Source organism: Zea mays, chromosome 10, assembly GCF_902167145.1.
Source record: "Zea mays cultivar B73 chromosome 10, Zm-B73-REFERENCE-NAM-5.0, whole genome shotgun sequence".
Lineage (NCBI taxonomy): Eukaryota > Viridiplantae > Streptophyta > Magnoliopsida > Poales > Poaceae > Zea > Zea mays.
In genome coordinates this window covers 16951457-17023545 of record NC_050105.1, presented here as the reverse complement: position 1 = coordinate 17023545, position 72089 = coordinate 16951457, and the positions used below count along the sequence as shown (strand labels likewise).

General features: G+C 45.9%; 1 protein-coding gene across 1 annotated transcript; it reads left to right on the top strand.

Moving 5' to 3' along the window:
- The first annotated feature begins 42102 nt into the window (after window positions 1–42102).
- On the top strand, window positions 42103–43635 carry LOC118473541 (DNAJ protein JJJ1 homolog). The gene has a single exon (XM_035963341.1). It carries the CDS (start codon window positions 42113–42115, stop codon window positions 43511–43513), a length of 1401 nt encoding a protein of 466 aa, XP_035819234.1. The 5' UTR covers window positions 42103–42112; the 3' UTR covers window positions 43514–43635.
- The last annotated feature ends 28454 nt before the right edge of the window (window positions 43636–72089 follow it).

Below are 72089 nucleotides of genomic sequence, written 5' to 3'. Positions count from 1 at the left end.
AAGGAAGAAGCCTCACTCGGTCTAAGTGACCGTTTGAGAGAGGGAAAGGGTTGAAAGAGACCTGGTCTTTGTGACCACCTCAACGGGGACTAGGTTCTTTAGAACCGAACCTCGGTAAAACAAATCATTGTGTCATCCGCTTTATTTTCTTGGTTGATTTGTTTTCCCTCTCTCCCGGACTTAACTTGTATTCTAATGCTAACCCCGGCTTGTAGTATGTTTAAAGTTGTAAATTTCAGTTTCCGCCTATCCACCCCCTCTCTAGGCGACTTTCAGTATTGTACTATAGTATGCTATTATTGTACTCTTTTATTCTAGTATGTTCCTTTTTCTCAATCTAATTACTCTATTTATTTTTAGGAACAAGATGAAGAGGATGATGTTGAAAACATTTCATTTCCAAAAAAGTTTGGTGGAGAGCAACTAGGTTATCCTTTGTAAGCTGGTGGCACTTGGCAGAAGGCTGGAGACTTGTAGTCTGTACTTTTGCATGGTTCTGCACTTCTCCTTGTCTTCTGTTGTTCTGGAACTAGAATCTCCCTGCTGTTGCATACTTGCATTCTACAAAAACCTAAACCTGAAACCTAAATTCTGTGATCTCTACTTTTGTTGGAGGACGAAGACATTTTATTTTGTCTTAATGTGTTGTTGGATGTGTCACTGCCATACTTATATATATACTAGGTATATGCCCGTGCGTTGCTACGGAGTTAATATTATAAAACACAATTTTTTTGTATATTAATGTATTTTATCATAGCAACTCACGAGCATATACCTAGTTAGATTCTTATGTGGTGAGGTCACAACTATTTAATTCCATTATGCTCTATAGGCTGGTGAGGTCACAACTATTTAATTCCATTATGCTCTATAGGCTGCATGTACACGAGATAGTTCACGGGCAACGTACTGATGAAGTGGTTCCTAAAGAGCTTCGGGCTATATGACAGTAACATACTGATGAAGTGGTTCATGATGCAAGAGCATACTGATGAAGTGGTTCCTAATACAAGAGCCGAAGTTACTCAAGGACTGGTACCGACATCTATGGCAAGGACTGAAGAAGTGGTGACTGGAGGGCTGGGGGTGTCTCATCACAGATTGCTACGACAGAAGCTGGTAGTACTATTTCAGCAGGAGCAACATCGTCTCCACGCATTGTTAGATGTTTAGTTAAAAATCACCCCGAAGAAGAAGAAAGTATAGTCTGGCCACTTAAATTGTAATATGTGAAGTGCACTGTGTACCGGTATGTGAACTTGTTTGAAACTGTAATTTGTGAAATGAACTACTGTTCTCTAGTGAAAATAGTTTGGAATTCATTCAATGATCTCAAGCACTGCTTTCTAGTGAAAATACTCCTCTATTTCCCTTGTAATCTATGGACTGCAGTTATTTCAGATTTCTGTGAAAATAGTCACTTAAATCTGCAGTTATTTCATATTTCTATGAAAATAGTCACTTGAATCTGCAGTTATTTCAGATTTCTATGAAACTGAACAATATTTATTTCTAAGAAACTATACAATAGTTCAAGACAAACTTAACAATAGTTCCTGAGACACAGAAAAATAGTTCATGAGAGATTGAACAAAAGTTCCTAAGAAACTGAAGAATAGGTCCTGAGAAACTATACAATAGTTCATGAGAAAATAGTCTCTAGTTCCTGAGAACCTTAAATATAGTTCAGTTGAAACTGAACAAAAGTTCTCGAGATACTGAAGAATAGTTTTCGAGAAACTATAAATAGCCTCAGTAGTACTGAGAAAATAGCCTCAACAGTTATTTCAGATTTCATATAAACACAAGTACACGGACTTAGCCATTTAGAGCCACAATGTACACAGATTGCTAGTACCTCATTCACAGAAAGCAGTTTTTTCTTAAACATATGCTTTTTAGCCACAACAGGCACAAATACATAGATTTAGCTTAGTAGTACAAGTGCAATGCATTACCTCATCACTACTACACTTAATACAAAAGGAACTATAGTGTGTATGCAGTACCACACAGTTCACTAAATACAAAAGGAACTGCATTACCAAACAATTCACTGAATACAAAAGTAACTGCATTACCAAACACATAGTACAACACTTAATGCAACCAACCAAAAGTAATACAAACAGACAGCATCCACGGTGTAGCCCGCCTTGTGCGCAGCAACTGTGGGGGACAGATATCCCCCGGCTCCACTAGAAGGCCAGAAGGCCTCGCGAAAGGCTTTGGGCCCATTACTTTGCAAGGCCACCCCTTCGTGGGCTAGGGGAGGAACCACTGGTGGAATGGATTGACGCAAGATTGGATAGACTCGAGCCTAGACGACTCATTGGGTTTAAGCACTATCCACAGTGTTGATCCAATTCTCCCGCGCAACTTCCTCAGACGTCGGAACTAAATGAGGATAAGTCGACAGGATTATAGGAAGATAAGTTCAGTCGGTTCACTATTACTTAGGTGCACGTTGTTATCATACCCGCATGTAACGCCCAACGGTCGAGTATATAAGGCCTAGGGGCGCCCCTTCAAAAGACAGGTCACTCATTAGCCATCTACTCCATTCTCTAGCATCCTTCATACTAGAGAATCCCCCTGTAACCCACCACATAAAGATTCACACCAGAAAGTAGGGTGTTATACCTCTCTAAGCGGCCCGAACCTGTATAAAATTGTCTATCGTCTCTTGTGCGCCTAGCACGAACCATCAAGCTAAAGTCGGTAACACCGTCCTACCCAAAAGCACCTTGAGGGGTAACCCCGGGTGCGCGGTCGGGTCCCAAACACCGAAAGCTAGCGTGCCAGGTAGGGGTGTGTCGCTGATCCAAGCTAGCTCAATGGCCATCGTTTTCCAACACAAGATTGCCCTCTGACCTGGATCCATGTTCTGCTTCGGAACCATCTCATCCGTGGCAGACGAAGAAGGAATTCTGCATCGTATAGCAGATCCACCGGAGAAGAAGCCTTCCTCGAAAATCTCCGAAAAAGCCGGAACGGAGCAGGAAAGAGCACAACCTCCAGCACCCCGGGCGAAGACTACCTCCTGCAAGAAAGGAGCAGAGAATTCGTTTACCCGGAAAACCCCGTTGTCCACCTCATCCACGAAGAGATGGACACGGATTACAAGGAGAAAAGAAGCAAACGAGATAAAGGCCCGTCAAGCTGCTCTTCTGGCACCTTCGCCCTCAAAGGAGAACAGAGAGAAGCTTGTCGTCACGGCAACTCCATTCTACCCCGACATCCTCTTCATCAGGGGAAGAGTGAAATTGTCCCCCATCTCTGACGACGAGCCAATCGTGCCTGGGGAAGAACCTCCTCAGCGAGAAGCTCGCCGACGGAGGAACTGACGCCGGAATGTTCGACAACATCATGAAGCCGGAGAACGAGACCCGGCGCAGCCTGTATCTCGAGATGAGATCTCGGAGGTGGGAGAAACTCCTGATGAACGAGTTTTCAGGGAAAGGACGAATTCCCGCCGACGTGATCGTCGGCAAGCTCAAGAGCAAGCCGAGCAGGAGGCAAGACAACGCCAAGAGAACCCTCTCTTCGGACGAAATATGAACCCCGACTTCGCCCGAGCCATGAACACACAGAGCGAGGTCGATGGAGTGTTGGCTCGGATAGCTGATGGCCTCCCCCGGACTCCAGACGCCGAGGGCTATCGGTGGCTGCTCACTCGAGCAGCTAATCATCTTCTACCTCTCGCTCATCCTCCGAGCAATCTGCGGCACACCATTAATAGTCGGCGGGACGCACGGAGCTCCATCAACGCTTCACGCGAACAACGACATGAGAACGAGATCTGGCGCCGAGAAGAGTATAATCGGGATCATGGCATCCCTGCACAAAGTCAGGCCACTAGAGTTGAGTCGGCGACGGCTTCAACTGGTGGCACAACTCGGGGACGGTCGAGATAGCATATTGGCAACTCCCCTCCCCGAGACCGACATCACAATCGTCGACATGAGGACACGTGTGGAGTATCTGCGCTCACTCCGCGTCTCAGGGCCATTCAATGGCCCCCAAACTTCAAGGTCTCCAACGTTGACAAATACGAGCCCAACCAGGACCCGAGAGGCTGGTTGGCCGTCTATACCACTGCCGCCCGGGCCGCTGGGGCAACTGAAGATGTGATGACTGCGTACTTACCCATCGTCCTCGGGCAAGATGCACTGCAATGGCTACGACACCTACCCCAACACTGCATCGATGATTGGAGCGACTTCAGTCGGCGTTTTATCGCCAACTTCCAATCCCTCTCCGACAAACCAGCGCAGCCATGGGACCTCAAATCCACCAGGCACCGAGGGGATGAGACTCTTCGGTCATACCTCAAGAGGTTTCAGACCATAAGAAATCGTATTCTCGAGGTCGCTGAAGCAGCAGTGATCGAGGACTTCTACCGGGGATCTAATGACTCGGCCTTCATCCGAGCCATACTACAAAAGGTGCCGACCACTTTCGAACAGCTGTTTAGGGAGGCGGACCTCTACATCACCACCGACGAATGGGCCTAGGACCTCATCGGAGGAACGAAGCCTGCTCCATCTGCACCACGGCATGACACGAACCAACAGACCGACAAGCACTGGGAGAAGAGACCTCATGAAGAAGTCCATGCCACTGGACCACCCGTCTCTCATGCCCGAGGGGCACCCCGCGGAGGCGAACGAACATTGGACGATATCCTCAATGCCCAGTGCCCATACCACAAAGATATGTGTCACACCCTCTGAAACAGTAGAGATTTCAAGCACTCCGTCAGGAATGGCCGACCCTTCCAACCTCTACTACCTCCCCCACCACGAGGAGGACCCGGAGAACCTCGACAACCTCAGCAGCAGTAAGGGGAGGAGGCGGAGCGTTCCCGCGCGTCAATGGAGAAGTCAACGTCATCTTCGGCGGACATGGGTCACAAGAGAACAAAAGGCAGCAGAAGCTCAACGATCGACTGATACTGGTGGCGGCCACCAGTGCTCTCGCCCTGTATCGGTGGACAGAACACCCGATCACCTTTACTCAGGCGGATCAATGGCTCAACTTCGATCATCCGGGCAAGTACCCGCTCCTCGTCGATCCGGTGATTCGAGAGAGCAGGGTAAAGAAGGTATTGGTGGACGGGGGAAGCAGCATCAACGTCACCTTCCCCGGACACTCTTAGGCTTGGGAGTTGCACTCAAAGAGCTCCACGAGTCAGACACTCCTTTCTTCGGCATTGTGCCGACCGAAGGAGAATACCCGCTTGGACACATCTACATGCCTGTCACCTTTGGAACTCCGGAAAACTACAGAACCGAGTTCCTGAGGTTCGAGGTAGCAAGCTTCGACTGCGGATACAACACCATCATTGGTTGGCCAGGGTTGGCAAAATTCATGGCCATTCCACACTATTCGTACATGATATTGAAGATGCCGGGACCACAAGGAATCATCACCGTGTGCACTGACTTCCAAGGCGCCGCGGAATGTTTCCAAGTGGCCATTCAGGCGGCCCTCACCACCAAACCACTGTCGACTTCCTCCGCGCAGGCGAACTCAAAGCCTGAGGAGGACCTCACAATACCTACGAATGAAGCTCAAGTCGTGACCTCTATGCGACCGATTGAGGAGACGAAGAGAATCAACCTTGGGTTCGCTGATGAACGCAAGACTGCCATCATTAGCTCCAGCCTGGACAACAAATAGGAAGGTGCGCTCGTCCAGTTTCTGCAAGATAACCGAGACGTATTCGCATGGCACCCTGCGGATATGCCGGGAGTCCCGAGAGAATTGGCCGAGCACAAACTGAAGGTCTATCCCCAAGCAAGGCCGATCTGAAAAAAGCTGCGTTGTTTCACACCTGACAAGAGAGAAGCTATTCGCGTCGAGCTAGCTCGCTTAGGCACAGCAGAGTTCATTAGAGAAGTACTGCATCCTGAGTTGTTAGCAAATCATGTTCTTGTACTCAAAAAGAATAAAGTGGATTGGCGCATGTGCGTCGACTATACAGATCTCAACAAACACTGTCCGAAGGATCCCTTCGGACTTCCTAGAATAGATCAAGTGGTAGATTCGACCGCCAGATGTTCTATGTTGTCCTTCCTGGACTGCTACTCCGGGTATCATCAGATCAGCTTAGCAAAAGAAGACGAGGAAAAAACAACATTCATCACCCCGTTTGGAGCTTTCTGCTATACGTCCATGCTGTTTGGCCTCAAAAACGCTGGAGAGACTTACCAGAGAGCCATTCAGACATGCTTAGCCGACCACTGGGGCAAGCGTGTAGAAGCTTATGTGGATGACGTGGTGATCAAGACAGAAAACTCAGAAAATTTCATTAAAGATTTGCAGCTGGTCTACAACAGTCTACGGCGCTATCGATGGAAGCTTAATCCAGAAAAATGTGTCTTTGGAGTACCAGCTGGGAAGTTGCTCGGATTCATTGTCAGCCACCGAGGAATTGAAGCTAACCCAGAAAAAATCGAGGCTATCATGAGAATGGAAGCACCACGATCACAGAAGAAAGTGCAAAGGCTTACTGGATGCATGGCAGCCTTGAGCAGGTTCATATCAAGGCTAGGAGAAAAAGGCTTACCCTTCTACAAATTGCTCAAGAAGGTGGACAAGTTCCAGTGGACCACAGAAGCACTGGAAGCTCTCGATGCACTAAAGAAGTTCTTGACTACGCCACCAGTGCTAAAGCCGCCACGTCGAGCCATGCCAGATCAGCCGACGGAAGATCTGTTGTTAAACATCTTTTGCATGACTCACGTGGTAAGCACCGCGTTAGTAGTCGAGCGGGTAGAGGAAGGGCACGCATATCCAGTACAACATCCAGTCTACTTCATCAGTGAAGTTCTGGGGCCCTCTAAAAAGAAGTATCCTCAAGTTCAAAAACTGTTGTACGCAGTACTTCTAACTGCTCGTAAGCTCCGTCACTACTTTGACGACCACAAAGTCATAGTAGTCACCGAGTTTCCAATAGGGGATATTCTTCACAACAAAGATGCTATTGGAAGAATAGCCAAGTGAGCCTGCAAGCTGGGAGCTCACGACATCGAGTTTTGACCTTGCACAGCAATAAAGACTCAAGCACTGGTTGACTTCGTATCAGAATGGACTGAGCAACAAGTACCTGACAACCCAGAGGCTACAGAAGTATGGCGAATGTATTTCGATGGCTCGCTGAAACTGCAGGGAGCAGGCGCAGGAATCCTCTTCATTGCCCCTAGAGGTGAACAACTCAAGTATGCTCTTCAGATATCATTCCCAGCATTAAATAATGCGGCAGAATATGAGGCTCTGATACATGGGTTGAACATTGTCATATCACTGGGCATCAAGAGATTGATGATATATGGAGATTCACTGGTGGTCATAAGTCAGATAAATAAAGACTGGGATTGCTCGACTGATTCTATGGGCAAGTACTGTACAACCGTCCGCAAATTAGAAGACAAATTTGAAGGGCTGGAATTTCATCACGTGGAAAGAGATCGCAACGCAACAGCAGACGCATTGTCGAAACTAGGATCCAGTCGAGCTCAGGTCCCACCCGGAGTTTTCGTCCAGAAAGTGTCACGTCCAAGCATTCCCTCGGATCAGGCGAAAGAGTGCAACACTTTGAGCCAGCAAGAGTCAGACTCTAATGACTGGAGAGAGCCTATCATCAGGTATATAAAGAATGAAGAAGAACCGGATGATAAGGCCGCAGCAGAACGCATCGCAAGACAGTCGGCCCACTACACCCTCATAGGGGATGCACTGTACAGAAGGGGTGCAACATGAGTCCTCATGAAGTGCATTTCCTCGGTTATTGGGAGACAGCTACTAGATGAGATCCACGCCGGACTGTGTGGAATACACGCAGCATCCAGAACTCTAGTTGGGAAAGTCTTCAGATCTGGTTTCTATTGGCCGACGGCAAAGAGTGATGCAGCCGAGTTAGTCCAGAGATGTGAAGCTTGCCAATTCTTGTCAAAGCAACAAAATTTACCAGCGCAGCAGCTGCAGACCATACCTATAGCGTGGCCATTTGCGTGTTGGGGATTGGACATGATTGTACCCTTCAAGAAAGCTCAATGAGGCTATACTCACGTGTTGGTCGCCATCGATAAATTCACCAAATGGATAGAGTACAAACCATTGCTTCTCTAACCTCAGCCAAGGCAGTGGAATTCATACAAGATATAATATTCAGGTTTGGGATACCGAATAACATCATAACCGACCTGAGATCCAACTTCACTAGCTCTGAATTCTTTGATTTCTGCGAACAACGGAGCATCCAAATCAAATATGCATCAGTAGCACACCCAAGAGCTAATGGCCAAGTGGAAAGGGCTAATGGAATGATACTGGAAGCACTCAGGAAGAAAATATTCGACAAGAATGAAAAGTTCGCAGGGAAGTGGATCAGAGAGTTTACCTTATGTGGTTTGGAGCCTAAGAACTCAACCCAGTCGAGCTCTGTATGGAAACACCCTCTTCTTCATGGTCTATGGTTCAGAGGCAGTGCTACCTGCCGACCTCAGGTTTGGGGCACCAAGGCTGGTCTTCGAAAGCATAGCCGAAGCAGAAGCTACCAGGCTAGAAGATATTGACGTGCTGGAGGAAGAACGATTGAATACAGTAATTCAGTCAGCTAGATACCAGCAGACCCCAAGGCGCTATCATGATAAGGCTATACAACATCGATCTTTTGTAGTGGGAGACTTGGTCCTTCGCCGAATTCTAACGGGAGAAGGATGATACAAATTGTCACCGCTATGGGAAGGGCCATTCATGGTATCAGAGGTTACTCGGCCAGGATCATATCGGCTTACTCAAATGGATGGCACGGAAGTGGGGAATTCATGGAATATAGAGCATTTCAGGAAGTTTTATCATTAGCAAGACTTCAAAAGCTATCAGAGCAATGTTGTACTCTGAAATTGGAAAATATGTCATCAATAAAAGATTTCATTCTCAAAGGCACTCAAACTATTGGTTATCAATTAACTTCGATTTGATTAGACTTGGAACCAGCACACTTACTCGACTTAGGGTGACCACTATACCCTACTAACGGAGCAATCAGCTTAAGTAGGCAATGACTTAAGACGGTGCAACATGCTCACACTTACTCGACTTAGGGTGACCACTATACCCTACTAACGGAGCAATCGACTTAAGTCGGTAATGACTTAAGACGGTGCAACATGCTCGCGCTTACTCGACTTAGGGTGACCACTATACCCTACTAACGGAGCAATCACCTTAAGTCGGCAATAACTTAAGACGGTGCAACATGCTCGCGCTTACTCGACTTAGGGTGACCACTATACCCTACTAATGGAGCAATCGGCTTAAGTCGGCGACGACTTAAGATGGTGCGACATGCTCACGCTTACTCGACTTAGGGTGACCACTATACCCTACTAACGGAGCAATCGCCTTAAGTCAGCAATAACTTAAGATGGTGCAACATGCTCGCGCTTACTCGACTTAGGGTGACCACTATACCCTACTAACGGAGCAATCAGCTTAAGTCGGCGACAACTTAAGACGGTGCGACATTCTCGCGCTTACTCGACTTAGGGTGACCACTATACCCTACTAACGGAGCAATCGGCTTAAGTCGGCGACGACTTAAGACGGTGCGACATGCTCGCGCTTACTCGACTTAGTGTGACCACTATACCCTACTAACGGAGCAATCGGCTTAAGTCGGCAATGACTTAAGACGGTGCAACATGCTCATGTCTACTCATCTTAGAGCAACCACTATGCCTTACCAACCAAGCGATTGACATAAGTTAGGAAAAAAACTCCAAAACTAGCACACCACATTTACTTCTGCAATCGTTCAAGATGACTATTACATCCTGACAACAGAGACAAATGTTATAGTTGTCAGCACCAGGGGCACATTCTAGTGCTCTATCCACCGAATATCCAAGCACAATGATCACACACACATATAATTCACAAGTACATTCAGTATCTTCTAAACACATCACTACGGCGAAACATCTCTATTTGGCAATGTCTTTCGCAGGGGCAACTGAGGAAGAAGGGCGACTCGAGGCATCAGGCGCATCCTTGACGTCAGCAACAATGTCATCAGGAACAACTACACCGGGCCTTCTCATCAAGATCCGCCCCGCACGAATGGCTTTGTCCATAGCCTTGTCGCGCTAAGCCTTCAGAATGGTGCAGTTGTCTTCTAAAACTTTGGTAGCCAGTCGAGCGACCTCTAGCTCCTGGGCGACTAGCTTCTTGGAGGCACGCAGATCTTTGACGATGGAATCCTTGCTTGACACCAACTGCCTAAGCCGTAGGACCTCATCTTGGGACACTTGCAGTTCGCGACGATGATGATCCAGATATGACATAGAAAAGCGATGGCTTCTCTCCAAGATGGTTAAGGAATTGCTGGCATCACGATACAACCAATCTAGATTGTCACGAGAAGCTGTAAGTGCTCGTCTCTCCTCCTACAAACAAGAATCAACTTTCAAGCATCCAGTAAACAGTAAGCACGGCAGAGCCAATTATGGAAGTTTACCTCATGAGCTGCCCTTTCAGAGTTAAGCTGAGCGTTGAGAGAAAAATTCAAAGAATGCGCATCGTCCAAAGAAGCAGAAACCCGAGCTAGGTCGGTCTGACCTTGAGAATACTTCTCTTCAAGGTCAAAGTACCATCGGGTTGAGTCGGCTTGATGTTGAAGATGTTTTTCCTCAAGCTCAGAGCACTGCCGGGCCATATCTAACAAAGCAATCGAAGAAGGATACACAGTTAAAAACAAGTTGATCAATCAGCAAAGGAAGAAACAAAGTTACCAACCAGCATTTGACGCCTTCAAATCAGCTATCTGTTTCTAAAGCAGTAATGGGTTCCACTGCGTTAGAGACAGAGCCCCTTTTGGGATAGTGGCACCATGTGATCTCAACTGAGCGGACATTCCATCAACCAAAGCCTGTGATCAAAGGCAAATGAGTATAGGGAAGATAATTTACCAGGAGGAACAATAAAACAAAAAGAGCTAAGTTACCTAAAGATTGGAGAAGAATGAGGGTAATCCCAAGTCAGGAGAAGCTGTGTCGTAGCTCGACGAAGGAATATCAGCCGGAACAATTTGAAGAACATTGTCAGGGGTTGACTCAACCCCACCAGCGGATATCAGAATTCTTGCATCTGGCTCGCCGACCTCCAAGGCGACTCGCTCGTTCGAAGTCAAAGAAGCATGCGTCGCCATCACCCCACCAGATCGTGGTGGAGGCGATCCGACATGGACATCCATGGAGGTGTGGGAAGGAGAGCTCACTTGGACACCCTCGGGGGCTGGGTTGTAGCTCGCGCCACCCACCATAGCCGTATCATTACTGGCAACACCATCGAGGGCTGGGTTACAGCTTGCGCTACCCACCAGAGCCGGATCACTACCGGCGACACCCTCGGGGGCTGGGTAACTACCAGCACCACCCTCGGGGGCTGGGTTTTCTACAACAGCCACCTCTAAGGCTGAAGGATCCTCAGTCACCTCCATGGGAGTCGGGCAATCCTGACCAACTTCTTGACATCGAAGACTGCCTTCCAAAGTCGACGATGCGTGAGACACTGCTCGGGATACCTCTAATCCCACGTATGGAATTTCAGAGCAAACATCCATCATGTCGCCAGCAGTCGGCTCCGACAGCATATCTTCAGGAACGACATCCTCAAGGGCCCGATCAAAATCTGTTATGGACAATTCTTGAAGGCTGACAAGAGCAGACAGAGCTAGAGAAGGAATATCACTATCCCCTTATTACCTCTGTAACGCTAGCTATTCTTACGAATTAGCGAAACTTCTTATTCCTCTTCTTTGTCCTCATCAAAAATACGGACAATAGCCGGTGCACGGTCACACCCATTGGGGTCAGCATCTGCATGGTCACACCCATTAGGATTATCTTCTACATGGTCACACCCATTGGGGTCAGCTTCTACACGGTTACACCCATTGGGGTCAGCTTCAACAAGGTCACACCCATTGGGATCAGCTGGTGCATGGTCACACCCATTGGGGTCAGCTTCAACATGTACACCACCATTGGGATCAACCTCAGTAAGGACCTCTGCTGGTACTTCTTCACAAACAGGAGCAGAAGGGCCAGCATCCTGGTCCAAGCATGACAGTCGCCGAAGCCGCCTCTTCTTTTTCTTCTTCTCCTCAACATGCGCAGTTGGATGGCTAACTTGGCGAGGACACTTTGGGCGAGTACCCTCAGGCTTTTGGGTGTCCACTGTTTTGTTAAGCTCTTGTCCAACCGTAACAGCCATCGGTTCAGCATGGGCCAAGTCAGAAGATTCTCCAGCCAACATATTGAGTACAACATCTATTTCTGCATCATCCGGACTTGTCGGCATCGAAAAGTGAACTTGCCTTTCATCATTGGGAAGATCACGAAGAGGAGCAACCAGAGCTTCAATGTCTTCAGGAGAGGGTCACACTCTAAGACCCAAACCACTATCACTAGCAGGAGGGTTGGACACGAAATTAAAAAATGACCTAGGAGGTGGCAGATTCCAAGCAGAATAAGCAACAAGAGCACCCACATTTGATACCTTGCCCCTCAGGATCATGTCTAGTCGGCTCACCAGGACCTTAGTAGGAATTTTCCTGTTGGTAACCCCAGTTGAGTCAGTAATACCACTGTACAAGTAAGCTAGATACGCCCTGTCTTTCAAAGGCTAAATATTCCTGAAAACGAAGTCAGCAACCATAGCTTCGATAGTCAGACCTCTCTCCTTCAGCAGACAGATCTCAGCAAGCAGAACCCTAGCTTCCGTCACCTCCAAGGCAGTGGGAGACTCAACCCAACTCGGAGTGCGTACATCTGGTTGTCTCCCCGACCGAGGGGGAAGGGACTTGCCGTGGTTTTCCACAATAAACCACTCAAGGCGCCACCCTTTAATGCTGTCCTTGAGAGGAATGTCAAGGTATTCTGTCTTCCTCCCACGGCGCATCTCCAAACTTGCACCACCAACGAGTTGGTGCTGCCCCCCAGCCATGCTAGGCCGACAGTGATACAAATACTTCCATAATCCGAAATGAGGAAGAATTCCGAGGTAGGCCTAACACAGATGCACAAAGATGGAAATTTGCAAAATGGAATTGGGATTCAGGTGAGTTAGGTTTAGATTGTAAAAATCGAGGATGCCGCAAAAGAAGGGAGAAATGGGAAGAGCAAGACCGCGGATGAGAAAAGGAACGTAGACAACAGACTCGTGGGTATCTTCCGTCGGAACAGTGACCCCACGGCAAATCCGCCAAGAACAGAGCTCTTTTGGAGGAAGAACTCCGACATCAACAAGGTGGAGGAGATCTGATTCCGAGACAACAGACATGTGGTTAACTGCAAATGGCAACTGGCTGTTGGGGTCGATGGGAGGAATGACTACCATAGCAGAACTCTGGTTCTTCTGCTTGGGCGCCATTGCAATCTCACCGGCGGATCGAACAAGGGCAAAATCAGAGGAAAACAGAGTGGTTCGAGGCGGAAACATGAAGTTAGGGCTCAGAACTCAAAAGCGCACGACGACATGAGTATAAAGGGGGTTTTCCCGGGTTAGGCACAGTTTCTAAAAAAGTGCCAAGTCATCACTCGGGAAAACGAGATTTCCGACATAGATCGGCCGTTGCTTCTAAAACGCCGACAACATCAAGCACCACTCGGCTGTTACCTCTAAAAAACACCGTCAGTGCCTACCATAACTCGGCTGTTATCTCTAAAACACCGACAACATCAAACACCACTCGGCTATTACCTCTAAAATGCCGATAGTATCTGCCATAGCTCGACTGTTATCTCTAAAACGCCGATAGGGTCAAACACCACTCGGTTGTTACCTCTAAAACGCCAACAGTGTCTGTCATAACTCGGCTGTTTTCTCTAAAAACGCCGAAGCTCACCAAACATGAATCAGCGGTTACCGACTATTGCTTGATAATTATTTCTAATAACGTCAGCAGCGTTAGGTGCAAAGGCAAAATATCAATCGACTATAAAGGAAGAATGGCAAAAAAGCAAAAGGTTACTTAGAACAAGCTAAAATTTTCTTGGATATATAGAAGAGGGAAATTTTTCACAAACTTAAAAACCAACTCATTATGAGTCGGCATTTTCCTCCTTTCTCACTACACTACATTACATTACTACATTACTCACAATACACTATGCTACTAACTACTACTACATTATTCTGCTACTACTACTACTGCTACTACTAATTACCTATACTAATATTTAAACCAGTGGCGCTTTGCCACTGGCCTTGCTGCTGCCACCGCTGCCCTTGCCGTCGTCGTCGCCCTTGCCGCCGTCGCCGTCGCCCTTGCCGCTATCGCCTCCGTCGCCCTTGCCGTCGCCGTCACCGTCATCACCGCTGTCACCTCCATCGTCGCCGTCGCCCTCATCGTCGCCGTCACCACCGCTCTCCTCCTCGGACGAGTCGGAGGAGTTCTCCTCGTCCGAGGAGACCTCCGACTCATCCGAGCCCTCGAGCCCGGAGCGGTCGATGGCCCGGATGTACGTCCACACCTCGACGGCGATCCCCTAGGAATCGTCCGAGTCATCAGACGACACCGGGGGAGAAGCATAGACCAGCGCACCCTCGAACTCGGAGGAAAACTCCTCCTCCGAGTACTCGGAGTCACCAAAGTCCTCCGAGGGGGGACTTGGCTCGCGCTTCCTCTTGTCACCGGAATGGTGCGACGAACTTCCACCCTTCTTGTTCTTGCCCATGGTTGGTTGGAAGAGAAGAGAAAAGTGGGAAAATAAGCAACAAATGGCCAGAAGATGTTTGAAGACACCAGCGAGGTAGACAGTCTATTTATAGAGGCCTGAAGCAACTGCTCATCTCCTACCACGGTCACTGAACAGTCGCAAGTATTCAATAAGCAATTCAAATCGTCTGGAAGCAAGTCAGGCGGCAGATGCCGTTTCGCGTAACATGACACCATTTGGACTGAGGTCAACTGCTTGGACGATATGATTACACCCCGCGGTCACGTCAAGTTACTACTCAAGGACAGTTTGCTAAACGCTTGGCGTACCAAGCCGTCCCTCGGTTACACCCATTGGGGAGGGGACGTCCAAGAATTTTCAATAGATTTTCCCAAGCAGTCACACCCATACAGTATACACAATGAATGTATCAAGACAGAAGAAAGATATCGATGGAAATCAGAGGAAAGCCAAATATAGCTATTGAAGTACAAGTCTAATCAACAAAAGCATTGAAGCACAAAGCGAAATGAAGACCAGCCAAGAGCCATCTACCAGACGTCCAATCTGTTGCCGATCAAATAAATTTCAAACCTAACAAGACATGGGAAGATCACGCTGCTGGTTTCTAAAGCAGGAATTGAAGACAACATGCTGACCTCTAAAGCATAAGCTGATGATATACTACTGAGTTCTAAGGCTTGAGATGAAGATAAGATAATGACTTCTAAAAGCATGAGATGAAGACCTTTGAGTGGATTATTTTCAGTAATCCACTCAAAGCTCGGGGGCTACACCCATTGGCAATTGGGTGCACCTCTGGTGCACCCAATGAATCCTCAACCCCTAAGGACAGAATGCTGATCTCTAAAGCATGGACCGACAACAAAATGCTGATTTCTAAAGCATGAGACGAAGATAAACCAATGGTTTCTAAAAAGGATGAGATGAAGACCTTTGAGTAGATTATTTTTAGTAATCCACTCAAAGCTCGGGGGCTACACCCATTGGGTGCACCTCTGGTGCACCCAATGAATCTTCAACCCCTAAGGACAAAATGCTGATCTCCAAAGCATAAGCCGGTAACGAGCATTGATTTCTGAAGTATAAGGTGAAGACCATTGAAAGAGCCGAAGAAGGATAACAGAAGGTTGTTTTTACCGGATTGATTAGAGTTCAAAAGCAACAATTCGACAGGTGTACTTTCAGAGCCTCCACTACTTAAAATCAAAACCGCAAGCTGGACCTAGAATCTTTGGGCCGATTATTCCAAAATCAACTCAAAGATTGGGGGCTTGTGGGGGACAGATATCCCCCGGGTCCACTAGAAGGCTAGAAGTGAGAGCACCTAGAGGGGGGGGGGTGAATAGGTGATCCTGTAAAACTTAAAACTTAAAGCCACAAAACTTGATTAAGTGTTAGCTCAATGTAAATCACGTGGCTAAGGACTAAGCTCGTGTGAAACACAATAGTCACAGTGAAAACAAGTACACGAGACACGATGGTTTATCCCGTGGTTCGGCCAAGTATAACACTTGCCTATTCCACGTTGTGGCGTCCCAATGGACGAGAGTTGCAGTCAACTCCTCTCAAGTGATCCAATGATCAACTTGAATACCACAATGTTCTTCTTTCTTTACTCTTTCCCGTTTGCGAGGAATCTCCACAACTTGGAGTCTCTCGCCCTTACAATAAGAATCAAAGTGAAAGCACTAGAGTAAGGGAGGGAAGCAACACACACAAATCCACAGCAATACGCACACACACAGCCAAGACATGAGCTCAAATGAATAGCACAAAGTTCACCACTAGAACGGAGCTCAAATCACTAAGAATGTCAATCGAGTGCGCAAAGACGGAGTGTGAATGATCAATAATGCTTAGAGTATGCTTGGTGTGCTCCTCCATGCGCCTAGGGGTCCCTTTTATAGCCCCAAGGCAGCTAGGAGCCGTTGAGAGCAATCCAGGAAGGCAATCCTTGCCTTCTGTCGGGTGGCGCACCGGACAGGCACTGTTCAGTGTCCGGTGCTGATTGCTTTCCTAATCTGGCGCAGCCGACCGTTGAGGAATTGGAGCCGTTGGCGCACCGGACACTGTTCGGTGCACACCGGACAGTCCGGTGCCCCCATCAGACCGTTGGCTCGGCCACGCGTCACGCGCGGATTGCGCGACCGATCGTTGGCTCATCAGACAGTCCGGTGCACCACCGGACAGTCCGGTGATTTTTAGCCGTACGTCGCCAACGAAATCCTGAGAGCGGCCAGTTTGACCAATGCCAGCCTGGCGCACCGGACACTGTCCGGTGCACCACCGGACAGTCCGGTGCACCCAGACTGCGCAGAGTCTTAGCTGCACAGCCAAGTCATTTTTCTTTTGTCTTTTCTCTGATTCTAGCACTTAGACAATATATGTTAGTACACAAAAACCAATGTACTAAGTCTAGAATCATACCTTTGTGTTGATTTGCACTTCATCCACCAATTGGCACAGTTTAACACTTAAACCACTTGTGTTGGCACTTAATCACCAAAATACTTAGAAATGGCCCAAGGGCACATTTCCCTTTCAATCTCCCCCTTTTTGGTGATTTATGCCAACACAACATAAAGCAACACATAGAAGTGCAATATCAATGCAAATGAGAACAAGATTTGTTTTGATTCAAATTTGGCATATTTGGATCATCCTTTGCCACCACTTGGTTTGTTTTTGCAAATCAAACTCAATTTTCTATCTCTAAGTCAAACACACTTGTTGAGACATAAAGAGAGGTATTCCAAGAGAAATTGATCAAATATTCAAAAACTCCCCCTTTTTCCCATAATCAAACATTCTCCCCACAAGAGACCAATTTTTGACAATAAGAGACAATAAGAGTATTTTGACAAAACAAAAGCTCTAACTCTACTATTTTCAAAATTCTCAAGTGGTAGCTGATCCATTTGCTTTAGCCTTATTTTCTCCCCCTTTGGCATCAAACACCAAAACGGGATCATTTTTGGCCCTTTAACCTCATTGCTTCACCAAAATCTTCAATTAGGAGTAAAAGGCAATAAGAACATGGAGATGAACTTGGAGTGAATTACCCTTTCATCAGAGTGCAGTGGAAGTCTTTCATGGTCCAAGTCCACCTTTCCCTTTCAATCCACCCTTGAGACTAATTTAAGCAAACTCAAGTACACGGTTAGTCTCAAAGGGTTAAGTTGTAGCATGCCTCCCCCTAAATAAGTGCATCACTTGCAAATGGACTTGTGAGGTCCGAGGATCATGGGTACAACTTGAGCACCATAAATAAGCAACAAAATGCATAAAGGAACATGATCAAAGACATAAACACATGTATGATATAGATCAATCCAAGTTACGCGAATCTAAGACATTTAGCTCACTACGCAGCCTGCAAAAGGTTGACTCATCTAGAGGCTTGGTAAAGATATCAGCTAGCTGGTTCTCGGTGCTAACATAAAACACTTCGATATCTCCCTTTTGCTGGTGGTCTCTCAAAAAGTGATGCCGGATGTCTATGTGCTTAGTGCGGCTGTGTTCAACAGGATTATCCGCCATGCGGATTGCACTCTCATTATCACATAGGAGTGGGACTTTGCTCAGATTGTATCCAAAGTCCCGGAGGGTTTGCCTCATCCAAAGTAGTTGCGCGCAACACTGTCCTGCGGCAACATACTCGGCCTCAGCGGTGGATAGGGCAACGGAAGTTTGTTTCTTAGAACTCCAAGACACCAGGGACCTTCCTAAGAATTGGCACGTCCCTGATGTACTCTTCCTATCAACTTTGCATCCAACATAATCGGAGTCTGAGTATCCAATCAAGTCAAAGGTAGACCCCTTTGGATACCAGATCCCAAAGCAAGGCGTAGCAACTAAATATCGAAGGATTCGCTTAACGGCCACAAGGTGACACTCCCTTGGGTCGGATTGAAATCTAGCACACATGCATATGCTTAGCATAATATCCGGTCTACTAGCACATAAGTAAAGCAAGGAACCTATCATAGACCGGTATGCCTTTTGATCAACGGACTTACCTCCTTTGTTGAGGTCGACGTGTCCGTCGGTTCCCATTGGAGTCTTTGCGGGCTTGGCGTCCTTCATCCCAAACCGCTTGATCAAGTCTTGCGTGTACTTTATTTGGGAGATGAAGGTTCCGTCCTTGAGTTGTTTCACTTGGAACCCAAGGAAGTAGTTCAACTCGCCCATCATCGACATCTCAAACTTTTGAGTCATCACCCTGCTAAACTCTTCACAAGACTTTTGGTTAGTAGAACCAAATATTATGTCATAGACATAAATTTGGCATACAAATAAGTCACCATCACATGTCTTAGTGAATAAAGTTGGATCGGCTTTCCCAACCTTGAAAGCATTAGTAATTAGAAAGTCTCTAAGGCATTCATACCATACTCTTGGGGCTTGCTTAAGTCCATAGAGCGCCTTAGAGAGCTTACACACGTGGTCGGGGTACCGTTCATCCTCAAAGCCAGGGGGTTGCTCTACGTACACCTCCTCCTTGATTGGCTCGTTAAGGAAGGCGCTCTTTACATCCATTTGGAACAACCTGAAAGAATGGTGAGCGGCATAGGCTAACAAAATACGAATGGATTCTAGCCTAGCCACAGGAGCAAAAGTCTCCTCAAAGTCCAAACCTGCGACTTGGGCATAACCTTTTGCCACAAGTCGTGCCTTGTTCCTTGTCACCACCCCATGCTCGTCTTGTTTGTTGCGGAACACCCACTTGGTTCCCACAACGTTTTGCTTGGGACGAGGCACCAGTGTCCAAACTTCATTTCGCTTGAAGTTGTTGAGCTCTTCCTGCATGGCCAACACCCAGTCCGGATCTAGCAAGGCCTCTTCTACCCTGAAAGGCTCAATAGAAGAGACAAAAGAGTAATGCTCACAAAAATTAACTAATCTAGAGCGAGTAGTTACTCCCTTGCTTATATCACCCAATATTTGGTCGACAGGATGATTCCTTTGAATCGTCGCTCGGACTTGAGTTGGAGGGGCCTGTGGTGCTTCTTCCTCCATTGCTTGATCATCTTGTGCTCCCCCTTGATCACACGCCTCTCCTTGATGAACCTGTTCATCGTCTTGAGTTGGGGGTGCACCATTGTTGAGGAAGAAGGTTGATCTTGCTCTTGGTGTTCCTGTGGTCGCACATCTCCAATCGCCATGGTGCGAATTGCGTCCGTCGGAACATCATATTCATCTACATCATTAAGATCAACTTGCTCTCTTGGAGAGCCATTAGTCTCATCAAATACAACATCGCTAGAGACTTAAACCAAACCCGATGATTTGTTGAAGACTCTATATGCCTTTGTATTTGAGTCATAACCTAACAAAAACCCTTCTACAACTTTGGGAGCAAATTTGGAATTCCTACCTTTCTTCACTAGAATATAATATTTACTCCCAAATACACGAAAGTATGAAACGTTGGGTTTATTTCCGGTTAGAAGCTCATACAAAGTCTTCTTGAGGAGGCGATGAAGGTAGACCCGGTTTATGGCGTGGCAAGCCGTGTTCACGGCTTCCAACCAAAATCGCTCGGGCGTCTTGAACTCTCCAAGCATCATCCTCGCCATGTCTATGAGAGTCATGTTCTTCCTCTCTACCACACCGTTTTGCTGTGGTGTGTAGGGAGCGGAGAACTCGTGCTTGATTCCTTCCTCCTCAAGGTACTCCTCCACTTGAAGGTTCTTGAACTCGGACCCGTTGTCGCTCCTTATCTTCTTCACCTTGAGCTCAAATTCATTTTGAGCTCTCCTTAGAAAGCGTTTAAGGGTCCCTTGGGTTTCTGTTTTATCCTGCAAGAAGAATACCCAAGTGAAGCGGGAAAAGTCATCAACAATAACAAAACCATACTTACTTCCCCCGATGCTGAGGTAGGCGACGGGTCCGAAGAGGTCCATATGCAGCAGCTCCAGGGGTCTTGATGTGGTCATCACGTTCTTGTTGTGATGAGCATTTCCCACTTGTTTACCTGCTTGACAAGCTACACAAGGTCTATCTTTTTCAAAAGTCACATTTGTTAGACCTAACACATGTTCTCCCTTTAGAAGTTTGTGAAGGTTCTTCATCCCCACATGTGCTAGACGGCGATGCCACAGCCAGCCCATGCTAGTCTTAGCAATTAAGCATGCATCTAGACCGGCCTCTTCCTTTGCAAAATCAACTAAATAAAGTTTGTTGTCTAGTACACCCTTAAAAGCTAATGAACCATAACTCCTTCTAAAGACAGACACATCTACATTTGTAAATAAGCAATTGTAACCCATATTACATAATTGACTAACGGACAACAAGTTATACCCGAGCGATTCAACTAAAAACACATTAGAGATGGAATGCTCGGATGAAATAGCTATTTTTCCTAGTCCTTTAACCTTGCCTTGATTCCCATCACCGAATATGATTGAATCTTGGGAATCTTTGTTCTTGACGTAGGAGGTGAACATCTTCTTCTCCCCCGTCATGTGGTTTGTGCATCCGCTGTCGATAATCCAGCTTGAGCCCCCGGATGCATAAACCTGCAAGGCAATTTAGGCTTGGGTTTTAGGTACCCAACTCTTGTTGGGTCCTACAAGGTTAGTTACAATAGCCTTAGGGACCCAAATGCAAGTCTTGTCTCCCTTACATTTGGCCCCCGCCTTTTTAGCAATTACTTTTTCATTTTTACATGAAAGAATAAACTTAGTATTGCAAGCATGAAAGACAGTGGTAACTCCATTATACACTTTCCTAGGCATATGATTAACAACTTTTCTCCTAAGCATATGATGAATGACATTTTTCCTAGGCATATCTCTACTATGCATAAAGGAAGAACTTGAAGCAATCATGGCATTTGAATCATAAGCATTACAACTCCTATCATGATGAACATTTCTAGAAAATTTCCTATCATAAATAAATGCATGATTCTTTTGATTACTACTAGCCATAGGAGCCTTCCCTTTTTCCTTGTTGAAAATGGGAGCTCTTTGGCTTGTTAAGTTCTTGGTTTCCCTTTGAAAGCCAAGACCATCCTTAATAGAGGGGTGTCTACAAATAGTGTAGGCATCCCTTGCAAATTTTAGTTTATCAAAGTCATTCTTGCTAGTCTTAAGTTGGACATTAAGACTAGCCACTTCATCATTTAATTTGGAAATGGAAATTAAGTGTTCACTAGCATCAACATTAAAATCCTTACACCCATTGCAAATCACAACATGTTCTACAAGAGAGCTTGATTTATTAGCTATTTCTAACTTAGTATTTAAATCATCATTAATACTCTTTAAGCTAGAAATAGATTCATGGCATGTAGATAGTTCACATGAAAGCATTTCATTTCTTTTAACTTCTAGAGCAAGAGAATTTTGCGCACTAACAAATTTATCATGCTCTTCATATAAAAGATCCTCTTGCTTTTCTAACAATCTATTCTTCTCATTCAAAGCATCAATTAATTCATTGATCTTATCAATTTTAGTTCTATCTAAACCTTTGAATAAGCTTGCGTAGTCTACTTCATCATCACTAGACTCATCATCACTTGAAGAAGCATACGTAATAGTACTTCGAGTACTTACCTTCTTCTCCTTTGCCATGAGGCAGGTGTGATGCTCGTTGGGGAAGAGAGATGATTTGTTGAAGGCTGTGGCGGCGAGTCCTTCGTCGTCGGAGTCGGACGATGAACAATCCGAGTCCCATTCTTTTCCAAGGTGTGCCTCGCCCTTAGCCTTCTTGTAAACCTTCTTGTTCTCTCTCTTCCCATTCTTTCCTTGTTCCTGGTCACTATCATTATCGGGACAGTTAGCAATAAAGTGACCAATCTTACCACACTTGAAGCAGGAGCGCTTTCCCTTCGTCTTGCTCTTGGTGGGATGCTCCTTGCGACCTTTGAGCGCCGTCTTGAAGCGCTTGATGATGAGGGCCATTTCTTTCTCATTTAGCCCGGCCGCCTCAACTTGTGCCACCTTGCTAGGTAGCGTCTCCCTGCTACGTGTTGCTTTGAGAGCAACGGTTTGAGGCTCGTGGATTGGGCCATTCAACGCCTCATCAACATAACTTGCCTCCTTGATCATCATTCGCCCGCTTACGAACTTTCCGAGTATTTCCTCGGGCGTCATCTTGATGTACCTAGGATTCTCACAAATAGAGTTTACAAGATGAGGATCAAGGACAGTGAAGGACCTTAGCATAAGTCGGACGACGTCGTGGTCCGTCCATCTCGTGCTCCCATAGCTCCTTATCTTGTTGACCAGGGTCTTGAGCCTATTGTACGTTTGAGTTGGCTCTTCTCCCCTGATCATCGCGAACCTTCCTAGTTCTCCTTCCACCAACTCCATCTTGGTGAGCATGGTGACGTCGTTCCCCTCATGCGAGATCTTGAGGGTGTCCCAAATCTGCTTGGCGTTATCCAAGCCGCTCACCTTATTGTACTCTTCCCTGCACAAGGATGCTAAAAGAACAGTAGTAGCTTGTGCTTTTTTATGGATTTGTTCATTAATAAACATGGAGTTATCCGAACTATCAAATCACATTCCATTTTCTACTATCTCCCATATACTTGGATGAAGAGAGAACAAGTGGCTACGCATTTTGTGACTCCAAAATCCGTAGTCCTCTCCATCAAAGTGTGGAGGTTTACCAAGTGGAATGGAAAGCAAATGAACATTGGAATTATGCGGTATACGAGAGTAATCGAAAGAAAAGTTCGAGTTAACCGTTTTCTTTTTCTCCTCGTATTCGTCATCCTTTTGAGAAGAGGAAGATTCGTCGCTGTCGTAGTAGACAATCTTCTTGATGCGCCTCTTCTTCTTTCCATCCTTCTTCTTTTGACTCGAGCCAGAGTCATTGGCTTTGTCATCCCTTGGCTCGTTGAAGATGGACTCCTTTTCATTGTCTTTGACCACCATCCCCTTTCCCTTAGGATCCATCTCTTCGGGCGATTAGTCCCTTTCTTGAAGAGAACGGTTCTGATACCAATTGAGAGCACCTAGAGGGGGGGTGAATAGGTGATCCTGTAAAACTTAAAACTTAAAGCAACAAAACTTGATTAAGTGTTAGCTCAATGTAAATCACGTGGCTAAGGACTAAGCTCGTGTGAAACACAATAGTCACAGTGAAAACAAGTACACGAGACACGATGGTTTATCCCGTGGTTCGGCCAAGTATAACACTTGCCTATTCCATGTTGTGGCGTCCCAATGGACGAGAGTTGCACTCAACTCCTCTCAAGTGATCCAATGATCAACTTGAATACCACGGTGTTCTTCTTTCTTTACTCTTTCCCGTTTGCGAGGAATCTCCACAACTTGGAGTCTCTCGCCCTTACAATAAGAATCAAAGTGAAAGCACTAGAGTAAGGGAGGGAAGCAACACACACAAATCCACAGCAATACGCACACACACAGCCAAGACTTGAGCTCAAATGAATAGCACAAAGTTCACCACTAGAACGGAGCTCAAATCACTAAGAATGTCAATCGAGTGCGCAAAGACGGAGTGTGAATGATCAAGAATGCTTAGAGTATGCTTGGTGTGCTCCACCATGTGCCTAGGCATCCCTTTTATAGCCCCAAGGCAGCTAGGAGCCGTTGAGAGCAATCCAGGAAGGCAATCCTTGCCTTCTGTCGGGTGGCGCACCGAACAATCCGGTGCACCACCGGACAGGCACTGTTCAGTGTCTGGTGCTGATTGCTTTCCTAATCTGGCGCAGCCGACCGTTGAGGAATTGGAGCCGTTGGCGCACCGTACACTGTTCGGTGCACACCGGATAGTCCGGTGCCCCCATCAGACCGTTGGCTCGGCCACGCGTCACGCGCGGATTGCGCGGCCGACCGTTGGCTCACCGGACTGTTCGGTGCACCACCGGACAGTCCGGTGATTTTTAGCCGTACACCGCCGACGAAATCCCGAGAGCAGTCAGTTTGACCAATGCCAGCCTGGCGCACCGGACACTGTCCGGTGCACCCAGACTACGCAGAGTCTTGGCTGCACAGCCAAGTCATTTTCCTTTTGTCTTTTCTCTGATTCTAGCACTTAGACAAAATATGTTAGTACAGAAAAACCAATGTACTAAGTCTAGAATCATACCTTTGTGTTGATTTGCACTTCATCCACCAATTGGCACAGTTTAACACTTAAACCACTTGTGTTGGCACTTAATCACCAAAATACTTAGAAATGGCCGAAGGGCACATTTCCCTTTCAAGAAGGCCTCACGAAAGGCTTTGGGCCCATTACTTCGCAAGGCCATCCCTTCGTGGGCCAAGGGAGGAACCGCTGGCGAAATGGATTGACGCAAGATTGGATAGACTCGAGCCCAAACGGCTCATTGGGTTTAAGCACTATCCACAGCGTTGATCCGATTCTCCCGCGCAACGCCGTCAGACATCGGAACTAAATGAGGATAAGTCGGCTGGATTATAGGAAGATAAGTTCAGTCGGTTCACTATTACTTAGGTGCACGTTGTTATCATACCCGCATGTAACGCCCCACGGTCGAGTATATAAGGTCTAGGAGGCGCCCCTTCAAAAGACAAGTCACTCATTAGCCATCTACTCCATTCTCTAGCATCCTTCATACTAGAGAATCCCCCTGTAACCCACCACATAAAGATCCACACCAGGAAGTAGGGTGTTACGCCTCTCTAAACGGCCCGAACCTGTATAAAATTGTCTATCATCTCTCGTGCGCCTAGCACAAACCATCGAGCTACAGTCGGTAACACCGTCCTACCCAAAAGCACCTTGAGGGGTAACCCCGGGTGTGCGGTCGGGTCCCAAACACCGTCAGCAACGACGACAAGCTACACAGCTGCGACGACCTTCTTCTTAGTGACCATAGCCGCGCTACCGGCTTCCTCCGCATCAACTGTGGTAAAGAACATTGATAATATTTTAGCATGTATTTTTAGTGCGTCTACTGTAATGCCAATATTCATTGGCCATTCAGCTTTATAACCCAACAAGATGTCATCCAGCAAATCAAGACCTAGCAGTAAAGAATCAAGTAGTTAGCAATTTGGGAAATATAACTTTTTTAGTAAACAAGCTGCATATATAGTAGGTAGAGACAATCTCAGATTAAACTATTACCACATGTAGAGACATCAAAAGAATCAATAGGTGGCTCCCTCATGTATATAAATTATTCCTTATAAGGATCCGAATCACATGAAGATCTCTGCAATACCAATTCCATAAGCCCTTGGATTTCCGATCTTTTCTGCTCAGATTTAACAAATGACCATTTTTGCATGGGAGAAGTTCAAAATTGAGTGGACTCGTACAGGTTGACAAAAAAACATGACCTAAAGCTAAAATACTATGATAAACAAACATTACATCATTACCTTACTCCTTAAGATAAATTGAGTAATAAAGAATCTGCCTAGTCAGATATTTCCATGAAACGGTACCGTCACAGAGCTAGCAGATGTGCACAAAGATCAAAACCTTCCTCAAGCAACTTCATCGTGAAGCTGCTAAAATAGTCGACCTACTATTATCAAGATCCATGAAGTGCCTTATTATTAAGATCCATGCACTCATCAGCGTTCTCAACCAATTGTTGGACTGTCAGCAAACAATGTCGGAAACCTCGGGTGAGAGAAAGACAAAAAAGTGAGCATCATCCGATCAAGGTACTCCTCCCCGATCTTTGTGATGAGAAGGGTGCCCATTCCAGATCCAGTGCCTCCTCCGAAGGAATGGCAAACTTGGAATCCTGATCATAGCAAGAAAAATAAGGGGGTGTTTAGTTTCTAGGGACTAATTTTTAGTCCCTCCATTTTATTCCATTTAGTCCCTAAATTGCCAAATACGGAAACTAAAGTTCATGCATTGTAACTCCTAACTTCAGAAGTCCAGGCATTTCAATTCAGGAAAAGCATGGTCCACAGTTATGACTACTGACTAAAACAGTAAAAGTTGATGCAAACTTTCTCGAGTGACCAAAATAATTCAAAAAGCTACAGATGTTGCTGAATCATGCCATGCACAAGCAATATTAGAATATGTATCTCACCTCCAGCGATTTTCTGAAATAATGGTAGAAAAATAACACTGGCCAGAAGCAAATACAGTATGACAAAAAGCGAAGCTTCTTCCTCATTATCCTGAATATGGAAATGGAAAGTGCAAGAAATTTACGTGCAAGCTAAGTTTCATTATAACAGTTGAATATCAATAGACTTACAACAAATGAAATCAGAAGATGAGCAGGTTCAGATGATGAAATTGTACCTCTTGATGAGGTAAGAGCTCTATTATCTTCTTTACTCTCTGTGGAATTTGTCGTATCTCACGAACTATGGCTTTGTTGTGGAGGTTACCTTTCCAATACTTGTGGCAATTCCTTGCTGCTGAAATAGTTGACTCTTCTCAGCTCTATTTCAGAAGAAGACCCTACGGGACCCATAAAACAAGAAAAAAACTTTAAGGTATTGGCTAAGACTAACTGATATGAATGAAAATGATGTCCACCAATTATAATAGATAAAACACTTCCATTCCCATTTATAATTTTCAGTGCAAAGAAGAGGTGACTATATACAGGATACAGTATGCTTTTATTTGTACACAAATACCAGCCAACAAGGTAAATTTATGGAGTGTAGTTATTCGAAATCAAATCATTACTGCAAAATGCAAAACCTAAAAAATACAAAGCTATTGTCATGTGACTCACCCTGCATCAAGAAGCAATATCCCAGCAACAAGCTTGTGCATAACTATCTAGATGAGCACATGCCATTAACTACAAACTGCTGTCACTATACCAGCGAAAATAATACCTATGAGAAGACATATTAATGGAAACATCACATAGATAAATGGACAGAGTCTCCAATTATGTCATCTACTCAAAACAAGGGATACGTGAAGTTGTAAAAAAATAAGCATTTGTCTGCAAGCAAACTAAGGAATACCTTCATGGGTTTAGGACCAGAAAATATCTTGATCTCATAAGATCGGAAGGGCTGCCTCTTGCTTGAGTGCTGCTCCAAAACATTAAAAAGTAAATAGCAGAAAACAAATCAGCATAATGTAAACATGGAATGAATATAGTGGCAACAATTCAGATTTCTGACTCTACCAGACAATCCACGTTGAACTTTGCAACACTACAAAAAACATAGTAAAAAAGAAATCTAAGCCAGTGTCGACTACATTTGATAATAAAAGTATTTGAATGACACTTGGGTAAGCTTGATAGGTCTACATGATAGGCATACAAATCGATGATATGTATCTACTGTAAATTTATCACATAGGTAGAAATCAAAGAGAACTATTTATCTTGGAAAGTTGGCATTATTCTAGGATACTTTATTCATTTCTAAGCTAGGCATAAAAGGAAGCCAATCTTTGCTGGTTGTATCTGCAAATAACCTAATAGGAAGTTGAGTTACCTTCAAAAGCAACTGACCAAACCAACAACCAGAGAAGCAAATCCAAAGAATGGAATATACAAACCTCAGCTAGCAAAAGATCTAGGATTTGTTGTCCGCATTGAGAAACAATAGCCTTGCACTCCTGGCTGACTACACCAGTAGTACCAATATTTTCATTGATTTCAGTAATTACGGCCTGTAATGATCATATTAGGTTGTAAACACCAGAGCAACATAGGGTGGAAAACAAAACGCAAAAAACAAGGAATGATAATCATAGACATTGGGATGCAACTTTTGCCACCTCCATGTGACTGACATGCTCCCTTTGATATCAGTATACTAATCGTGAAACATTAACCGAGCGACCTGAACAGAAGGCATGCATATATTATATCAGAGCAAAGTGACACTAACACCACAAGGGAAGACTTCAGGGAGCTTGATGCACAAATCACTATTGAACCTATGCAGATGTTTTTTTTTCTAAAACGCGCAGGAGAACTGCGCATTAGATATATTAAGATAGAAGAAATACCAATGGTCTAAAGAAGACCAGAGTACAGAGAAACAACAAAAAAATATAAGAAAATAAAAATAAAAATAAAAATAAAAACAGCCAAAACTGCTCCTAAACTAAGGCCAGATGGTGCCCAGATCTTTGGCACCCGCGAGACACCACCTCTGAGCGTCGTCTTTGATATTCTGAATAATCTGGTTGCCACTAGGAGCATCCCCCTCAAACACACAATTATTCCGCTGCTTCCAAAGCCACCATGCCACCAACATCACAAGGGAGTTAATCCCTTTGCGCAGCGCATAAGGGACCTTGGCCTCCAAATTAGCCCACCAATCTTGGAAAACCAAATCATCCCTCGCGGGGGAGAACTGCCGCAGATTAACCAGGGAGAAAATCCTAAACCACACTTCCCTAGAGAAGACACAAGAGATTAAAAGATGATGCACTGTTTCATCCTCTTGATCACAAAGGGGGCATTGAACAGGATGGTCCAAACCCCTCTTTGCCAAGCGATCTACAGTCCAGCACCTATCTCGAGTCGCGAGCCAAAGAAAGAACTTGCATCTTGGAGGGGCCCAGTTTCTCCAAATAAGCTCACCAGGCGCAAAACCCACCCTTCCCATCATAAAAAGATCATACGCCGATTTGGACGAGTAAGAGCCTGAGGGGGAAGGTGTCCATATGTGCTGATCTGGAACATCTGATAACAGTTGAACCTCCCGAACAAGATCCCAGATCTGGAAGAATTCGGAGAAAGCCATAGAGGAGAAATTGCCCCTAATGTCAAGAACCCAACTGCTACCATTAATTGCTTCCTGGACTGTTCTTGACCTCACAGCCTTCTTGTTAACAGCAGCAAACAGCGAAGGAGCCCAATCTGCAATTCTTTTACCATGCAGCCAGCGATCAGTCCAAAATTTGGTGTCAGTTCCACTGCCCACAACTGACTGAACCGATGCAGCAAAAAGTGCAGCAGCATTGGGATGAACTTGGACATCCAAGAATGCCCACGGCCGCTCAGGTTGTGTTTTCTTCAACCATAACCATCTCAAATTGAGGGACCAGCCCATAACTTCAAGATTTGGAACACCTAAACCACCCAAAGTCAATGGTACACACACCTTCTGCCAACCCACTAAACAGTGCCCACCATTGATATTTTTGTGGCCTTTCCAGAGGAAACCTCTCCTAATCTTGTCAATGGCTTTGATGACCCATTTGGGGCATTGAAGTGCAATAAGGTGGTAAACTGGAATAGCTGAGAGGACAGATTTGACAAGAGTAGCCCTACCCGCCGGGTGAATAAGAGCAGCTTTCCAACCAGGCAATCTATCTGCAACCTTCTCAACTAGAGGGAGAAGGTCCCTCCTGGAGAGCTTTCTAATAGACAAAGGCAGGCCCAAGTACTTGCAAGGAAAATTCACCAAATTACAAGATAGCGTCTCTTGGATTGCCAAAACCTCCTGGTCATTGCAGCAAATCGGAGTAAACGAGCTCTTCGCTAAATTAGTAACAAGTCCTGAGGCTTCACCGAACACCTTCAAAACTTGTTTGACTGTCTCCAAGTCACACCTCACCGGATGCATAAACAGAACCACATCATCGGCGTATAAGGAAATTCTCACCTCACCGGATGCATAAACAGAACCACATCATCAGCGTATAAGGAAATTCTCTGTCCAATTCCCCGACGAAGCAGCGGCTGTAACAAACCATAGCTCTCAGCCTTCAAGATTATTGAATTTAGAACGTCCATAACACACACAAAGAGCATAGGAGATAAAGGGTCTCCCTGACGGAGCCCCTTTGATGATAAATCAACTCTCCTGGTTCACCGTTAACCAAAACTCTAGTAGAAGAAGAGCGTAGCAACTTTGCCAACATATCACACCACCGAGCACCAAAACCAAGATGTTGTAAGACCTCCAAAAGGAAAGGCCATGAAACTGAATCAAAGGCCTTGGTGATGTCAAGCTTTAGGAGCACTCTCGGTTCCTTTTGCCTGTGCAAAACTCGGGCCATCTGTTGCACAAGAACAAAATTGTCCAAAATGTATCTACCTTTCACGAACGCACTTTGATTAGGTGACACAAGCTGTGATAGTTTCCCTGATAACCGATTAGCCAACAGCTTAGTGATGATCTTGGTGAAACTATGGATCAGACTTATAGGGCGAAAATCTTTTACCTCCTCCACATCAACTTTCTTGGGCAGCAGGGTAATATATGCAGAGTTGAGGAGAAAAAGTCTACTATCATCACCCTGAAACAGTATATTCACAGCAGCCATAAAATCTACTTTGATAATTTGCCACACCATCTTGTAGAATCTGCCTGTAAAGCCATCTGGCCCGGGAGCTTTATCTGAAGGCATGGATTTGATGGTGTTCCAAATTTCTTCCTCGTCAATAATCCGGTCTAACTCGGTAAGATCAACAGCTGATCGATGAAAGGATTGAAGATCAAGAGTGAAGTTACGCTGTCCCGCAGATCCCAACAAATTGCTGTAAAAATCCCAGACCACCTCAATCTTATCCTTCTGATCAGTGAACACCCTGTCCTCTGTCTTCAAACTGGCAATAAAGTTTTTCTTCTTCCTGTATCTGGCATGGTGCTGGAAATACGCAGTGTTGGCATCTCCCTCTTTGAGCCATCTCAGACCAGAACGCAGCCTTGCCCTGGTCCTCTCAAAGGAAGACAAGCCCAAAATATGATGCTTAAGCTGTCTCCGAAGCCAAATTTCCAGTGAGGACAGCAATCTTGAATCCTGGGCAGATTCCAGTTGATGAATAATCTCCCTTGCAAGAAGAAGTTGTCGCTTGATATTGCCTGTCTTCCTATGACTCCAAGATTGCAGATTTTTGGCAAGCCTCCGCAGCTTGTCAGCGAGCCTCTGTAAAGCGCAAACAGCCATAATCGGCTACTCCCAGGACTGCTGCACAACCTCCATAAATCCATCAAGTTTTGGCCAAAAACTTTTGAAATGAAAGCGACGTTTACCCATGAAGGAGTCCCTCAAGCCCAGCAATAAAGGGCAATGATCTGAAATGGAAGAATCCAAAGCTTGCAGAATGCAATCTGGGAACAGCTGGTCCCAATCAGTGGTCACAAAAACACGATCTAATCTGACAAGGGTTGGCGCTTCCCGCTCATTAGACCAAGTAAATTGTCTACCCAAAAGATCAATTTCCACCAATTCAAGCTCATTAAGAAGACGACGAAAACGGCCCATCATTGCCCTGTCAACATTTTGATTATTTTTGTCTTCCACTTTATAAATGAGGTTGAAATCCCCTCCAACAGCCCACGGTCCAGCACACGTAAGGCGAATGTTACGAAGTTCTTGCAGAAATTGCACCTTCAGGACGTCCGACTGTGGGCCATAAACTCCAGTGAACCACCAAGGGGGGCCCTCACTCTGCTGGAACTGAACAGAAACAGAAAAAACATCCACCCTTGATGCAATAGCCTTGCACACAATGCCCTTCCAAGCCACCAAGATGCCACCCCGAGAACCCTCTGCTGGGAGGAACACAAATTCATCAAAATCAGCCCCAAGGGTCGACATGACTGTCCATCTAGAAATATTTTCCTTTTTTGTTTCTTGCAAACAAACCACTTCTGGCTTCACAGAATCAATCAAACTACGAACAGAATCCCGACGAGACTTATTATTGAGTCCCCTTACATTCCAAATCAACAATTTTGAGATATCCATAGAAACAAAAGACAGGAGTACGACTAGAGAAAAAGCTTCCCAACCCAAGAAAAAAAGGGGGAACTACACAATAATGGGACTCTGTCCCAACAGTGAATCTGCAACATCAGCATTCTCCGGAATTGCCCAACCGAATAGTGCAGCTAAGGCAGCGACATGGTCCTGAGTTAGAGGCTTAGAAAACAGCCGCCCATATTCATCAAGAGCTTCTTGTGCCAATCCCTCCTGGTCAGCCCATATCCCCAAGGTTCTAGCAATATCCACTCTTATTTTTCTGACAGCTGTGGAAAACCCCCTACCATCCTTCTTCAGTCTATTGCTTCTTCTAGGTATAAAATCTTTTGGCGTCTGCTTACGTCGCCGCTTTTGGGTAGCTGGTCTGGCCAAGATGCAGTCAACTGGCTTAGTGATGGTGGCCAAAAAATCCTGCACCAGCGAAAGGTCAACATCCGATGTCGTGGTATCCAAAACCGATGCCGAGATACAGTCAGCGGAGCAATCATCAACCGCATGTCCCCCAAGTAGCTCTTGCCTTCCTGTCGGAGAACTGAGCTCGAGATCATCCACCCGGTCTGCTGACCCAGAAACAGAGTCCGCCCCAACATCTGCGAGAATGGGGCGTCTTCTAGAATATACAAGCAGAGCCCGCGGGGAAACAGTCCCAGCAACCGACAACGCCCCCCCTCTGACAGAAATGGGATCCAATATCCCATGAGAGCGCCCCGGAGCCGAAACACCCAAGGAAGGGGCCTCGAGGCCCGCACGGTGAACGCAGTTCAGAGTTTCAGCCGCAGAAGCTCCATCAATTGGTGACGATGCAGCCATGAACACCGGAGCCGAGACACCCAAGGAAGGGGTCTCGAGGCCCGCACGATGATCATAGACTAGATGTTCTCCCTCCTTGTCTGCTCTTGCCATTAATGGAACCAGTGGCACCGGAGCCAAGGCAGTCACAGAAGACGCCTCGAGGCCCGCACGGTTAACCAAGTTCGAAATGCCTTCATCAATATCACCCAAGTCTGCAGCCAAAGGCACCAGAGCTGCCTCGATGCCCGAGCAGCGCTTGTTGCTAGCACTGGAACGCCGCCCATCAAGATTACCTCGACCATCATTAATATGTGGGCCCAACCTCTCCATGACTGAACGCCGAGGTCGGCTACTCTGCCCTCTGCCATTTCCCGGAGGAGAACGTGATCTGGGGCTCCGGCGAGCCCAATCTCTGGCGCCCAAATCGCCCAGCGACAGAGAGGGCCCAAGCTCAGCAGATGACGAAGGGAAGGACCAATGAATTTTGACTTGATAAATTAGAGTTCTGAACCCTTGACCAGCATTCTCTGGCGACTGCAGGGGTTCTGTAATCCATAACTCCCTTGATTCTGGAATCAAAGCGGGATCAACACACCATGCAGAACAACGAAAAGAGGTGCGATCATCCAGGTCCGACTGCACGCAGAACACCGAAGCAAAGGGATTGAGCAGCCGTTCCACCGTGGCAACCTCCCAAGCATGCACAGGAATGCCATCCAAATGAAAATTCACCAAGAAAGGAAGGATCCCTCCTGAGGAGTTTGCGAACCTTGACCATTGTTGGCAGATCACCAAAAAGGACGGCGCTTTCAATAATGACTTTTTCTCCTCCAAGAGCCGAATCAGCCCCACAGAAGGAAGAAACAGCAGAAAACTAGACGCAGATAGTCGAAGAAGACTAAGTGAACCTTCCTCAACCTCTAACCAGGGCGCAAGCAGGGCTGCCACCTCCTCCCCTGGAACAGTTGTACGCTCGCTGATCACCGAGATCACCACCGCCTTCTTCAGATCTTCCTCAGCAGATGACATAGCATGGCTCCAACCCAGGATACAAGGAGGAACCGGACGAACAGCAACACCCGGAGAGGGCGAAACCTGGGTAGTGCGCTCCAAACGATGGGGAACCAGGTGACCCTCCTCCAAAGGAGGGGCAAGTCTCTTGCGAGAATGACGACGACGAGTCCGGCCCCTCGGAGAGCCAGAGGCACCATTGACAGAAGGCTGCGAATGTTGTTGATTGTCTTCCCCCAAAGCTGGCAGAAATTTTCTTCTCCACACCCTCATAGGAGCATGAACTAGCCGCTGCCTCCCCGCGTCCGAGCGATCCATGGGAGGGGAAATCCTTCCCCAGACCGAGATGGGGCGCCCCGGGCCCTTTGTGCCACCAAGCCGCGACCAAACAGAGGAACCGGCCGCCACTGAGCCGCCAAGCCTCGCCCAGACAGGGTGCACAGCGGTGGAGGAATGAACTCGAGGCACCGGAGAGGTGGCAGGGTCCCCGGGACAGGACGCAGCTTTATGGCCCAACGCGAGGCAATTGAAACATCTTGAATCCAGGCGGCAATGGCGGGCCAGGTGACGAGGTGAAAGGCAGTTGAAGCAAACGCCATTGAAGGCAGAGGGGGAGGGCCCATGACGACGGACCCGAAGCGCCCGAAGACGCAGCCGCTTCGCCCTCCTCGACTCCACCAACTCCCACCCCTCGGCATCCGCCCCCGTAGGGAGTCGAGGCGTCATACGGAAGGTGGAACCCCAAACAAGGGGAGGCGGACGGGACTCCGGCTGAAGACGAACCGCAGCGGTGGCCGGAGGACTGGAAGAAAACACGTCGTCGCGAAAGGGGAGCCCAGAGGATGGCACGCTGCCCGGGCTAACTCCTCCCCATCGCTCGAACTTGGTCCTCCCGCCAGACTTCAAACGAGCATCGCCCCGAAAAAGAGGAGACGATGAAGGTCGTCGCGGGGGGAACACGGCCGCAACGGAGGTTTGAGTGGTGGTCACCGCCCTAGGCGAAGGGAACGGCAAGGAAGTGGCCGCCGGCCCCGGAGTGGGCACCGGCGCAGAGGAGTCGCTCTCTCTCATCTCTCCCTAAGCCCCATGCTAATCTTTATCAATGGATTCCAAAATGCCAGGTTACCTATGCAGATGTTTATGTAAATACTACAAAAATATGTTGTCCCAAGGCCCATCTACCAACCCCTGACTCATTCACTGACTAATACAGTAACAAAACAGAATAGTGATGCTACAATAACAATGAATTATGTGTCACATCATCAAACATACTTTATAATAGCCATCTACTGTACTAAAAGATATTGACAACACAAGTTTCTATGCCCACAAGGCACATAATGTTCACCATGATTTTTCCATTTTGTACACAAACTCCACAGGCCATAAGTTTCTATGCCCACAAGGCACATAATGTTTATGTGTCACATCATCAGACATACTATTTAAGAATATGGAAGAAAAGGGGGAATTTTGACAAAACCTTGATGTTTGTGTTCACAATTTTAGCAAGCATAAAAGTTGGTAAGGAAAAGCTAAACTTGGCTCTCTGTTCGTTGCTGCCAGAGCCACTGGACTCCATTACTCTGATCTCGCCGGGGCAAGGAGGAGATCGTCCACCTATGTAGTTCGAGAAAAAAATCATAATTTAGAATGAGGGACCATATATAGGTTGCAAGCCATCTGTTGAAGATTGTAGACTTACATTAATGAGAATGTTCACGAAACGTTTTGAAGTTCAACGATAAATTGGTGTTTGAGAGATCTATTTTCATGTTTGGTTTTTAAACAAACTATTTGTTTTATTATCCAAAAACAGACTACATGTTTCTTCAACCTACAATAACTAATTGCTATGTGCATATTTTTTAGCTTAAACAATCTTATTCATTGATCTAAAAGGGTAGCTTGTACTCCCTCCATTCCAAATTGTAAGTCATTTGGGACTGTGCTAGCCAAAATGCTTGAGATAGCCCATTGTTCAACCTACCTTATCTACAATGTGAAAAGCTATCTGAACCAACAAGAGCGTTATCTTAGTGGCCTGGTGTCAGTGACTTACCTCATGTTGTTCATTTAACTTTCTCTGAACCTTAATTTGCATCTGAAGTACTTCACCAATTTGAATGGTCATGTTATCATCACATTCTTGAGACTGACATGGTAGTAGTCCGAGATGTGTTGTGGTTGTGAGGTGTCACCATCAGGATCTTCTAGAATCGAATCATGCCTAATGGTTGGCATCTAGATCTGCACACGAATAAGTCAGTGTCTCTTCCATGATAACTACAAGGTTCAGTTAGATACACAAATCATGTAATTCACTTGTAACAAAATCATGGCTCATTTTATAAAAAAACACACAACCATGGCTAAAATCCAGTTCCCAATCAGCCAGTAATGCTCAGTTTCAACTTTTTTAAATGCCTTGTGCTAGAAAGTTGAACCCTAGCAGGCAGGCAACAATTTGCCAAAGGAAATCAGTCAATGACTCAACTCACTCATCATTCTAGTAATATGGGAAATCTGGAAGCACCAGAACGAATGTGATTTTAGTAAGGCCAAATGTCTGGACAATCTTATAGCATATGCAGATGAGTGTGCCCTTTGGTGCTCGGCAAAAGATAAAGATCTCCAGGCTTAATGTGGTTATGTGATTTTTAGTTCTAAAATTTCTAGTCTGTTGTTCTGTTTTTTCTTGTCTGGTTGTGTCTTTTTGAGTGGGAGAGTGCCTTCCCTTCCACTTTTGTTTTTCTCTCCTCTTATATTAATGAAACAATAAATATATATTCTACACATTTGAGAAATAGAAAAAATATGTAAATACCAGGACAGACTTGGAAGAGTCTCGAGAGCTTTTCAATCACAACACCGTCGAGCTCCGCTGCCACCATCCTGGAGGTCGAGGTGGACACTGAAGCGATGCCAGGACCGTCCCCGCAAAGGTCATGTAGCCCCTGGGCACCCACAGCTGCCCTAAAATTTTTTATCATCTGGCCTAAAATTGTATCACAATGATATCGGCTTTGAAAGCAATCAAATGAACTAAGTTTTTTGTAGCATTCATGTGTTGAAGCATGTGCTAATCACAAAAAACAAATACTCACCGAGGAAACCAATGTAGCAAATTACTCACCGAGGAAATGTACATAATCAAAAAGTGCCCATTGCAGAGTTGGTTTATAAATGATAACAACATCGTAATGACTTTAGAAGCTAACTCTACAACTAAGACAACCTCTAGAGAAAGAAACCCAGAGGCAACCAAAATTCATCCTGTCATAAGGTACCACGTGCCACCAACAATTGCGACGGCACACAAAATGTTCGACAATGTTAGTGCATAACGAACAACACATTATCGACCTTAATATCTCAAAAATTTTAAAGAAGCTAATGATTATTTTAATAGTATATTTAGTATTGCATGAAAGTGACACTCCACAAATCTAATATATGTTGTTGTAGTGCTGCGCCATCAAAATAGTAGTACAACATTCAGAAACTGAAACTACAAAAAATTACTATTACCGAGTGGCTAAACAAAGTTTCTGAAAACTGAACTAAACTACACACAGAGGCGATATAGAGAAACACTTGCAGAACTAAACTGAACTGAACTGAATTCTGAACCATCGACAGACAACAAGGTTGATAGCGGAACACAGCAAGCCAAGGAAATTTCTCCATTGCAACTCTCATGTTTTCAGTCAACTAAACTGACAGAATACAAATAGTCAAAGCTGAAACATGGTTTTGCTGCACAATTATTTGCCTAAGGCTTTATGTTCAAATAAAGAATACATTTGACAAAGAAATCCATCACCTTATTATGTTGCTCCTATCTGTAGGCAAGTGCCAACGTGCTTCCCCATTGACCACCAAACACCTACATTGTCTCGCAGCATTGAGTTCTAGCACTAAAGAGTGAGTAATCAATATTGTTGAAAAAAGGTTATTACGGACGTGCCAAACCCTACACGCATTGTCTTAGTTTCCCATGGCTAGTCGTCTGGATTCCATGCTGATGCAAAGACGTAGTCCAAATGGCCATGGAGTTCGTGAACCTTATGCGAGAAACAAACAGATGCAATGCAAGCTCATATATATCAATCATGCATTGATTAAAAAATAGTGACTATACACAGTTTTCCACTTACCTTTCCCCGCCGTCCAGATAAATCTTTCCTGACATAGATACAAGAGGTGGGAGAGGTAGTTAGTGCTCAGTAGTAGCAGCAGAGACCACCGCCGGACCATATAATATTGATGACACGAAATTCATGAAGTGCTCAATACCACCAACAAGCTATTGGTAAGTAAAATCATTCTATAATTACATTGTTAATTATACTCCCATAATCCATATCCAAATTCCACACATGAGACACATATCATAAGCACAAAAAATTGTTCTATAATTAGATTGTTAATGATACTCCCATAATCCATATCTAAATTCCACACACAAGACATATCATAAGCACAGTGGGAGAAAGAAATTTCAGATAACAAATACTTTCAAAAGACAGAAATAATAAGCATCTATCGTTGTGACTGTTTCATGTGACTTTTGATTGAAAACAATCTAAATTGATTTGAAAATCTGCATAGGACAAAATATTGTATTGTTGTAGCATCATGTTAGAATGTATCAAAAGATTCAAATAGAATAATGAAAGCTGATAAATTGAAAAATCCCAAAATGTATTACACTCATAAAACTGTGAACAAAGAATAAATTAACCTTTAGCACCCAATTATTGCTCCTTGTTTCCCACATCTCCACATGTTATTCATTCACTCATAGTAGATAAATTAGACCATGTAGCATTGTAGCTGCACACATGTATGACTCAAAAGTATGTGCTTTAGAAATAATGACAATCTCCAATCATTTTGAAGAAGGATACATATTATTGATAGAATTAATAGCACGATATTCAACATATGAACTATTTAAAAAGAAAATAGGAATGCAAAGATATATCTATGTTGATATTGGTATCCAGCACACACATATCGAGTATTATAAATAAGTTAGCTAGTTTTTTATTCAGGATTTTGCTTGGATTGGATAAAAAGATTAAATAGAAGCAACAAATTATTCGTAGAGCTGAGATGTTGAAGCAGATAGGCAAATAAGAAGGAAATTACACATTGAACATAAAAAAGTAGACCTGATTGTATGGTGATGCATTGGTCCTATTAGAGCTAAGTGTGTGTATATCCATGCAGGAGCATGATGACTAATCATAGTAACTTTAGAACATCTGCAGTTGTCATTTTGAAGAATGAGAAACCCTAAAATCTTCATAACATAACTAAAAAATCTTGTTTTTGCCTTGTGAGCTTGTGGCTATCAAAACCACATAGTATGGCTACATAGGAGTATGAATATATCGAAATGGAAACAACAGAGTTTCAGTGAAAAAGCCCTGTTCGTATGCATTGCAAGCCAAGAGCTGAGACCCTTTGTTTTATGTTATGCCTCCATATTACTATATGGAAAATAAAAATAATGAGTACAATTTGGAATCCAATTATTTTTAGTAACCTATAATATCCAAAAAAATGAATTTATAGTGCTGCAATCTAGAACTCCCTATTTAGCCAGTTTATTCAAGAAAGAAAAATGGTCAAGGCAAGTTACCAATATTTAGTTTAGTTCATGTATGGCAGTATATATTGACCTTTAGTTCTGTAATCTTTTGTATGTATCTGAAGGTTGCAGTTTGTTTGTACAGGGAAAAGTTCCGCTTCTGTCTGTACAAGCCATACATCAATTGCATATTTTCATATTTGTTCTGGCAATCACACATGTTATTTTAAATGTTACAACTATGCTTTTAGGAGGTGCGCAGGTCATCACGTGTGTAACTACTGCTAGGGTGAGCATAAATTACTAGTACTTTAGTAACGACACATGTAATTAGGGATTAAATTAGCCACTGGGGTCTCCCCTGCCTTTATTTGAAAACCATCAAATTTAGTGCATGTTTTTATCTGAAACGATCTGGGGAGAAAATTTAGGAGAAATTACCAAACCCCTCAGCTAGAATCCTTAGACTATATTTATGAGAAGTATAGGAGAAATTCATGAGCAGTGTAGGAGAGAGGAATAGACACAATGGAGGAGATGGTGAGGAGCTGAGATGTCGCGAAGAGTTGTGACACGATGGAGGAGATTGTGGAATAGTTTGCTGATGTCTTTGCTAGATGCAGGCCAATGGAGGACATGTCGACATGCGATTGGCTAGACTCTCTAATTAGATTAAGCATCGAATCAGAGAAAAGAGTAAACCTCTACTTACATTAAGAGGGTTCTGCCTTCGCATTCCCTCTGTTTTGCCTTTGCCTTGCTGTCATCGTGTGTCTCCTTCCCCCATGGCAACGCTACCGCATCCACCTCGTGCGCACCGTCGAGCAGATCGATGATGCCTTCACCTCTAGCTCTACAGATTACAGATGATGCCACGAGGAGAAGCAGACACCCTCTTCCAGCCTCTGCCGTCCACATTCACCACGGCTCTGATTTGAGACCCAATGAGTGGGAAGATGATGTAGATCGCGCACCCACCGGATGATAGCGTCGATGGCGGGGACCTTCCCCCTCCAGTGGACGACGGCAATGATAGCGTGTCTGATGGTTGCGACGGGGGTGGAAGGTGTGGCCGAGTAGGAAGGGAAAGAGGGCGAGGGTGTACAGGGAGTCACCGGGCTAGACAACGGCACGAGGTCGTGACTCAACTGCGTTAAATATAGACAGGCGAGGGGGTAGCGACAGAGATATTGAGCGAGGGCGAGGGCGAGGGCGAGGGCGAGGGACGAGCATGAGAGGGGGGAGGGGGACGACGGAGATCTCAGGCATGCGCGGTGGGATGCGGAACGTGGAGGCCGCGGTGAGGCGGGGGCGCGGGGCGGACGCGTGGCCTCGCCTGGCGGGGGCACATGGTTGTGGATGCCTATTTTGCCATCGAATCCGAGGATGGGGCGCGAAATCCGAGGATGGCTGGGCGCGCCGAGGTGCGCCCTTTCCGCTGATGGTGTGAGGGCCTTCCATAGACGGAGTGGATGCGAGATCTCGGGGCATGTGGGGCGAGGAGGAGGAGGAGGTGGTGGGGGATGCTGGTGTGGGATAGGAAACGCGACGCGTGGTGGCGGATGCTGGTGTGCCATAGACGCGAGATTTCCTGGTGGCGGATGCTGGTGTGCCATAGATGCGGATGCTGGTGTGCCATAAACGTGACTGATGGTGTGGGATGGTCAAGCGGCGATCCGGGGAGAGAGGACGGGGATTGTAGGAGAGAGCGGAGATTGCGGGAGAGAGGACGCGAACACTGATGTCGGGCGGGGGAAGACGTGCTTCACCAAAAAAATGCTGTGGATGCCCAGTCTACCATCATATAGAGTAGTGTATATATATATATATATATTTATATATATATATTTGGATGAACAAATGCAAGTATATATATACTGCCATACTTATGTGTCATAGTCATACTGCTATATTTATATATACTGTCATACTGATATGTCATAGCTTTTTTCCCCTGTAATCTGGAATTCTGAACATAAAATAGTTCCGGCTCGCAAGCCGGTTCAAGTGGCAAGCCACGTTCAAGCCGAGCCGACCCTACATATGTAGCTCATTGAACGAGCGAGCCGGCTCGTTTACTTAACGAGCTACACCGATGGCTTGACTCGGCTCGTTTCCAGTCTACTCCGAACCGTACGTGGATGAATTTCTGTCTCATAGGGGAAGTTACGGAAAGAGGGAGACCAACTGCCGCCGATCGGTACGGACAGGAGCCGGGCGGTAGGCCTATAAAAGCTTACCCTCAAACGGCCTCTCGAATCCATCGCCTCTCTGTTCCCTCTCCCTTCCCTCGGACTTCACCCTAGCGGCGATGGCGTCCGCGGCGGCGGGCGCACCGAAGCGCTGCTACTACGAGGTCCTCGGCCTATCTCGCGACTGCTCCCCGACGGATATCAAGCTTGCTTTCCGCCGCCTCGCGCTCTCGCTCCACCCCGACAAGCAGCCCCCCGGCTCCGACCTCGCCCTCGCCACCGCCGCCTTCCAGGAGCTCCAGCATGCCCACTCTGTCCTCTCTGACCCGCAGGAGCGCGCCTACTATGACTCCCACCGCTCCCAGATCATCTTCTCTCACCCAGCCTCCGCCGGCGCCAAATCCGCTTCCACCGTCCCCGATCTCTTCGCCTTCTTCTCCTCGTCCGCTTTCTCCGGCTTCTCCGACACGGGCCGCGGCTTCTACAAGGTCTACGGGGACGTCTTCGACAGGGTCTTCGCGCAGGAGCTTGCCTATGCTCGCCGGATGGGGGTTCCCGAGCCCGCTGCGCCGCCGGTCATTGGGAACCTTGATTCGCCCTATGCGCAGGTCACTGCTTTCTACAGTTATTGGCTTGGGTTTGGCTCGGGCATGGATTTCGGATGGGCGGCTGCGTGGGACGCTGCGCGTGGGGAAAGTCGCCGTGTTCGGAGGCTCATGGAGGAGGACAACAAGAAGGCGATGCGTAAGGCACGGCGGGAGTACAATGACGCTGTCAGGGGCCTTGCTGCCTTCTGCAAGAAGAGGGATAAGAGGGTTGTGGACATGGTTTTAAAGAAGAAGCTGGAGGAGGAGAAGAGAAAGGCAGAGGAGAAGGAGAGGAGGAAGGAGGAGGACAAGAGGAAGAAGGAGCGAGCCATGGCATATCAAGAACATGAGTGGGCGAGGGCAGAGGAGGGACTGTATGATGAAGACGAAGAAGAGGAGATGAGGGCCAAGAAGGAGCTATCGTACTGCGCGGCGTGCAATAAAAAGTTCAAATCGGACAAACAGTGGAAGAACCACGAGCAGTCGAAGAAGCATAGGAATAAGATTGCTGAACTGAGGAAGGCCTTTAGGGAGGAGGAGTCTTTGAAAAAGGCAGAGGAGGGGGAAGGTGATTGGAATGAAGTTGATATGGGGTTCGATTTTAAGCCTACACAGGAGTCAGATGATGCGAGTGCATTTTCAGATGCTGCAGAAGAGTTAGCTGAAGAATTTGAAAGTAATTATGCTGGCAATGGGCATCATGGTAAATGTGAGGTTCAGCCTGAGGGTTCGGTCCATGTTAATGATGTTGATGATATCATGGAAGGGCCATCCTCTTTTAATGTCAACAATGGTGCAGTAATAATGGTATTGCAGCTACCATCCCCCCTCCCAGTACTATGTTGCTCTCGCAGGAACAAGTTGTTTTCTCACTTGGAAGAAACAGGTCACGCAATGCTGAAGTCACTCGTTGGTTCTGCATGGTTCTCTTAAGTTTTGGCACAATTTTGTATCTGTAGTGAACATTTTTTTTTCTAGATTCTTTATGTGTAGTGTGGAGATGATTTTTTGTTTATAAGGCCATATGGTACCGGTGGTGTGTGTGTGTGGGTGTATACTGGGCAGGAAAGACACTGATAATTACAATATATAACATTATTTCATTATTTGTGCGACCTGTGCCATCCTTACAAATTTTAGTGTTATAATGGCTGCTCCATCTCAGGTGTAATTTTAAGAGCTGGACAGTCTTCTCTTGAACAGAATTGCCCCGATCTTGTTTGGAAACAGTGGGAGCACTGATTCTACATCTTTTGTCACAGAAGACATGCTTCATTTTCTTGAACATAGCTTTTACCCTGTTCATCTATACCTTTAAATTAAAGAGCCAACTTTTTTCTCCATTTTTCTGTGGCCTTTCCTCACCCTGTGGATATGAGAACTAGGGCGGGAAACGAGTCGAGCTTGGCTCGTCCATTTCACGAGTTGGAGGGATAGGCTCGGTTCGCGAGCCAACCCTAATATATAATTGCATTATACAATAATTTATTAGTATATAAATATAGTATATAGATACCATTCATCGTTATGAGTAATCTAAATTATTAATTGTCATATATCTATCATTAAACGTTAAGGAACAAACTGATTATATATAAAATTATCTAATATGCATCATTATTTATACATATTAAGTAATTTGACACAACTCGCGATCTGGAGCGAGCTGGCTTGGCTCGCTACGCCAATGAGCCCAAAAGACTGGCTCAGCTCGCGAACCTATCCGAGCTCGAGCCGAGCCGGCTCGCTACGGCAACGAGCCTAAAAGACTGGCTCAGCTCGTGAGCCTATCCGAGCTCGAGCCGGCTCGCGAGGCTCGAACTTATTTCCTAGCCCTAACCAGAGCTGTCTATTCCTCTATTTTTTCTTTCCATTTTTTGTGACCTTTTTTTCACTCACCCTGTGGACGTTGAAACTGTTTTTATTCCCATACACAAGATTTCTTAAAGTACCTGGATAGAAATCTTAATCAAATAGAAAAGGAGTTCATGATTCCTTCCCAGTTTTTTTATCCATTATGGTATCCCATTCTTTTCTGTTTTCTGTTTTTTTCCAACGGCACAGCTGTGATTTTGTTTCTTTTCCCACCTGCGTGCTTTCTTTTTCTGGTTTTCGATTCTATTTTGTGTTTAGTTTTTTTTTCAACGGCTTCCATGTTTTCAAATTTTGTTTTTGTTTTCGGATTCTATTTTTTCGGGTAATGTTTAGAGTCCGATTCCAAGATGTTTTTCCTATACTACTTTTCAATTTTTTGTTGTTTAGCAACATTACATAGTTCGATTACGTGGTTAAACAATAGTGCGAACTTTGATATTAAAATATGTTGAAACATCTATACTTCTATAAAACACTAGTTTTGACGGTCGTTGTGTCATCACTCTTTAAAAACTCTATTACATTTTTTCAAAAATAATCCACTTTACGTATGCCCCATCCTCTGTTGTGGCCTCCTTCGAGCGCTTTACACACATAGATCTGTTTCTTCCCCATGTCTTATCTAACAACCATAGAAATTTTATCTCTAACATGTATCTCTGGTATGCGCAACCAACCATGCAACCATCATGAGCGCTCTTCAGCGCCTCCATAGAGGACATCGAGCAGGTCATTCTGCTAGCCTCCGACTAGATGCCAACATGACTAAATATGTGTTGATATAAAATATTGTTTTCTTCCCCAAGTTTCATCTTATAACGAGATAAGATAAGTCTTATATCTTACATGCGCAACCCACCGTGCAACCACCACGATCTCTTCCTCATTGATGTTGTCGTTGTATATTAACCTCTAATTTTCCACCTCTTTCCTGGTCTTTGCTCCCTCACCTAGATTCTTTCGTGTCGTCATAGAGAACATCGAGTAGGCCATCCTGCTGCCTCCGACTCGTCAGCTGTCGCCGCCTTTACCCTCCCCATCGCCAAGTGTCTCGAACCGTTAACATGTAGGCAGCGAGGCAAGAACAACGAGGAAGAGGAGGCACCGACGATGGCGATGCGTGGATAAACAACCGGGTCTCCGCCACCATGCGCCCCTGCTGGCAGCGGAGCAAGAACAATCGAGGGAGAGGAGGAGGAGGCATCGGTGATGCACCATCCTACTGGGTGAGTCGCCATTAAGGACATCGGTCAGGCTATCCTGCTGGACTCCAACTCGCCAGCCGTCGTCGTCACTATTAAACAACAATATTCATTGCCTTGTATAGCAGCCTGATGCTTGGCTTCTATAGCCGGTGAGCCTTGTATAGCAGGCTAGGATAAAGAGTTTTGGGGAGGAGTCCAGGATGGATCAATTAGGATCCTGCTGATTTCCCTGTTTATGAGATTTCCTTTTGCCTCTTGCACTCCTCCTCTATATATGTACCTATAATTCTTCTCTATCAATACAAGACATAATTCCCGCAATTCTATTTACTTACATGGTATCACGAGTCTAGACTTTTCTTCCTTCCTCTTCCGCTACAAGCGCGCCCTCCTCTTCAGTGCTGCTCCAACGCGCTCTTCCAGCTCTGCTCCATGGCTGGCACAACTCGACATCGCCTCCCACCATCTTCGACCATGTATATTAAATTAAGCAATATATTATGAATACAAATAAATATGCTCATCTTTATGATTATCTCTAGGGCATATTACTAACAGTCTCCCACTTGCGCTAGAGTTAATCTGGAAGATATCTAATACCCATAGATCTCATGTGTGCCTCATGCTTATGCTGTGGAAGAGGTTTCATCAAAGGATCAACAACATTTAAATCTGTATGTATCTTGCATATCTTGATCTCACCTCACCTAACAAACTCCCGTATGAGGTGAAACTTCCACATTACATGTTTGCTTTTCTAGTGGTTCCTTGGCTCCTTAGCCTGCGCAATAGCTCCATTGTTGTCACAATAGAGGTTCAATGGGCTAGACGCATTAGGAAACACAACAAGTTTGATGAGGAACTTCCTTATCCAAACACATTCCTTCGCAGATTTAGAAGCTGCAATGTACTCAGCTTCTGTTATAGAAAAAGTCATGGTCTCCTGCTTGGAACTTTTCCAACTAACACCAACACCATTTATTATAAACACAAAACCTAATTGCAATTTTAACTCGTCTGGGTTAGTTTGGAAGCTAGCATCAGTGTAACCAGTTACAACAAGCTCATCCTTCCCCTCATAAACTAGGAACATATTTTTAGTCATTCTCAAGTACTTAAGAATGTCTTTTACTGCTGTCCAGCGACCCTCACCTGGACCAGCCTAGTGCCTACTCGTAGCACTTATAGCGTATGAAACATCTAGGCACGTACTTATCACGACATACATGATAGATCCAATTACTGAAGCGTATGGTATCTTACTCATGCGCTCCCGCTCATTAGTCGTCGCAGGACACTGCTTCTAACTAAGGTGTACACCATGTGACATGGGCAAGAACCCTTTCTTGGTCTGTTCCATGTTGAACCGTTTCAACACCTTGTCAATGTATGTATCTTGGCTTAATCCTATAATATTCTTTAACCTATCTCTATATATTTTTATACCCATGATATATGTTGCTTCCCCTAAGTCCTTTATAGAAAAACTCTTTTTTCAGTGAAGTCTTGACAGATTCTAGCATAGGATGTCATTCCCAATCAATAATATGTCTTTTGCATACAAGATCAAAAACACAATAGTGCTCCCACTTTCCTTCTTGTAAACACAAGCTTCTTCTTCATTCTGATGAAAACCAAACCCTTTGACCACTTCATCAAAATGAATGTTCCAACTCTGAGATGCTTGCTTCAACCCATAAAAGGACTTTTGAAGTTTGCATATCTTTCTAGCATTGATCGGATCAATAAAACCCTTGGGTTGTATCATATACATGTCCTCGTCTAGGTTACCATTTAGGAAAGTTGTTTTGACATCCATTTGCCAAATCTCATAATCAAAATATGCAACAATAGCTAGAATGATCTGAATAGATTTAAGCATCGCTACTGGCGAGAATGTTTCGTCAACTCCTTGAACTTGTCGAAAACTATGAGGGATAGATATCCCCCGGGTCCTTATGTACACCAAAACATGTCATGGGCCGCCTGGCAGGTTTTCTCTTGGGTCGCCTTACGGGATGGCCCAGCTAGACATAACCAGGCTAGATAGGCCCGATCTAAGCCAATGAAAACCATTGCCCGAGTTAAGCGCTACAGGAGCATGGACTCCACTCCAAAGACACAATTCAAGTGATTGATCCGCTCAAAGCTCCCAATTCAACTCTAGCGCATTAGGACTTGTGAGAGGATCATTTGTGTTCCTTGTTGCTCTTGTTTGCTTGGCTTGGCTTTCTTTTCTTTCTCACTTCTTACTCTCAAGTGCTTTGTAAGCGAGGCAAGAGACACCAATTGTGTGGTGATCCTTGCGGGGTCTAAGTGACCCGTGAGATTAAGGAAGAAGCCTCACTCGGTCTAAGTGACCGTTTGAGAGAGGGAAAGGGTTGAAAGAGACCCGGTCTTTGTGACCACCTCAACGGGGACTAGGTTCTTTAAAGCCAAACCTCGGTAAAACAAATCACCGTGTCATCCGCTTTATTTTCTTGGTTGTTTTGTTTTCCCCTCTCTCCCAGACTTAACTTGTATTCTAACGCTAACCCCGGCTTGTAGTGTGTTTAAAGTTGTAAATTTCAGTTTCCGCCTATCCACCCCCCTCTAGGTGACTTTCAATTGGTATCAAAGCCCAGTACTTCATTAGAGTCTAACCACTCGAAGTGATGTCGAGAGGATCCGCCAAGAGGGAGATGGAAACGGGCACAAGCCACGAGAAAGCTCCATCAAGGGAGTCCGGCGCCAAAGGAAGGGAGGAATCACCTCCCCACGTCAAGTCGCATCGGAGTGGCGACAAGAAGAAAAAGATGAAGAAAGTGGTCTACTACGAGACCGACTCTTCGTCGCCATCCACCTCCGGCTCCGACGCTCCGTCCGTCGCTTCTAAGCGCCATGAGCGCAAGAAATTTAGTAAGATCCCCTTACGCTATCCCCGCATTTCTAAACACACTCCTTTACTTTCCGTCCCATTAGGCAAACCACTAGTTTTTGATGGTGAAGATTATTGTATGTGGAGTGATAAAATGAGGCCTCACCTAACCTCACTCCACGCAAGCATATGGGATATTGTTGAGTTTGGAGCGCAGGTACCATCTGTAGGGGATGACGGATATGATTTGGACGAGGTCGCCTAAATCCGACACTTTGACTCCCAAGCCACCACTATACTCCTCGCCTCTGTATGTCGAGAGGAGTATAATAAGGTGCAAGGGCTAAAAAGTGCCAAAGAGATTTGGGACGTACTAAAAACCGTGCATGAAGGGAATGAGGTGACCAAGATCACCAAGCGGGAGACGATCGAGGGGGAGCTCGGTCGATTCATCCTCAACCAAGGAGAGGAGCCACAAGCGATGTACAACCGGCTCAAGACCTTGGTCAACCAAGTGCGCAACCTCGGGAGCACAAAATGGGATGACCATGAAATGGTCAACATTATTCTTAGATCACTTGTATTTCGTAATCCTACGCAAGTTCAATTAATACATGGTGATCCTAGATACAAGCTAATGTCTCCCGAGGAGGTTATAGGAGAGTTTGTGAGCTTTGAATTGATGATCAAAGGCTCCAAACAAATTGTCAACTTGGAGCAAGGCGGCACCTCCACACCCGAGGTGCAACCCGTCGCATTCAAAGCGACGGAGGAGAAGAAAGAAGAGTCTACATCAAGTAGGCTCCCCATCGACGCCTCTAAGCTCGACAACGAGGAAATGGCGCTCATCATCAAGAGCTTCCGCCAAATCCTCAAGCAAAGTAGGGGGAAGGACTACAAACCCCGCTCCAAAAGGGTGTGCTACAAGTGTGGTAAGCCCGGTCATTTTATCGCTAAATGCCCTTTGTCTAGTGATAGTGACAAGGACAACGACAAGAAGGGGAGGAAGAAGGAGAAGAAGAAAAACTACAAGAAGAAGGGTGGCGATGCCCACGTGTGTCAGGAATGGGACTCCGATGTAAGCTCCACCAACTCCTCCTCCGACGAGGACGCCACCAACATCTCCATAAATAAGAGACTTCTCTTCCCCAACGTCGGCCACAAATGCTTCATGGCAAAGGACGGCAAGAAAAAGAAGGTACAAGCTAGAACCACCCCCAAGTATACTACATCTAGTGATGAGGGTAGTTCTAGTGATGATGAAGATAACTTCCTTAGTCTTTTTGCCAACCTTAACATGCAACAAAAAGAAAAATTCAATGAATTAATAGGTGCTATTCATGAGAAGGATGAACTCTTGGATAGCCAAGAGGAATTCCTTATTAAGGAAAACAAAAAGCATGTTAAGGTGAAGAATGCTTATGCTCAGGAAATGGAGAAAAATGAAAATTTGACTAAAGAGCTTAGCATTTGCCATAACACCATTTCCAACCTTAGAACTGAGAATGTTAATTTGAGTGCTAAGGTTGAAAAATTAAATGTTTGTCATGATTCAATTGTCAATCTTAAAAATGATAATGCTAGTTTAATTGCTAAGATTGATAAATTGAATGAATCAATTGCTAGCCTTAAAACTGAGAATGGAAAGTTAATTTCTAAGGCTAAAGATTTAAATGTTTGCAATGTTTCTATTTCCAATCTTAGAAATGAGAATGCTATTTTACATGCTAAGATTGATGAATTAAATGCTTGCAAACCTTCTACATCTACTGTTGAACATGTTGCTATTTGTACTAGATGTAGAGACATTAATGTTGATGCTATTCATGATCACCTTGCTTTAATTAAACAACAAAATGATCATATAGATCAATTAACTAGTAAAATCAATGAGCATGAGATAGAAAATGAAGAATTTAAATTTGCTAGGAGCATGCTCTATAATGGGAGATGCCCTGGCATTAAGGATGGCATTGGTTTCCAACAGGGAAGCAATGTCAAGCTTAATGCCCCTAAAAAATTGTCTAACTTTGTTAAGGGCAAAGCTCCCATGGCTCAGGATAATGAGGGTTACATTTTATATCCTATCAATTATCCTGAGCACAAGATTAGGAGAATTCATGCTAGGAAGTCTCATTCTATTTTCCATCATGCTTTTATGTACAAGAATGAGGCATCTAGCTCTAGGCATTCTACCCATGTTAAAATGCCTAAAAAGAAAACTCCTACAACATCAAACGAACCTAATGTTTCATTTAAAACTTTTGATGCTTCATATGTTCTTACTAACAAATCAGGCAAAGTAGTTGCCAAATATGTCGGGGGCAAACACAAGGGCTCCAAGACTTGTGTTTGGGTACCCAAGGTACTTGTTTCTAATGTGAAAGGACCCAAGACCGTTTGGGTACCTAAGAACAAGGCCTAAATTGTTTTGCAGGTTTATGCATCCGGGGGCTCAAGTTGGATTATTGATAGCGGATGCACAAACCACATGACAGGGGAGAAAAGAATGTTCTCCTCCTACAAGAAAAACGAAGATCCCCAAAGAGTTATCACATTCGAGGATGGAAATCAAGGTTTGGTCAAAGAACTTGGTAGAATCACTATATCACCTGACCATTCTATTTCCAATGTTTTTCTTGTAAATTCTTTAGATTACAATTTGCTTTCAGTTTATCAATTATGCAAAATGGGTTACAACTGTCTTTTTACGGATATAGGTGTTACTGTCTTTAGAAGAAGTGATGATTCAGTAGCATTTAAGGGAGTATTAGAGGGTCAACTATACTTAATTGATTTTAATAGAGCTGAACTCGATACTTGCTTAATTGCTAAGACTAATATGGGTTGGCTCTGGCATCGCCGACTAGCCCATGTTGGGATGAAGAATCTTCACAAGCTTCTAAAGGGAGAGCACATTTTGGGACTAACCAATGTTCATTTTGAGAAAGACAGGGTTTGTAGCGCATGTCAAGCAGGAAAGCAAGTTGGCGCCCACCATCCACACAAGAACATCATGACGACTGACATGCCGCTCGAGCTACTCCACATGGATTTATTCGGCCTGATAGCTTACATAAGCATCGACGGGAGTAAGTACTGTCTAGTTATTGTGGATGACTATTCTCGCTTCACTTGGGTGTTCTTTTTACAGGAAAAATCTCAGACCCAAGAGACCTTAAAAGGATTCTTGAGACGGGCTCAAAATGAGTTCGGATTGAGAATCAAAAAGATAAGAAGCGACAATGGGATGGAGTTCAAGAACTCACAAATAGAAGGCTTTCTTGAGGAGGAGGGCATCAAGCATAAGTTCTCTTCTCCCTACACACCTCAACAAAATGTTGTAGTGGAGAGGAAGAATAGAACTCTACTGGACATGGCAAGGACCATGCTTGATGAGTACAAGACTCTGGATCGGTTTTGGGCTGAGGCAATTAACACCGCCTGCTACTCCATCAACTGGCTCTATCTTCACCGAATCCTCAAGAAGACATCATACGAACTCCTCACCGGTAAAAAGCCCAATATTTCATATTTTAGAGTCTTTGGTAGCAAATGCTTTATTCTTGTTAAAATAGGTAGAAAATCTAAATTTGCTCCTAAGGCTGTAGAAGGCTTTTTACTTGGTTATGACTCAAACACAAGGGCATATAGAGTCTTCAACAAATCCACTGGATTAGCTGAGGTTTCTTGTGACATTGTGTTTGATGAGACTAATGGCTCCCAAGTGGAGCAAGTTGATCTTGATGAACTAGATGATGAAGAGGCTCCGTGTGTCGTGCTAAGGAACATGTCCATTGGAGATGTGTGTCCTAAGGAATCCGAAGAGCCCATTCATGCACAAGATCAACCATCATCTTCCAATCAAGCATCTCCACCAACTCAAGATGAGGAACAGGCTCAAGATGATGAGGATCAAGAGGATGAGACACCTCAAGAGGAGGACAATGATCAAGGGGGAGATGACCATGACAAAGACAAGGAAGATGAGCAAGGAATTCAGGGTCAAAGACTGCCACACCCAAGAGTCCACCAAGCGATTCAAAGAGATCACCCCGTGAACTCCATTCTCGGTGATATTCATAAGGGGGTAACCACTCGATCTCGAGTCACTCATTTTTGTGAACATTACTCTTTTGTGTCCTCCATTGAACCATACAGGGTGGAGGATGTACTAAGAGATTTAGACTGGGTGTTGGCAATGCAAGAGGAGCTCAACAACTTCACGAGAAATGAGGTATGGCATTTAGTTCCACGTCCTAACCAAAATGTTGTAGGAACCAAGTGGGTATTCCGCAACAAGCAAGATGAGCATGGTGTGGTGACAAGGAACAAAGTCCGACTTGTGTCCAAGGGTTATTCACAAGTCGAAGGTTTGGATTTTGGTGAAACTTATGCACCCGTAGCTAGGCTTGAGTCAATTCGTATATTACTTGCCTATGCTACTTACCATGGCTTTAAGCTCTATCAAATGGACGTGAAAAGTGCCTTCCTCAATGGACCAATCAAGGAAGAGGTCTATGTTGAGCAACCTCCCGGCTTTGAAGATAGTGAGTACCCTAACCATGTTTATAAACTCTCAAAGGCACTTTATGGGCTCAAGCAAGCCCCAAGAGCATGGTATGAATGCCTAAGAGATTTCCTTATCACTAATGGCTTCGAAGTCGATAAAGCCGATCCTACACTCTTTACTAAAACTATTGCAAAAGATTTGTTTGTATACCAAATTTATGTTGATGATATCATATTTGGGTCTACTAACAAATCTACTTGTGAAGAGTTTAGTAGGATCATGATTCAAAAATTCGAGATGTCTATGATGGAGGAGTTGAAGTATTTCCTAGGATTTCAAGTCAAGCAACTCTAAGAGGGCACCTTCATCAGCCAAACCAAGTATATTCAAGACATACTCAAAAAGTTTGTAATGAAGGATGCCAAGCCCATCAAGCCACCCATGGGAACTAATGGGCATCTCGACCTCGACACGGGAGGTAAGTCCATAGATCAAAAGGTATAACAGTCGATGATAGGATCTTTACTCTACTTATGTGCATCTCGACCGGATATTATGCTTTCCGTATGCATGTGTGCAAGGTTCCAAGACGATCCTAAGGAAGTTCACCTTAGGGCCGTGAAAAGAATCATGAGATATTTAGTTTACACTCCTAAGTTTGGACTTTGGTACCCCAAGGGATCCACTTTTCATTTAATAGGATATTCAGATGCTGATTGAGGAGGGTGTAAAATTGACAGGAAGAGCACATTAGGGACTTGTCAGTTTATGGGAAGATCCCTGGTGTCTTGGGCTTCAAAGAAACAAAACTCAGTAGCTCTTTCTACCGCCGAGGCCGAGTACATTGCCGCAGGTCATTGTTGTGCGCAATTACTTTGGATGAGGCAAACCCTCAGGGACTATGGCTACAAATTGAGCAAAGTCCCTCTCCTATGTGACAATGAGAGTGCAATCCGCATGGCGGACAATCCCGTTTAACACAGCCACACTAAGCACATAGACATTCGATATCACTTTTTGAGGGATCACCAACAAAGGAGGATATCGAGATAGCTTATGTTAGCACCAAAGAACAATTAGCCGATATCTTTACCAAACCATTAGATGAGAAAACCTTTAGCAAACTTAGGAATGAGCTAAACATTCTTGATTCTCGGAACTTTGATTGAAACATTGCACACATAGCTCATTTATATACCTTTGATCATATCTCTTTTATGTCTACGACTAATGTGTTGGCAAGTGTATTTCTATGCTAAGTCGTAGATTGAAAGGGAAATGGAGTCTTCGGCGAAGACAAGACTTCCACTCCACTCTATCGATATCATTTACCCTTCGCCATCACTCCACATCACTCCTAATTGGTGTAATCTTTCACTCATATTTACCTGTACCAATGGGGAGAAAGTACAAGGGCTCTCAAAGTCTCCGTTTTTGGCGATTAATGCCAAAGGGGGAGAAATATTAAGCCCAAGGCAAAAGGACCGCACCACCAACTTCAAAAAAAACTTTCAAAATAATGATTTATGTTTGTCTTTTCAATTGGTATCTTATGATGAAAATTCTTAGTTAATATATTTCAAATTCATATCTAAATCTTGTTCAAATTGGTAAAACCTTCTTAAAAGCTAAGAGGAGAATTTTATTCAGGGGAGTTTTGTTTAAGTCAAAGGAAAAGCATTTGAAACAGGGGGAGAAAAATTTTAAGCCTTGAAAATGCTTTTCAAAATCTTATTCATATACCTTTGACTATTTGCAAAAAGACTTTGAAAATATTTTCCAAAAAGAATTTGCAAAAACAAAACAAGTGGTGCAAGCGTAGTCCAAAATGTTAAATAAAAGAAAGCAACCATGCATATCTAGTAGAAGTTAAATATTGGTTTAATTCCAAGCAACCTTTGCACTTACCTTATGCAAACTAGTTCACTGCACTTATATATTTGCCTTGGTTTGTGTTGGCATCAATCACCAAAAAGGGGGATATTGAAAGGGAAATAGGGTTTAACCTTTTCCTATAAATAATTTTGGTGGTTGAATGCCCAACACAAACAATTGGACTAACTAGTTTGCTCTAGATTATATATTTTACAGGTGCTAAAGGTTCAATACAAACCAATAAAAAGATCAAGTTAGGGTTCAAAAAGGAAGGAGCAAAAGAAACCGAAGAGCACCCTGGTCTCGCGCATCGGACAGTGTCCGGTGCATCAGGACCGTACATATGCGAACTCTTCACCTTCGGGTTTCAGAAGCGCCGCTCCGCTATAATTCACCGGACTGTCTGGTGTGCCACCAGAGCAATGGCTAGCCAGGGCAACGGTCGACTGCAACGGTACAGTGCGCGGGCAGTTCACGCAGAAGTCAGAGCAGCAGTAGAAGGCGCACCGGACAATGAACAGTGCCTGTCTGGTGCGGCACCGGACTGTCCGGTGCCCCATGAAGACAAAGCTCCAACGGTCGAAACCGTCAGAACCCTAACGGTTGGGTGACGTGGCTGGTGCACCGGACACTGTCCGGTGGCGCACCGGACTGTCCGGTGCGCCCATCGACAGCAGCCTGCCCCAACGGTTGAATTGGTGGTTGGGGGCTATAAATACCCCACAACCACCTCCACTCCAACCATCCAAGCATTCAACAAATTGCATTCAATACAAGAGCAATAGACTCCACTCCAAAGACATAATTCAAGTGATCGATCCGCTCAAAGCTCCCAATTCAACTCTAGCGCATTAGGACTTGTGAGAGGATCATTTGTGTTCCTTGTTGCTCTTGTTTGCTTAGCTTGGCTTTCTTTTCTTTCTCACTTCTTACTCTCAAGTGCTTTGTAAGCGAGGCAAGAGACACCAATTGTGTGGTGATTCTTGCGGAGTCTAAGTGACCCGTGAGATTAAGGAAGAAGCCTCACTCGGTCTAAGTGACCGTTTGAGAGAGGGAAAGGGTTGAAAGAGACCCGATCTTTGTGACCACCTCAACGGGGACTAGGTTCTTTAGAACCGAACCTCGGTAAAACAAATCATCGTGTCATCCGCTTTATTTTCTTGGTTGATTTGTTTTCCCTCTCTCCCAGACTTAACTTGTATTCTAATGCTAACCCCGGCTTGTAGTGTGTTTAAAGTTGTAAATTTCAGTTTCCGCCTATCCACCCCCTCTCTAGGCGACTTTCAGTATTGTACTATAGTATGCTATTATTGTACTCTTTTATTCTAGTATGTTCCTTTTTCTCAATCTAATTACTCTATTTATTTTTAGGAACAAGATGAAGAGGATGATGTTGAAAACATTTCATTTCCAAAAAAGTTTGGTGGAGAGCAACTAGGTTATCCTTTGTAAGCTGGTGGCACTTGGCAGAAGGCTGGAGACTTGTAGTCTGTACTTTTGCATGGTTCTGCACTTCTCCTTGTCTTCTGTTGTTCTGGAACTAGAATCTCCCTGCTGTTGCATACTTGCATTCTACAAAAACCTAAACCTGAAACCTAAATTCTGTGATCTCTACTTTTGTTGGAGGACGAAGACATTTTATTTTGTCTTAATGTGTTGTTGGATGTGTCACTGCCATACTTATATATATACTAGGTATATGCCCGTGCGTTGCTACGGAGTTAATATTATAAAACACAATTTTTTTGTATATTAATGTATTTTATCATAGCAACTCACGAGCATATACCTAGTTAGATTCTTATGTGGTGAGGTCACAACTATTTAATTCCATTATGCTCTATAGGCTGCATGTACACGAGATAGTTCACGGGCAACGTACTGATGAAGTGGTTCCTAAAGAGCTTTGGGCTATATGACAGTAACATACTGATGAAGTGGTTCATGATGCAAGAGCATACTGATGAAGTGGTTCCTAATACAAGAGCCGAAGTTACTCAAGGACTGGTACCGACATCTATGGCAAGGACTGAAGAAGTGGTGACTGGAGGGCTGGGTGTAACGCCCCGAATTTTGCAGTTGAATTTTTTCTTTTCTTTACTCGCCAAAATTCGGGCGTTACCTTTCCCTTTTCTTTTTCCCTCGCTAAACCTTGACCTTTTTCAAAGTTTAGCGGGATTCGGTTTGGATCTCCCGTGTAGGAAAAACCCTAAATACCTTATGTTGTTTGATGCACCATGCCGAACCTTGCATTTCTTTTGATTGCTTTGAAAGTGCAAATGCATGCATGTAGAAAGATCGGATTTCGAAAATGAGGAGGAGATCTTTTCTTTCTTTTTCTCTCTCTTTCTCTCTCCTCTTTTTCTCTCTCTCCCGCGCCGTGGGCCGACCCCGGCCGGCCCAGGCCCCTGCGCGCCCCCCCCCTTGGGCCCAATAGGCCCAGCCGCCCCCCCTCTCTTTCCCTTATCCCCTAACCCTCTCCCTCTCCCCCCTCATTTTCTCCCTCCCCACCTAGGCCGCCGCCCCTACCCCCTACCCGCCCCCTGCCCTAGGTCGCCGCGCCGCCCCCTGCCGCCGGCCGCCCCTCGCCGTCGATCCCCGACGCCGGTGAGCCCCCCCCCCTCCTCCCTCTCCTCCCTTCCCCTCTCCTCCCTCCCCTTCCTCTCGCCGCTCGGCCCCATGGCCGGTTCGGCCGCCCGCCCCACCCCGCCCGCTCGGCCCCTTGGCTGCGCCCCCGGCCCCCCCCGCGCGCGCCCCCATGGCCGGCTCGGCCGGCTCGGCCGCTCGGCCGCCCCGCCCCCCCCTGCTCGGCCGCTCGGCCGCCCCCTGCGCGCCCCGCCTAGGGCCGGTTCAACCGCCCTAGGGCCGGTTCAACCGCCCCCCCCCCTCTGTTTTTTTTTATTTTATTTTTTATTTTATTTTATTTACTTTCTGTGATTATAATTACTGTATTTTAAGTAGGCTAATCACTGTTCATGCTATGGGAAAATAGGAAGTTTAATTTAAAATTCCGTTATGCTATTGATTCACGTAGTTAATTGTTTACCCTGTGCAATGTTGATCAACTAAAAGTGATTAGGTTTCCATTAGTATATATAAATATATATAACAGAATTATTTTGTTAAAAACCAATTGTGTCATTAGTGCATAAGATTTAACCCCCTGCGAGACCTTTCCCGTTTCTTTCTAACCATAACAAATGCGATATCGAATGTCATACTTGATGCATATTCGCTTTATTTGTTATCTTGTATGGTGTACTGTTCTTTTGTATTAAATATGTGGATGGATGTATGTATGTTTGCGCTCGCATAGAGAACGATCCGGTCGAAGAGCCCGAGGAATTCGCAGGAGAAGCCCCTGAGCAGCAGTCGGTTGGTGGAGGCAAGTGTCCTTTGACCTATCTCTGTCCTATTCATTATTTAATTCACCTCCCGCATTACACCTTTATACCTAAGGATTGACTAGCTTTTGTTATCCATGTCCTTGTTTACCTATTTGGGTCGGATTATTACTACTTAGTCTGATGCTATTGCTCAACTCTAATCAATGAACATGATGTGATTATCTATGATACGCTGTTTTCCCGTTCTTCTTTATGATTATACTTGTGGTTTTCAAGGGGACTCGAGCGGTTTCTCGAGTGCCTCTCCGTAAGGACCTGTTCTATGGATGACCGCCCGGGAAAACAGTGCAACCATGAGGGTGGAATGGGGTGCCCTTAGCTGAATAATTAGAGGATCCGGGATGTAGTTCACTTAGCCGTCGTGCCGTCAATGGGGCTCGGTGTATGCGGCTCGCTCTGCCAAGTTTGGGTTCGCCCCTTGGGGAGGAGTGCGGTGCATTTAGGAAACCTAACGGGTGGCTACAGCCCCGGGGAATCTTTGTAAAGGCTACGTAGTGAAACCCTGCCTATTCACCTTGGTAGTGTTTAAGGGTTTGATCGGCCCGAGGCAAGAGGGAATCACGGCTTGTGGGTAAAGTGCACAACCTCTGCAGAGTGTTATGAAACTGATATATCAGCCGTGCTCACGGTTATGAGCGGCCAAGGGAGCTCCAGTGATTAGTGATACTTGATCAGAGATATTTTGGTACAGGTGGCAATGAGATTGATGGTTCTGGTTATGATTATGGTATTGGTAAGTGGTATTCTTTCCGTTTGGAAAGGATACATTGGGTTAATAACTTGGGTTAATGCTAAAACTTGGCTTTCTACTAGTAAATAATAATCTGACCAACTAAAAGCAATTGCTTGACTTATCCCCACATAAAGCTAGTCCACTACAGCCAAACAGGATACTTGCTGAGTATGTTGATGTGTACTCACCCTTGCTCTACACACCAAACCCCCCCCCAGGTTGTCAGCATTGCAACCACTGCTCAGGCGAAGATGAAGTTGTGGAAGGAGACTTCCAGGAGTTCCAAGACTACGACGAGTTCTAGGTGTGGGTTAGCGGCAACCCCCAGTCGGCTGCCTGTGAAGGCCGTGCTATCTACGTTTCGTTTTCGCACTTTGATTTATTGTAAGAACTATATGGACGTCTCAGACGTATGATGTAATCGACTATTTCCCTTATTAATACTATTTTGAGCACTGAGTGATGATGTCCATATTATGTAACTGCTGTGTACGTGAATAACTGATCCTGGCACGTACATGGTTCGCATTCGGTTTGCCTTCTAAAACCGGGTGTGACATAAGTGGTATCAAAGCCGTGCTGACTGTAGGACCGCTAACCTAGAGTAGAATGGTCGTTCTAAGGACTATAGACCTCTGTCCCTGCCTTGACTTTGATATCCCTTCAAAAGTTGGTCCTACTGACCAAACCTATGTTCTACTACATATTATACCTTGCTGAAAATTATGTTTTATTCTGATCCTTCATTTATTTATGATTCATTACTTGTTGGTCATATTAATTCTATTCTTACCCTTTTGCTTGCGATGTCTTTTGTAGATGGCTCGACTTAGACACACTGCACGAAAGTCAGTCATCCCCTTCTTACCCTCCCGCCTTGCTGAGCGTCCGCTTCGCCGTCCCGTGGCCGGACAGTCCAGCCACTTGGAGAGACTACACCACCGCCTGCGTGAGGAGCAGGAACGTCGACGACAGGAGCAGCAGAGCTCTTCCTTCTCGCTCCACCAGGAGATAGAGTCTGTGAGGAGCTGCTCCCCTGTGCTTCCTCTGGAGCCGCCCCCTGCACCACCCCTGGGCGCCCCAGCTTCTGGAGTAGCTGCTGGAGGAGACCCAGACGACGGAGATGGCGACGACAGCTCGAGCCACGACACCGACTTCTCTGCTAACCCTGAGCCGGAAGGATGGGTTGCTCGACCCATCACTCGCGACGCTGCTCGCGGGTGTCACTTCCACGATGCGCTCGACACCCTGCTACGTCGGGCATTTGACCGGCATACTTGGTCCGTCGAGTATCGCTGTGTGGTCTACCAGCATAGTCGCGGGGTCTACCCGGATCGCTGGGAGGCAACTTGCTTGGTGCGCTGCCCGGAGAACAGTCTCCAGGGAGCGGAGGCCTGTTCAGAGCACTATTCTATCTCTGAGCGGGACTCAGCTGAGGCAGCCATGCAAGATGCTGCACGGCGTGCGCTTTCGCACTACTGCTCGGTTTTCGGTGGGGCAGCTGACGGTCTTGACCTGAAGTATTACCCCCGCCGTTCATCTGGCAGCACAGGAGGCGTGATTGTCTCACCTGTCGGTGAGGGCAATCCTAGGTTGAGCAGCACAGTCAACCTAGCCGCCGTGCTAAACACGGAGCTGGACCATGCATTAGACGAGCTGAGTAGGGCTCGTGCTGAGATCGCCCAGCTGCGGGCTGAGCGCGCGGAACGTCGTTATCTGGATGGTGGTTCCCCCGCTCCCGTCGGGACTCAGCACCCGTACCGCTCACCTCAGCGTGGACACCAGTCTTATGGCAATCCCGCCTGCAAGACCAAGATCAACCTAGAACCATAGATCGTTAGAGTTGGATCTTGTAATTAATACGAAATATATATACATAGAAGCTTCAGTCTTAGCGTTAGTCTCAGTCTTAGTTAGTCTTAGTTAGACAGGGTAGTTTGCTATATCCTGTGCATTTATGTTTGTCATGGTGAACTATGTTTGGTTTGGATCTTTGTAATGATTGTCACCAGAGTGTGGGTATCCCCTGCATTTTGGTTTACATACTATGTCAATAAAGTTAGTTATATAGTTGGGAAAACCTTTATTCTACTTTCCTCTTTATCTGAGAAGCTGTGTGGTCTGTGTTGGAGATCAGTGAAGATGCTCATCTGTTCAGTGCTGTTGAGGAATTCTATTCTCTTTTCTTATGCTGCAAGATTTGCCAGATCAGTTCTGATGTGTGGTTGCGTTCTGCAGATGTCAGAGAACGGGCGCAGAGGAGGAAGGCGTGCTCAGCAGGAGCAAGCCGGTCAGCAAGATGAGGCGCCCCAGCAGCAGCAGCTGCCGCCCCCGCCCCCGATGTCGATTGAGCAGATGTTTCTGATGCAGACTCAGGCAGTTCAAGCCATCGGTCAGACTTTGGCCGCCATTCAGCAGCAGCAGCAGCAACAGCAGCAAGCACCACCCCAGCCTCAGATGCCTCAGATGCCCAGAGACAAGCGTGCTGAATTCATGAGAGGTCATCCACCAACGTTTGCTCACTCTTCTGACCCCATGGATGCTGAAGATTGGCTGCGCACTGTGGAGCGGGAGTTGCATACCGCTCAGTGTGATGACAGGGAGAAAGTTCTGTATGGTCCCCGTCTGTTGAGAGGAGCAGCCCAGTCATGGTGGGAGTCTTACCTCGCCACCCATGCCGACCCCGACACCATCACCTGGGAAGAATTCAGAGGTAGCTTTCGTCAGTACCATGTGCCTGCAGGTCTGATGACAGTGAAGAAGGAGGAGTTCCTGGCCCTCAAGCAAGGGCCATTGTCTGTCAGTGAGTACCGGGACAAGTTTCTGCAATTGTCTCGCTACGCTCCCGAAGATGTCAACACCGACGCCAAGCGACAGTACCGTTTTCTGAGAGGCTTGGTTGACCCTCTGCAGTATCAGCTGATGAATCACACCTTCCCGACATTCCAGCACCTGATTGACAGAGCAATCATGACAGAAAGGAAGCGTAAGGAGATGGAAGATCGTAAGCGCAAGATCAGTGGACCCCAGCCTGGAAGCAGCAGCCGTCCCCGTTTCTCAGGCAATCAACCTCAGCAGTTCAGGCAGAACCAGCGTCCACCTCAGCAGCATCAGCAGCGTCAGCAGTATCAGCAGTTCCAAAGGCAGTATCCTCAGCATCAGTACCAGAACCGTCAGAGCAATCAGTCAGGAGGTCAGTTTCAAAAGCAGAATCAGCAGACACCTCGTCTTCCTGCCCCAGCAAATCAGCAGAACAGTCAGGCAGCACCAGCTCAGGTTGGAAACAGGGCATGTTTCCACTGTGGAGAGCAAGGCCACTGGGTGATGCAATGTCCGAAGAAGGCAGCCCAGCAGCAGTCAGGCCCCAATGCCCCAGCAAAGCAGAATGTGTCTCAGCCTGGAGCAGGCAATCGCCCTCAGCCGCGTTATAATCATGGAAGACTGAACCACTTGGAAGCTGAAGCAGTTCAGGAGACCCCCGGCATGACAGTAGGTATGTTCCCAGTCGATTCCCATATTGCAGAAGTGTTATTTGATACTGGAGCAACACATTCTTTCATTACTGCATCATGGGTAGAAGCACATAATCTTTCAATTACTACCATGTCAACCCCTATTCAAATTGACTCAGCTGGTGGTAGAATTCGAGCTGATAGCATTTGTTTAAATGTAAGTGTGGAAATAAGGGGGATAGCGTTTCCCGCCAACCTTATAGTAATGGGTACTCAGGGAATAGATGTCATCCTAGGGATGAATTGGTTAGATAAGTATCAGGCAGTTATCAGTTGTGATAAAAGGACAATCAAGTTGGTGTCCCCACTAGGAGAGGAAGTGGTGACCGAGTTAGTCCCGCCTGAGCCAAAGAAAGGAAGTTGTTATCAGATGGCCGTTGATAGCAGTGAAGCAGACCCAATTGAGAGTATCAAGGTTGTTTCCGAATTCCCAGATGTGTTTCCAAAGGATTTACCGGGTATGCCACCAGAGCGGAAAGTTGAGTTTGCCATAGAGCTTCTTCCTGGAACCGCCCCTATCTTTAAGAGAGCTTACAGAATATCTGGACCAGAGTTGGATGAACTTAAGAAGCAAATTGATGAGCTGTCAGAGAAAGGTTACATTCGGCCAAGCACCTCGCCTTGGGCCGCCCCTGTCTTGTTCGTGGAAAAGAAAGATGGCACCAAGAGGATGTGTATTGATTATCGAGCTTTGAATGAGGTCACGATCAAGAACAAGTATCCTTTGCCCAGAATAGAAGATCTGTTCGACCAGTTGAGAGGAGCCAGTGTGTTCTCCAAGATCGATCTGAGGTCAGGTTATCATCAGCTCAGGATCCGACCTTCGGACATTCCGAAGACGGCATTCATTACCAAGTATGGTTTATATGAGTTCACAGTGATGTCTTTTGGTTTGACCAATGCACCAGCGTTCTTTATGAACTTGATGAACAGTGTATTCATGGATTATCTTGATAAGTTCGTGGTGGTATTCATTGATGACATTCTGGTTTATTCTCAAAGTGAAGAAGAGCATGCAGATCATTTGAGGATGGTGTTGCAGAGATTGCGAGAGCACCAGTTGTATGCAAAGTTGAGCAAGTGTGAGTTCTGGATCAGTGAAGTCCTGTTCTTGGGTCACATAATCAACAAAGAAGGATTGGCTGTGGATCCGAAGAAAGTGGCAGACATTCTAAACTGGAAAGCGCCAACAGATGCTAGAGGAATCAAGAGTTTCATTGGAATGGCCGGATATTATCGGCGATTCATTGAAGGGTTTTCGAAGATTGCGAAACCAATGACAGCGTTGCTAGGCAACAAGGTTGAATTCAAGTGGACCCAGAAATGCCAAGAGGCCTTTGAAGCGCTGAAAGAGAAGTTGACAACAGCGCCTGTCCTAGTCTTGCCTGATGTGCACAAGCCCTTCTCGGTGTATTGTGATGCTTGTTACACAGGTTTGGGATGCGTGTTGATGCAAGAGGGAAGAGTTGTGGCTTACTCGTCCCGACAGCTGAAGGTTCATGAGAAGAACTACCCAATCCATGATCTAGAGTTGGCAGCAGTGGTTCACGCACTGAAGACATGGAGGCACTATCTGTATGGACAGAAATGCGATGTTTACACAGATCACAAGAGTCTTAAGTACATATTCACTCAGTCAGAGTTGAACATGAGGCAACGAAGATGGTTAGAGTTGATTAAAGACTATGAGTTGGAGATTCATTACCACCCAGGAAAAGCGAACGTAGTGGCAGATGCTTTGAGCAGAAAGAGTCAAGTCAATCTGATGGTCGCTCGTCCGATGCCTTATGAGTTGGCCAAAGAGTTTGACAGGTTGAGTCTCGGGTTTCTGAACAATTCGCGAGGAGTCACAGTTGAATTGGAACCTACCTTGGAGCGCGAAATCAAAGAAGCGCAGAAAAATGATGAGAAGATCAGTGAGATTCGGCGATTGATTCTAGATGGCAGAGGCAAAGACTTTCGAGAAGATGCAGAAGGTGTGGTATGGTTCAAAGACCGCTTGTGTGTTCCCAATGTCCAGTCTATTCGGGAGTTGATTCTTAAGGAAGCTCATGAGACAGCTTATTCGATTCACCCTGGCAGTGAGAAGATGTATCAGGATCTGAAGAAGAAATTCTGGTGGTACGGAATGAAAAGAGAAATCGCAGAGCATGTGGCTATGTGCGATAGTTGTCGAAGAATTAAGGCAGAACACCAGAGACCAGCTGGATTGTTGCAACCGTTGCAGATCCCTCAGTGGAAATGGGATGAAATTGGCATGGATTTCATAGTCGGATTGCCTCGCACTCGAGCCGGCTACGATTCCATTTGGGTAGTAGTGGACCGTTTGACCAAGTCAGCCCACTTCATACCTGTCAAGACCAACTACAACAGTGCAGTATTGGCAGAATTGTACATGTCTCGGATCGTTTGTCTTCATGGTGTGCCAAAGAAGATAGTGTCAGACAGAGGAACGCAGTTCACCTCTCATTTCTGGCAGCAGTTGCATGAAGCCTTGGGCACGCATCTGAATTTCAGTTCAGCTTATCACCCGCAGACAGATGGTCAGACTGAAAGAACCAATCAAATTCTTGAAGATATGTTGAGAGCCTGTGCGTTGCAAGATCAGTCCGGATGGGACAAGCGATTGCCTTATGCAGAGTTTTCCTATAACAACAGTTACCAGGCCAGTTTGAAGATGTCACCATTTCATGCGCTCTATGGAAGGAGTTGCAGAACTCCGTTGCAATGGGATCAGCCTGGAGAAAAGCAAGTGTTTGGGCCAGACATTTTGCTTGAAGCCGAAGAGAACATCAAGATGGTTCGAGAGAATCTGAAGATAGCGCAATCGAGGCAGCGAAGCTATGCAGACACAAGAAGAAGAGAGCTGAGTTTTGAAGTCGGAGACTTTGTCTATCTGAAAGTGTCACCGATCAGAGGAGTCAGAAGATTCGGAGTCAAAGGCAAGCTGGCACCCCGCTACATTGGTCCGTATCAGATTCTTGCAAGACGTGGAGAAGTGGCCTATCAGCTCAGTTTGCCAGAGAATTTGTCTGCTGTGCATGATGTCTTTCATGTGTCTCAGTTGAAGAAGTGCTTGCGTGTGCCAGAAGAGCAGCTGCCAGTGGAAGGTCTTGAGGTCCAGGAGGACTTGACCTACGTTGAGAAGCCAGCTCAGATCCTTGAGGTTGCAGATAGAGTCACCCGAAGGAAGACCGTCAGAATGTGCAAAGTCAGATGGAGTCACCACTCTGAGGAAGAAGCAACCTGGGAGCGTGAAGATGATCTGATGGCCAAGTACCCGGAGCTCTTTGCTAGCCAGCCCTGAATCTCGAGGGCGAGATTCTTTTAAGGGGGATAGGTTTGTAACGCCCCGAATTTTGCAGTTGAATTTTTTCTTTTCTTTACTCGCCAAAATTCGGGCGTTACCTTTCCCTTTTCTTTTTCCCTCGCTAAACCTTGACCTTTTTCAAAGTTTAGCGGGATTCGGTTTGGATCTCCCGTGTAGGAAAAACCCTAAATACCTTATGTTGTTTGATGCACCATGCCGAACCTTGCATTTCTTTTGATTGCTTTGAAAGTGCAAATGCATGCATGTAGAAAGATCGGATTTCGAAAATGAGGAGGAGATCTTTTCTTTCTTTTTCTCTCTCTTTCTCTCTCCTCTTTTTCTCTCTCTCCCGCGCCGTGGGCCGACCCCGGCCGGCCCAGGCCCCTGCGCGCCCCCCCCTTGGGCCCAATAGGCCCAGCCGCCCCCCCCTCTCTTTCCCTTATCCCCTAACCCTCTCCCTCTCCCCCCTCATTTTCTCCCTCCCCACCTAGGCCGCCGCCCCTACCCCCTACCCGCCCCCTGCCCTAGGTCGCCGCGCCGCCCCCTGCCGCCGGCCGCCCCTCGCCGTCGATCCCCGACGCCGGTGAGCCCCCCCCCTCCTCCCTCTCCTCCCTTCCCCTCTCCTCCCTCCCCTTCCTCTCGCCGCTCGGCCCCATGGCCGGTTCGGCCGCCCGCCCCACCCCGCCCGCTCGGCCCCTTGGCTGCGCCCCCGGCCCCCCCCCGCGCGCGCCCCCATGGCCGGCTCGGCCGGCTCGGCCGCTCGGCCGCCCCGCCCCCCCCCTGCTCGGCCGCTCGGCCGCCCCCTGCGCGCCCCGCCTAGGGCCGGTTCAACCGCCCTAGGGCCGGTTCAACCGCCCCCCCCCCCCTCTGTTTTTTTTTTATTTTATTTTTTATTTTATTTTATTTACTTTCTGTGATTATAATTACTGTATTTTAAGTAGGCTAATCACTGTTCATGCTATGGGAAAATAGGAAGTTTAATTTAAAATTCCGTTATGCTATTGATTCACGTAGTTAATTGTTTACCCTGTGCAATGTTGATCAACTAAAAGTGATTAGGTTTCCATTAGTATATATAAATATATATAACAGAATTATTTTGTTAAAAACCAATTGTGTCATTAGTGCATAAGATTTAACCCCCTGCGAGACCTTTCCCGTTTCTTTCTAACCATAACAAATGCGATATCGAATGTCATACTTGATGCATATTCGCTTTATTTGTTATCTTGTATGGTGTACTGTTCTTTTGTATTAAATATGTGGATGGATGTATGTATGTTTGCGCTCGCATAGAGAACGATCCGGTCGAAGAGCCCGAGGAATTCGCAGGAGAAGCCCCTGAGCAGCAGTCGGTTGGTGGAGGCAAGTGTCCTTTGACCTATCTCTGTCCTATTCATTATTTAATTCACCTCCCGCATTACACCTTTATACCTAAGGATTGACTAGCTTTTGTTATCCATGTCCTTGTTTACCTATTTGGGTCGGATTATTACTACTTAGTCTGATGCTATTGCTCAACTCTAATCAATGAACATGATGTGATTATCTATGATACGCTGTTTTCCCGTTCTTCTTTATGATTATACTTGTGGTTTTCAAGGGGACTCGAGCGGTTTCTCGAGTGCCTCTCCGTAAGGACCTGTTCTATGGATGACCGCCCGGGAAAACAGTGCAACCATGAGGGTGGAATGGGGTGCCCTTAGCTGAATAATTAGAGGATCCGGGATGTAGTTCACTTAGCCGTCGTGCCGTCAATGGGGCTCGGTGTATGCGGCTCGCTCTGCCAAGTTTGGGTTCGCCCCTTGGGGAGGAGTGCGGTGCATTTAGGAAACCTAACGGGTGGCTACAGCCCCGGGGAATCTTTGTAAAGGCTACGTAGTGAAACCCTGCCTATTCACCTTGGTAGTGTTTAAGGGTTTGATCGGCCCGAGGCAAGAGGGAATCACGGCTTGTGGGTAAAGTGCACAACCTCTGCAGAGTGTTATGAAACTGATATATCAGCCGTGCTCACGGTTATGAGCGGCCAAGGGAGCTCCAGTGATTAGTGATACTTGATCAGAGATATTTTGGTACAGGTGGCAATGAGATTGATGGTTCTGGTTATGATTATGGTATTGGTAAGTGGTATTCTTTCCGTTTGGAAAGGATACATTGGGTTAATAACTTGGGTTAATGCTAAAACTTGGCTTTCTACTAGTAAATAATAATCTGACCAACTAAAAGCAATTGCTTGACTTATCCCCACATAAAGCTAGTCCACTACAGCCAAACAGGATACTTGCTGAGTATGTTGATGTGTACTCACCCTTGCTCTACACACCAAACCCCCCCCCCAGGTTGTCAGCATTGCAACCACTGCTCAGGCGAAGATGAAGTTGTGGAAGGAGACTTCCAGGAGTTCCAAGACTACGACGAGTTCTAGGTGTGGGTTAGCGGCAACCCCCAGTCGGCTGCCTGTGAAGGCCGTGCTATCTACGTTTCGTTTTCGCACTTTGATTTATTGTAAGAACTATATGGACGTCTCAGACGTATGATGTAATCGACTATTTCCCTTATTAATACTATTTTGAGCACTGAGTGATGATGTCCATATTATGTAACTGCTGTGTACGTGAATAACTGATCCTGGCACGTACATGGTTCGCATTCGGTTTGCCTTCTAAAACCGGGTGTGACACTGGGGGTGTCTCATCACAGATTGCTACGACAGAAGCTGGTAGTACTATTTCAGCAGGAGCAACATCGTCTCCACGCATTGTTAGATGTTTAGTTAAAAATCACCCCGAAGAAGAAGAAAGTATAGTCTAGCCACTTAAATTGTAATATGTGAAGTGCACTGTGTACCGGTATGTGAACTTGTTTGAAACTGTAATTTGTGAAATGAACTACTGTTCTCTAGTGAAAATAGTTTGGAATTCATTCAATGATCTCAAGCACTGCTTTCTAGTGAAAATACTCCTCTATTTCCCTTGTAATCTATGGACTGCAGTTATTTCAGATTTCTGTGAAAATAGTCACTTAAATCTGCAGTTATTTCATATTTCTATGAAAATAGTCACTTGAATCTGCAGTTATTTCAGATTTCTATGAAACTGAACAATATTTATTTCTAAGAAACTATACAATAGTTCAAGACAAACTTAACAATAGTTCCTGAGACACAGAAAAATAGTTCATGAGAGATTGAACAATAGTTCCTAAGAAACTGAAGAATAGGTCCTGAGAAACTATACAATAGTTCATGAGAAAATAGTCTCTAGTTCCTGAGAACCTTAGAAATAGTTCAGTTGAAACTGAACAAAAGTTCTCGAGATACTGAAGAATAGTTTTCGAGAAACTATAAATAGCCTCAGTAGTACTGAGAAAATAGCCTCAACAGTTATTTCAGATTTCATATAAACACAAGTACACGGACTTAGCCATTTAGAGCCACAATGTACACAGATTGCTAGTACCTCATTCACAGAAAGCAGTTTTTTCTTAAACATATGCTTTTTAGCCACAACAGGCACAAATACATAGATTTAGCTCAGTAGTACAAGTGCAATGCATTACCTCATCACTACTACACTTAATACAAAAGGAACTATAGTGTGTATGCAGTACCACACAGTTCACTAAATACAAAAGGAACTGCATTACCAAACAATTCACTGAATACAAAAGTAACTACATTACCAAACACACAGTACAACACTTAATGCAACCAACCAAAAGTAATACAAACAGACAGCATCCACGGTGTAGCCCGCCTTGTGCGCAGCAACTGTGGGGGACAGATATCCTCCGGCTCCACTAGAAGGCCAGAAGGCCTCGCGAAAGGCTTTGGGCCCATTACTTTGCAAGGCCACCCCTTCGTGGGCCAGGGGAGGAACCGCTGGCGGAATGGATTGACGCAAGATTGGATAGACTCGAGCCTAGACGACTCATTGGGTTTAAGCACTATCCACAGTGTTGATCCGATTCTCCCGCGCAACTTCCTCAGACGTCGGAACTAAATGAGGATAAGTCGACAGGATTATAGGAAGATAAGTTCAGTCGGTTCACTATTACTTAGGTGCACGTTGTTATCATACCCACATGTAACGCCCAACGGTCGAGTATATAAGGCCTAGGGGCGCCCCTTCAAAAGACAGGTCACTCATTAGCCATCTACTCCATTCTCTAGCATCCTTCATACTAGAGAATCCCCCTGTAACCCACCACATAAAGATTCACACCAGAAAGTAGGGTGTTATACCTCTCTAAGCGGCCTGAACTTGTATAAAATTGTCTGTCGTCTCTTGTGCGCCTAGCATGAACCATCAAGCTAAAGTCGGTAACACCGTCCTACCCAAAAGCACCTTGAGGGGTAACCCCGGGTGCGCGGTCGGGTCCCAAACACCGAAAGCTGGCGTGCCAGGTAGGGGTGTGTCGCTGATCCAAGCTAGCTCAATGGCCATCGTTTTCCAACACAAGATTGCCCTCTGACCTGGATCCATGTTCTGCTTCGGAACCATCTCATCCGTGGCAGACGAAGAAGGAATTCTGCATCGTATAGCAGATCCACCGGAGAAGAAGCCTTCCTCGAAAATCTCCGAAAAGGCCGGAACGGAGCAGGAAAGAGCACAACCTCCAGCACCCCGGGCGAAGACTACCTCCTGCAAGAAAGGAGCAGAGAATTCGTTTACCCGGAAAACCCCGTTGTCCACCTCATCCACGAAGAGATGGACACGGATTACAAGGAGAAAAGAAGCAAACGAGATAAAGGCCCGTCAAGCTGCTCTTCTGGCACCTTCGCCCTCAAAGGAGAACAGAGAGAAGCTTGTCGTCACGGCAACTCCATTCTACCCCGACATCCTCTTCATCAGGGGAAGAGTGGAATTGTCCCCCATCTCTGACGACGAGCCAATCGTGCCTGGGGAAGAACCTCCTCAGCGAGAAGCTCGCCGATGGAGGAACTGACGCCGGAATGTTCGGCAACATCATGAAGCCGGAGAACGAGACCCGACGCAGCCTGTATCTCGAGATGAGATCTCGGAGGTGGGAGAAACTCCTGATGAACGAGTTTTCAGGGAAAGGACGAATTTCCGCCGACGTGATCGTCGGCAAGCTCAAGAGCAAGCCGAGCAGGAGGCAAGACAACGCCAAGAGAACCCTCTCTTCGGACGAAATATGAACCCCGACTTCGCCCGAGCCATGAACACACAGAGCGAGGTCGATGGAGTGTTGGCTCGGATAGCCGATGGCCTCCCCCGGACTCCAGACGCCGAGGGCTATCGGTGGCTGCTCACTCGAGCAGCTAATCATCTTCTACCTCTCGCTCATCCTCCGAGCAATCTGCGGCACACCATTAATAGTCGGCGGGACGCACGGAGCTCCATCAACGTTTCACGCGAACAACGACATGAGAACGAGATCCGGCGCCGAGAAGAGTATAATCGGGATCATGGCATCCCTGCACAAAGTCAGGCCACTAGAGTTGAGTCGGCGACGGCTTCAACTGGTGGCACAACTCGGGGACGGTCGAGACAGCATATTGGCAACTCCCCTCCCCGAGACCGACATCACAATCGTCGACATGAGGACACGTGTGGAGTATCTGCGCTCACTCCGCGTCTCAGGGCCATTCAATGGCCCCCAAACTTCAAGGTCTCCAACGTTGACAAATACGAGCCCAACCAGGACCCGAGAGGCTGGTTGGCCGTCTATACCACTGCCGCCCGGGCCGCTGGGGCAACTGAAGATGTGATGACTGCGTACTTACCCATCGTCCTCGGGCAAGATGCACTGCAATGGCTACGACACCTACCCCAACACTGCATCGATGATTGGAGCGACTTCAGTCGGCGTTTTATCGCCAACTTCCAATCCCTCTCCGACAAACCAGCGCAGCCATGGGACCTCAAATCCACCAGGCACCGAGGGGATGAGACTCTTCGGTCATACCTCAAGAGGTTTCAGACCATAAGAAATCGTATTCTCGAGGTCGCTGAAGCAGCAGTGATCGAGGACTTCTACCGGGGATCTAATGACTCGGCCTTCATCCGAGCCATACTACAAAAGGTGCCGACCACTTTCGAATAGCTGTTTAGGGAGGCGGACCTCTACATCACCGCCGACGAATGGGCCTAGGACCTCATCGGAGGAACGAAGCCTGCTCCATCTGCACCACGGCATGACACGAACCAACAGACCGACAAGCACTGGGAGAAGAGACCTCATGAAGAAGTCCATGCC

What these genes read in the sequence shown, in the direction of transcription:
- LOC118473541 (XM_035963341.1), top strand. Translation starts at nt 42,113, where the DNA reads ATGGCGTCCGCGGCGGCGGGCGCACCGAAGCGCTGCTACTACGAGGTC.